Source organism: Embiotoca jacksoni, unplaced genomic scaffold, assembly GCF_022577435.1.
Source record: "Embiotoca jacksoni isolate LCO1_2020_lvr unplaced genomic scaffold, fEmbJac1.0.p SCAF_11, whole genome shotgun sequence".
NCBI classification, from domain to species: domain Eukaryota; kingdom Metazoa; phylum Chordata; class Actinopteri; family Embiotocidae; genus Embiotoca; species Embiotoca jacksoni.
Window position 1 is genome coordinate 12161100 of NW_027185241.1, and position 72089 is coordinate 12233188.

Sequence of the window (72089 nt, forward strand, 5' to 3'; positions counted from 1 at the left end):
TGAATGTGCATTTTATGTAACTCTAGTGAGGGCAATGTTGGTCAGTCAGTCCGTCACTTTTGCCCATATAGAAAAAACGTAACCTTTCGTAAAGACTAGGAATGGGCATTTCAAGCAAAAAACATCATTAGATATCTGCTGGGAACTATTTGACTATTTTTGTTTGCTTTAAATAACTTCTACATGGAACGTGTTGACAGTTGCAGAAGTCGTTGCATGTTTCTGCTGCTATACTGTAACTTAGCATTTCATAACATGAAATCTCATAGCAGCACACACATTTTACCAGAACCTTGTAGTAACATTCTCCTCTTTTCCTCCTTTTCTTGCTTAGTGGTGGTTGGCAAACAGCTTTTAGGTGAATTACTGCCACCTTCTGGTAATTTCTTTAATTATTAATGACTGAAAATTTTAACCCATCCCATATACGTACTGCCATAAACTTTTGTACAGGCATTTGTGGTATTTTGATGATGGATACTACAGATCTTGGCGATGCCCTCTCTACCTCCACATGTTTGGTTTGAAATAAAATGTTTCAGCAACCATCGGATCTGTACATACATTCATGTTCCTTGTAGGATGAAAAGTAATAACTTTGGAGATCATTATTATTTTTCCTCTACCATCATCCTCTCTAAAATGAGAGACTTACCCAAACATTTGGTTCATGACAAAATACCTGCAAAAATAATAGCATTTTCATCACCATCAGATGTATTACACAAATAAGGTGTCATAGGATAATATGAAACATTTTCATGACTATAATTTTGGTAATTTTTGTATTAAATCTGTAATATTAGAACATTTAACAATATTAGTAAAACAGAAGCTATATACAGAATGACCTCAACTTGTCATGTTAAACTCTCTCATGGCAGATCATTTTCAGTGTGCTGCTATCAGCTGACATCTCAACATGCTGGAAATGTGGTAAATCGAACCTTTCAAATGCCTTTTTTTTTTTTTTTTTTTTTTTTTTTTTTTTTTCAGATTTGGACCTCTTGATCTGTTGTGGGAACACTTGACATTGTTGCATGTGTTTCTTCTTAATGTCCTTTTGAAGAGCACACCCAAATATAGCGTAGCTATGGGGATTTGGGCCAGGTTTGAGACAGTACATGTGCAAACCAGTGTGTACAAGAGTGTGAATGTGAGGGTGTGTGTGTCGGGTTAGTGTTTGTGTACTTTTGGCCCCAGGGAGCGTGGCTCAGACCAAATTACCTGTCAGGGGTTGACATCACCTACCCCCCAGCCAACCACACACAGAGGACAACTGGGCCCTGCTCCAAGGCTCCTGTGATCTGTCAGCTCAACTAGCCTCTCCTTTCTCTCCCCATCTCTATGAATATCTGTTTCTTTCTTACTTGCTTTCTTTCTTGTTTTCTTTCTTAGTTTCTTTCTAACAGTATGGGTCAAGAAAGTCAGGAGAGTCTCAACAAAAAAAAGGTACCCAATGTCTCCCTCTGGTGCTAGTTACTATTGCAGCCTGCTGACACTACACCAAACACGCATGCCTACACAGGAATGCCAGACACATATAAATGCTGGTGTCGCTCTCTGACACACACACACACACACACGCACACACGCACACACACACACACACACACACACACACACACACACACACACACACACACACACACACACACACACACACACACACACACACACACTACCTGAAGGCAGATGTGTCAGGGGTATTTCTATCCTCAGGTCCTAAGGCCCCTGGCTATCTCTCATCATGCCACCATCACGAGTTGTGAATGGATGCCCCCAACAAACAGAGACTCATTCGGACACTGAGAAACATCACAAATTGCCCCCAAACAAGCCCATACACGTAATTGAAAATAAATGTCACCCTTAAAAATAATACCCACGTAGGATGATACATGGTGGAAGCCCCCTGCACTATTCTCTCCCCCTATTTCTGTTTCAGTGTCTGTATCTCTCTCTGTCACGCATACCCTATGACCCCCACCTCCCCCACAGTCACCAGAGAGTGAGAAAATGGAGCCTGAACCAACATGTCTGATTGGGCTACAATTGTCAAAACAACAGTAGGAGGCAAGGAATGAAGCTGAATGTTCTCAGGACTGTTCTCTGAAGGTCATAGATTTTTCAACTAGACTTCCTGCAGGGAATGACTTGACTGACTGCTGACTGCACATATAATGTGTATAATGCATTTTTAACACCATGGGCTAAAGCTAGACACAGGTATTGTTGCTTGTGGTTAATGCCACAGTGTTTTACAGTAGATGATACCCAGAGCCAGGGATGCCCAAGAGCTGCATGCTTTTATTTCAACAACAATCGACAGCAACTAATTGCTACCTGTAAATCTATCCATGGACTGATCCTTCATGTAGTGCCATCAGAGAGGCATCTGACTTATCCCAAATTCATTCTGCAACCAGCCAGAGTCATCAAGAACTATGTTCAGCAACAACAATTACAAGGAGTCCTGCAACAGATGGTTCTGTTCCCACCCCATCTGACCATCATGTAATCCCAGACTGACTCACTAAAGTCAATGAGGAAACAGAAGCAATCCACAAAGGAACTGCAGCAATGTTTGGAACAACCACTGAGTATCTAAACAAAACTGTGGGCAAGTGTATCTAGGAGAATTGGTTGCTTTTTTAAAAGCAAAGTGTAGTCACTCCAAATATATATATATATATTTTCTGTTTGCTGCACTTACAGCATGAGGGAAATAACAAATAGATTGATAAACAGGTAAGCGGTAACTATGACAACGTTTTTGAAAGTTTCACCTCAGCTCTCCTCAGCTTCTTTGGTTTTCCTTTGAGCAAAAGTTTCTATCATCTTAGTCAAGGGTTCAAGTGAACTGAGCCAATAAAAATAAGTGAAGTGAAAACTCTGCCGACCACTGATTGGTCTGAGTGACTGGTCACTGTTATCATTACTGCTTCACTGCATTATCATTGTGCGACATGGGACACCCTGCATAAATATGGTTAAAAAGCCAAGCTACTATAACGGACATGCTATTATTTTTATTTACTGGACAGGAAGAAGTGGAGAACATTTTTCTCATTGCTGTGACAAACAGCCACCTACCAAGAATCAAGACCCCATCACTTCAATATCGCTATGATGCCTAGCTACATTGAGGGTGGTACTATGTGCAGGGGAAAAAAGAATCCAGAAAAGTATGTGGTACAAAAACCAAGTAGAGTCGAGCTGAGCTGGTACCATGTAGTGGAAGCTTTAGACTCCAACCTAGCAACCTGTCCAGGTGACCCCACCTTTTACCCGATGCATGTTGTATTAGCCTGCAGCTAGAGCCCTTGTAACATAAATATATGGATAAGCTGCACAAGCTGCTTTTATCCTATAAGCATGAGCATAATGAGCTATTTTATCTCACACCTGTCTTGATATTGGTTTTATGACTCATTTTCATTTTATCAAACTTTTTTTTTGTTTAATAGAATATGAGTCTGCACAGAGTTAAAAGACAAAACATGTTATGTGAAGCAGTCTAAAAATGAGGGAGATACGTTTTTCAAGGCAGTAGACCAAAGCAAAACAAATATCTAAGCTTAATAGGGGATCTTTTGCAACACCACTGATATTGCCTGATAAATCAACTCCTGCATGCACACAGAAATGCATCATCTGATTTATTCAAGCACCGTGAAAGACTGGAATTGCTTTTCTCCTGTATGACAACACCCCTGCTCCATGCTGAAGGACTTCTTTTAAGACCTAGGAACTTGAGCCAGTTTTTCAATACGTCAGGATTTCTATTCATTTAGAGTCCAGGCATGTAAAACCACCACGGGCTCACGAACATGTAAATGCTTTCAGTACAAGTCGACTTAAACCCAATTTCCAGGCAGGGACAGCTGGACTTAAAGTTATTTAGTGATGCTGTCAGGCGATTTATTCCTACTTTGTCCAAATTTACATGGAGCTTTCTCCATCTTGAGCTCCATCGGCTTCCTTGTTAAGATTGAATATGTGTGGGGAAGATCCGTCCTTTTGAGCGAACTGGAGTTTCTGCATTGAGTCAAAGATTGACTAGCTGTCACTAGATATTGATTTCCTCTCGCCTACTTAGTTCATAGCAATAAGCCAAGGGTAAATCCCAGGGTACCACATAGTTCCTGCTTGGACAGTCAAGCACAGTGTTTTGGTCTTTTTTTATCCTGTGATGCAAAATCCATGTTTCACTAAGTAACTTTGAAACATCGTCCCAGCACTCACAGCACTCATGACCCCATCATTTATCTGTAGATCCCCATGCATGCTGTTGAAACCCGCAGCAGTTTATCATAAAACTAAGTTGGGGAAATTTGTATGCCCTTCCAAGCATAAACAAACTTGGCCGAGACAAGCTGTATGGCCCAAAGCAGGTAATACATGAACAATTAAAGGTTTAGTATTAATACAGGTTTAAAATGCCAATAAAACAACTTACAAGTTCCTGAATTATGATGTTGTGGCATTCATCATCTGATTAGTGATCATAATTGTTACGATCACAGTGGTTAATCGGCTCTCTAAAAGAATAATGAGAGGATGCTTGTTAGCGAGCCAAACACCTGCAAGGGCAGACGCTGTGCGCGTGTGTGTGTGTGTGGGTGTGATGTGTGTATGATTGGACATGGTCCAAGTGGAGTACTAATACCTGCACTTGTTGCCACTCTAATAAGAGAATCTGGCACAGACTGCTCTCCACTCATCACCCACAACACACACTACACAAGAATATCTCTGCTGGAGCTGGTGCTTCAACAATATGTTTTCTCTCTGATTTGTTTGTCAGTCAGACATATTCTTTTGCAGTAGTCACTCTCTGTAACACTATTGCTCCCCCTTTTCCTAAACTTTCCAAACAACGACCACCAGTACAGAACACACACACACACATAAAGCGTGATAACACAACACATTGTGTCTAACAGGATCATCCACGATGTGACAGTCAGTTACATAAAGTTGCTTGTTTATTCTGTAAACCTAAATTTAGAGCAACTCAACAAGACAATAGTCTCTATGAAATATTCAGTTTATAGTGAGAATATGTCAGCGGTGTTGATTCAGATTAGATGCTTTTAAGGTGATGAATTCAATTATCAAAAAGGTGACTATAATATTTTGTAACTGCACCTTGACATAAGTATGATTGGGCACATGCCAATATATTTCAGCATACAGGACCACAAACTCCCAAACTGAGTATAATCCCATACTGTAGAATGAGGGAGATACTAAATAGATACAGTAGATAGAGAGAAGCTTCACAAACAGTGTTTTCACTGGTGTGGAAACTCAGCAGGGGGGCAATATTTTTTCCAGCCAGAGTGAACCCAGATAACTAATACATGCTACATACGATAGCCCATGAGTGTGTGTGTGTGTGTGCGTGTGTGTGTGTGTGTGTGTGTGAGTGTGTGTGTGTGTGTGTGTGTGTGCGTGTGTGTGTGTGTGTGTGTGTGAGTGTGTGTGCAGTGGGGGTGATTTGTGTGTTTGTGAGGTGAGGAGGTAGTTATGCATTCAGGACCACTCAGTCACATCTAATAGATGTCTAGCAGCCCCCAAATCTTAGCTGAGGAGCCTCGATCTATGGAGACCATTACATCTCTGCACCTGGATTTACTGCTACCCACAGTCCATCCCAGTTAACCTTTCATGCTCCTATCCTTAAACCTTCAGAGCAGTAGGACATACAACAATCTTAGAAATGTTTCCAGGAATAGTGAGAGGAAATAATCTCATGTAATTGTCAAAGAAATTGTCCAGTTTGAGATATTTGCCCCCTAATCCATGATGAGATAGATAGTTTCAAACCAAATAATTGAAGTTATCTGCCGGGGGATGATATTCATTAAATCACCTAATCAGTACTGACAAAAATAAATTCAGTTGCAATATAAAAGCCTCCAACCACAAACTTCCCCACTCCTGATTTTTTCAGTGTTGGTCACTGGATTGGAGTGTTGTTGGCACATAGTTTCCTAAGGAAAGCCCCTATTCTGCATTGTTTCTCGGTAAACGTCAAAGCAGATTAGGGGCAACACAGAGGGACAGTGGAGGGTGAAGGGGTGCTTTTGACGTGCATCATGGGTCGAGGGCGGCGGAACCCCTGCTGGGTGGCCTCGGCTGTCGTAACCTTTAATTACAGCTACACTGACAGGATTGCAGATGGTCCAGCTGAAGAGGGATTAAAGAAACAGGACAGTACACATCCTTGGTGAAGCTCTATCTTTTCTGTGCAAGTCTGTCTCGTTTGCTCAATTTCTCCCTCGATCCTTTAGAATTTTTTTTTTTAGTTTGTGCTGAGTCTTATACTGTATTTGCCCTTCACTGAATTGACTTTAGGAGAGCTTGAATTTACAGATTCACAGGTTGCACTTTAAAGTGATTGTATGATCTTACTTTGTAACACACCTTAAACTATTTTACACCACCCCAACATCCTTCTGACTACTGGCAGATTTTATTGAATATAAAGGATTATAGAGACGTTTATAACCTGTATCTGAGATGTAAAAATGTAAAGCTGAAATCTAAACATGAGATATTATTGGATGGATGTTTACTTTTTTTTTTATTCTCAAGTGTATTTCTCTCCTCTTCTTGGTTTTAAGTTTCAGTCTGCTCACACATTCTTTCATTCATTCAGTCCAGTTGTTTGTGTTCTAATTCTGCTGTCATTTATATCACCCCCACCTGCCTGACTGTTCTGCCAGTAGAATCAACTAACTTCCTCATCCTCCCTATTACCTCATTATATGTACTCTAGTATATATACCAATCCACTTGCTCTCTGCTGGATTGTCTTTGTGCCATGTCCCTTAGCTTCCCAGCACACTGGTCTTTGCCTGTATGTTAAGATCCTGATCCTGCTTTTGGAGTTTGCCTCAGCCCTTCCATTTGGACTTTGTTGCTTTTTTGGCTGCACTACAACAGAACCAGCTCATCCTTGGGGATCCTGAATCTTACTCTTTTAGTCATAAACTTAATAAGAGGGTACGGATGTAAACAGAGATCTTTGTCACACAGCTCAGCTTCCCACATAACCACTACAGTCCAGTACAGCGACCGCATTACCCCCTCTCTCACGCTAATGATGTGAAAAGCTGTTTAACATTTCATCCAGCTTTATACTACATTTAGACCTGGTATTGTTTCTAAGTAGAGACTCTTTACTTTTACATCTGTCTCCTGAGGCGTGCTCTTGAGTCCCTTTTCTGAGAACCTCAGGACAACTTGTTTATTAACACACACAACCTCACATTGATGCTTCTAAAAGCCCCTCATTCACCCAAACATTAGTGGTGCTTTTACATATGTGGGATTTTCTAGGAGAAAGAAAAGGTCTTAGTAATTGATGTCATTACCATGCATCACCTGTCATTGCCTCACTAAATGCAGAGGGACAGAGATTCACCTAAATGACAGTAAGGGACAGTCAGGCTAAAGGGAGGTGGAAAAAAACAATTGGAAAGCACTTGGATAATGGTATGCATTTGTCCCTGGGAGTCACATATGACTACGTAAGTAGGGACAGAAAGCAAATGCAGCAAAGAAGGAAATGCAGCAAAGAAGGAAAAGAGGAGAAAGAGCAAAACAGAGGAGAGAAATAGAAAAGAAACACTAATGAGATAGAGGAGAGCAATCATTTCTTCAAGTGATTGCAAAGATGAGGGGGATAATTTATTATGAATGTGCGCTTAGCTTTCTTTGACTTGGATGCATTAGCTTTGCCCCACAAGTGTTTCTCAATAGATCGCTAGAATCACAATTTAGTCCCCCAGTATTATGCAAATGGAGCTGCTGGCCAGGTCCTAATTCATAGATTGCACTCAATGGCCCCTCGCCAAACCATTGTCCCATAATTAATGACTCATTCCCAGTTGTTGTTTTTTTACCTTCAGTAAAGTTATTGCTATTTACAGCTTTAACCTCAGAGAGACGGAATAAAAAAAAAAAGTAAAGACAAACAAAATAGATTTACAAGATCAATAAAACTATCAAAAAAGAATAAACATTTTGAAACACATATATTACAACTAATATAAATAAAAATGTACAGATCATTATATAAATTAGTTTTGTTACAACATCACCTATCTGCACATAACAAACAGCCCTGTGTAGTAAACACGGCAGTAATTCAACACAAATTAATTAACAGTTTATGAAATAATGCATCCAAGCAAATGAAATTATGCCATCTGTGATTTGTGGTTTTATGGCTCAAGGGACAGTTTAGATTTCTATTGACATGTAGCCATTTTGGTAGCTACAGTATGTCTGTATTGCTTTGTGTTTATACATTTGAACACATACTCAAATGCCTACAACTCCTGCCTCAAAGGATGGAAACATGAAGCGTTTAGGAATTTCTTTTTGTCAGTATAATTCAACACAACAAACACAAAAGCACATATGTAGTCTCATTCTAGGTATACTAACAGTGCACTCCCACAAATTGGTTGGCACATTGATAAAAGCAGTATTTGTACATTGTACTTTAAGTGTGGCATACTGATTTACATTTTGTATAAGGTTGCTCTGTCTTTTAACACAAGCGTTCAGAATTTCTTTATTCCCAAAATGTGCCTTCTGTGCTTTAAGCTCTGTGCATGCATCAAACCTGGGCTGAAAGCCAATGATGTCTCACGGACTTGCAGAATCTCATAGGAATAAACAACATGCAGCCTACAGTAGCAAATGGTCCAAACAGAAATCAAATCTGCCCCTCTGAGTAAATATCATCTTGCCGTCTGAATAGCACCCCTCCAAGATAACCTGTCTGCTGAACACAGGTGCTTGACACACATATGCACGCAAGCACGCACACATAAAAACAAAGCTCGTTCCATATACTATATATGCATGCACACATGCGTACATGCACACACACACACACACACACACACACACACACACACACACACACACACACACACACACACACACACACACACACACAGCTGGGTGAAAATTCAGCTTTGGACATGACTGGAATGCAGACAGACAGCCATGTGTAAAAATGCCTATCCATCCATCCATTCACCCATCCACTTATCCAACCATCCATTTGTTCATCCGTCCATCTGTCTGCCAATTCGTTTATCGGTCCATCGATCCCCCCATCCATCTGTCTGCTCACCCATCCATCAAACTTGGTTTTGAATTAGGGTCTGAGACAGCAGTTCCAACCTACAGGCCCGGATGATAGAGAGGGTTTCATGAAATGATATAAGAGATGTGAAAATGGTAAAAGAATTGACAAGTACAGCCTTATGTCTTAATTGTTTCAGGAAACGACTTCGCTGTGTGCAATCTTTAGCTTCCATTGTTAATTCTACATTGTTTGCAGAAAATGGTTCAGATGTCTCTTTGAGTGAGGTGGATTACAATTTGTCAAGGCAAACAACTATTCCTGACAATGTGCAAGACCCATGTTTATATATGCAGAGGGTGTGGTCCATAAAGAGTACCAACCCGTTTGGAGAGTATGAAAACTTCATCCTAGTTCACCTCCAGTGAGGGTTAAACAATAGACTATCATAATTTACAGTATGAAATCATAATGACATTAATCAAAAGATACGGAAATAGGTTGCAGTGTTAGGCAAAGTTTTATATATTACTGTCATACAAGCTCCGACTAGGCTTGGCCCACATCATGGGGGATAGCACACTTTCCATCATGCTGTTTTCAAATCAGGCTCCACAAGGTATTATCTTCAATACTCTCACAAACTCTTTTTGTATTAAACTGACCGAGAGGGACTCTATTAATGTTAATGTCACCAGAGGACAGTCATGAGAAATCAACTGGTGGAACAGGCTGACAGCCGAGCACATAAAGATGACGGCCACCAGCGGAACATGCATGGTGAGGATTCAAGACTCCCTGTTGCCGTAATAACCATACTGGCCCGCATAGAGAACAATATTGGACTTTGTCTTACATTTAAGGACCAGACCGCTATGTCTTTAACATCATCCATTGTTCTTGAATGGAGAGACTACTTTACTTTGTTCTGCAGAGAGTGGTTTGTGAGCAGATTTTAACTTGTAGGGGTTTCTGAAGGCTTGTCTAACGTGTTTTTCAGCCACAAAGTAAATAAAGTTTTTCCTGCAAATAAACGAGGAGGAAAATCTGCCAAACTGCCAAAAGTACAGCTGTCATGGATGATGACCTCAGACAGTCTGATGATAGTGTGAAAAATGCTAACTTTTGTGAGAAGATGATTGTCACCACTTCAAGAGCCTGACATGACAAAAAAGGATTAAATGACGAGGACTCTTTTCTCTTTGAGTTGACGGTATGTCAGAAAAAGGTTCTCACCGAGATTGATGTAAAACTGTTTCCTCTCCTCAAAAAGTATTTTTTTTTTAAAAGAGAAGTGTTGGAAGAGAGGGTGTAGTCTTAGTTGCGGCAGCAACTTGCAATGCTCATTTCCATTCTTAAGGACATGTGCATAAAAAAGGTGACACTTCTTAATCTCATTTTGTCTCAAAAAACATTTGTAAATTAGATTACAGATCAGATATTATTATATAAGCAGCGTCATTAATGCTAATACTCATTTTGAAATAAGGGCTAATATTATTTAGATTAAAATGACAATCTTGAGTTGTCTGGTTTTACCAGACCATTTATCACGGCTTCCGTTTTCTTCGCTGTGATTATAATCTGAAAACCCTGTTCACATTAAGGTTTGTACAGCCACTCCGAAGAGCAGACCAATTAGTGAACAGTGACAGTGGCTAAGTGTGAGGACGTTGAAGTCAAGTGTTTTTTGTTGTTCCTTGTAAATGTATCTGGAGCGGTGGTAGAGTTTCAGTGCTCCAACAGTTTCAAATTTAACTCCAGGTCTACGCCCATTACGATGTAACGACTGGAAACAATTCTGTGCTTAAGCAAAGTCAACTGTTGCAGTCGATCCCCTTGGTAGCCAAGAGTACCAGACTATTTTCTCAGTTACATGTTATTGATTAGTCTTTGCATTTAATAGCAAGTTTGTAACCAATTATATTTGAATGTGACCTCTCCTATTCAGGTTGTAGCATGTTGACAGTTTGAAAGACTACATGTACAAGGAGATGAACTACATACACCCATTATACGCAGACCATCATTAGCAACAATGACAGGAGCTATTAAGAATCAGACACACAAACACACAGATACAAATGTATTCCGCAGACATGGACCATGTACACAACTAGTGTGTATATGCCTTCAATAACATATTTATACACTTGAACATCTTGTATATGTATGCACACACATCACAATCACGTACACATGCAAAAAACCTAACCTGCCCACAGCCAAGGTCAGAGGGCTGCAATATAGATGAGCATATTTGATCAAACTAGGAGAGGTTATGCAAATAGGATTCCTGCAATTAAACCAAATTCATGCATAATACATCAAGCTTCTGCACTTGTATGTGTATGTGTATGTGTATGTGTGTGTGTGTGTATGTGCGTGTGCGTGTGTGTGTGTGTGTGTGTGTGTATGAGTGCATGTCTGCCTGCCTGCAGCTTTATATCCTTGGGACAGAAATGGGTATGGCCATTATTCATTACTTCAAGTGTGGTATTGGGATGTTTGATAAATCATTTCCAAGCTTGTGCAAGACAACATACTGGATATTAGAGATTCCAAATTACTGCAAAGTCAATGTACCAATACGTGCCACTATTCACATATACCATCCAAGCTAGTGTGTGAATATCTTTACAGTTCAGAGAGGCAGTTTGTTGTCTTCTTTTGTTTTGCAGCATATTTGATCATTTTTATGGTATACTTAAATGGAAATTATGAAAACTTGACTTTAACTATAATTTTCATTTGTCTAAATAATTAATAATCAAATATTAATATCATTATTTGTTGTAAGTATTTCAATATTTATGATTAATTTTTAGTTTTGATCATTATTAGTAGTAGTATGAAACAATAATCTGAGACAGTATGACTGCTATATCAGGTCAGGGATAATTCCCTGGATAATTACACTGTTTAAATACACTGTATGTACTTTTTGGACTACCTCTGTGTACTTTCTTTCTGTCTGTGTAAATAATATTGGGGTGTAGTGTTGTTATTGCAGTGTGGCGTATCTTTGTGTGCTGCCTGATACTTCAAACAGACTCCAAATCAAACAGATGGGACAAAAAGAAGATTCTAATGTCAATAGAAATGTGTCTACAAGTCAATTATCAATGTCTGATATGCATTTAGATTTAAAATACTTTACATGCGATGCTCACAACAGGCCATATGCTGTGCTTAATCAGGTGGAAATGCATTTCACTGCACTGGATACATGCCAAGTCAAGACAAAAAGACTTCCTTGCTTTTTGTGGCTCTTCTGAACAGATATCACTGATATAAGGAAAGCTCATATGCATTCATAGTGAAGTGACTCAGCAGCGCGGCGCTACTGAAGAACAGCGCGTGCTAAAACAAGCTTAGTAAAAACAATAATGCAGTAAAAACAAAATTTACAGGCACTCATCCCAGGTGAAAATAAACAGGACAGAGAACCACGCCTTCCATTAGATATATTACACGTTTCAATTCAGCAAGAACGTTTGCTGCCACAATAAAAAAATAAATACTAACTTATTGCTGATATTTGCAAAAAATACTACCAAAAATATAGCAATTTTTGAAAAATGTAAGAACATTGAATCTACTGTACAACAGAAATACAATGCTCCTGTATACTGTCATATTTTATTGGCCTACAGTATTTTTCAGGCCAGGACACTTGCTTGCAGACCTCACCATTCTCTGACTGTCTGTCTGTCTCACTGTAATTATGCTTATCCTCTTTTGGGGTGACCCCCACCCTGCCCACCCTATTTGCCCCTGAAATCTTTATGGATCCTGAGCCGGTTGTCATGGAAACAAGTACGCCAGGCACATGTTCCCCCTTTTGAATACAATTAATATGCAGCCTGATTTATCCCTCTTTCTTAGGAAGGGGTGCAGATAGGGAGGAGGGGGGGTATCTGGTAATTGGGTTAAGGAAAAACAACGGTGGGATATAGAAAATTAATTAGCAGTTGTTATTTCTTTTTAAATGCATCTGAATTTTGGGGTGCGATGATATGAGAAGGTATGAGGATGGACGGATGGATGGATGGATAGATGGATGTGGATAAAGGTGGATGAGCAGATAGAATATGATGGTTTTAAATGTTTAGTTCCTTACAAACCCTTCTCATTCCTTTCTCCATTTCATTTAGGAAATGTGTGACAAATGTGACAATGTAAGAATGCTTGGTTTGATGGATAAAAAAAAAGGTGTGGTCACACAGAAAAACTGGACAAAGGGCTTTTGAGGATTTAAAAAAAAAAAAAAGAGCCCATATTTGTTGTTTTATTGGAAACAATTTTCTGAAATTATTTTTATATATTCAGTATATCTATCTGTAAGTTGTTCTCTTTTCTTATTTTCATCTTTCAGTTTCAGTCCATCTATTTCTCTCTTCTGTCTCCTTTTATATGTCCATCAACTACAACAGCACACATTATCCTTCCTCATTAGACACATCGTGAGAGTCCTTCAGCTGCAGCAGAGGGCTTGATCTTACAAGGGGCCATGACACCAAGAGAGAGCAGAGAGGAAGAAAGAGATAGAACAGTAGAAGGAGAAAAAAAAAAGGGAACATAAGGAGGAGTGAGAATTACTGAAAAAGAGAGATGTGTGTGTGTGTGTGGGGGGGGGGGGGGGGGGACAGACGCAGGAGTGGAGCCAGGTGACAGCCACGCAGAAGCAGTCGGGTGGAAAGAGCCAAACGCTGGAGCCAATTAATTCCCTCCACATGTTTTGAGACAAAGGTCTGTGTACTTGACCCGCCTGTGAGCTGAGGGAAAAGAGGGAAGGGTGTAGGCGTCGAGGGGAGTGAGGGGTGTGGTGACAAACTGTACACTGCGGAAGGGGTAAGAGGATCAAGGCGCTAAAAGAGAAAGATGGAGGAGGGGGACGGAAAATGAAGGAGAGAGCAAAACAGAGGTGGCATGGGGAACGACAAGAGGGGGAGAAAAGATGAACAAATATGAGCATGGGACAGAAAGAAAATGGGCAATATGGGAAATACATAAGAACAATAATAGATAAAGTGAGAAAATAATGTGGTGCTATTTTTGGGCACTTTTATAGAAATGTTGTAAAATGTGTGTCCTTGGTGAGGCATGTAGAGCATCTCAGACATCTAGACTACTCCCAACTGCACATGGCAATATAGTTCAGAGAAGTTGACTGTTTTTAAATGTTAAGTAAACATAGGAACTTGGTAATAGAGTTATTTTCTGGTTGCTAACTGGGCAGCTTTCACCAAGAGGTGCCTCCACTTCTGTGCCAAAACTCAGCCTGGCTGTAGATAGAGAATGGGAATCCCTCAGGATGTCCAAATAAAATAAATATTGCATATATTTATACACTTGAACATCTTGTATATGTATGCACACACATCACAATCACATACACATGCAAAAAACCCAATGACTTGTTAGGAATATACTGGACTATGATGACTGATAAGAACTGTCACTTCACTTTAGATTATACAGCATGTTTGGAAAAGGGGGTGGGGGCCTTGAGCTATTTCAAACCAACAAGCATAGCATAAACAATGAAATAATGAGGCCTGTTGGTGCACAAATGTTGCTACAGGTATCAATTAGAGGATGGAGGTTGAACCAGGACATAGCAGAGGAGTTCAGAATAAGTATTGACTTTCCTTTTTGCTTTTCTTTACATGGAATGTGCATTTGATTGTATATAACCGGCACGTGTGTTGCTATGTTGCAGCAAAAGTTGACACAGCTTCTTCAAATAAGTGCAGCTTTTTACTTTTAATCTTTTCATTTGCATAAATGTTTTTCCTGAGGCCTGAGGGGTAACAGCAGTGCTACAACATCATAACAGTCTCATTGGAAAAGGAAGCTGATTTGATACAGTGCTATTCTTAAATATGCCCTTAATTAGGGCTAGAACAACTTTAGAATACTATAAGATCATCCAATGCTCATTACAATGTCTTGACAACAACATTGTTCAAGTTCAACAAAACGCATTATCAATGAACTTACTGAGCAGCATATGAAAGGTTGACAATAGTTGTTCTGTTGAGCCATTACAATGCAAAGTTAACACTCTGCATACCTAGCCTGAGGTTACATTCCTATCTGAGAGAATATCTGAATTTACCTTGCACCACATTGTAACACAGTAGGAAGCTTGTAGAGGTGTCCAGCTGACTATACTGAGTCACCACTGTCACTGACCAAATCAGTAACCAGTAACCAATCCTCACTGGTGACTGAGAGTTGTAATGTTGCGTCCTCATTAAAAACACATTAAGTCACACAAGGCCATAGAAAGCAACCATAATCTGGTGACTTGGTCATAAATAATAGAATGCTGAAGTACTAACTTCACTATTTATCAACAGTTTTATATTCAATTAAAAGTTGACATCAAGTACGGGCAACAGACTAAACGTGCTACTGACCTAAACACAGTTCAGTGCTGAATGTTAGGCCATACAGACAGTGATACAATCAGCTTCTGTTGTGCATGAAAAAGTGTATTTGAACTGGAATCCATTTGCCTATTCTTGTACACAATAAAGTGCATTTGCACTGTGTTATACCGTGTGCTTTCCAAAACCGTCATATACAGTGGGTATGGAAAGTATTCGGACCCCTTTAAATTTTTCACTCTTTGTTTCATTGCAGCCATTTACTAAAATCAAAAAAGTTCATTTTATTTCTCATTAATGTACACTCAGCACCCCATCTTGACAGAAAAAAACAGAAATGTAGAAATTTGTGCAAATTTATTAAAAAAGAAAAACTGAAATATCACATGGTCATAAGTATTCAGACCCTTTGCTCAGTATTGAGTAGAAGCACCATTTTGAGCTAGTTCAGCCATGAGTCTTCTTGGGAATGATGCAACAAGCTTTTCACACCTGGATTTGGGGATCCTCTGCCATTCTTCCTTGCAGATCCTCTCCAGTTCCGTCAGGTTGGATGGTGAACGTTGGTGGACAGCCATTTTCAGGTCTCTCCAGAGATGCTCAATTGGGTTTCGGTCAGGGCTCTGGCTGGGCCAGTCAAGAATGGTCACGGAGTTGTTCCGAAGCCACTCCTTTATTATTTTAGCTGTGTGCTTAGGGTCATTGTCTTGTTGGAAGGTGAACCTTCGGCCCAGTCTGAGGTCCAGAGCACTCTGGAAGAGGTTTTCTTCTTCCGTCGGGCCACTCTGCCATAAAGCCCCGACTGGTGGAGGGCTGCAGTGATAGTTGACTTTGTGGAACTTTCTCCCATCTCCCTACTGCATCTCTGGAGCTCAGCCACAGTGATCTTTGGGTTCTTCTTTACCTCTCTCACCAAGGCTCTTCTCCCACGATTGCTCAGTTTGGCTGGACGGCCAGGTCTAGGAAGAGTTTTGGTCATCCCAAACTTCTTCCATTTAAGGATTATGGAGGCCACTGTGCTCTTAGGAACCTTGAGTGCTGCAGAAATTATTTTGTAACCTTGGCCAGATCTGTGCCTTGCCACAATTCTGTCTCTGAGCTCCTTGGACAGTTCCTTCGACCTCATGATTCTCATTTGCTCTGACATGCACTGTGAGCTGTAAGGTCTTATATAGACAGGTGTGTGCCTTTCCTAATCAAGTCCAATCAGTTTAATTAAACACAGCTGGACTCCAATGAAGGAGTAGAACCATCTCAAGGAGGATCAGAAGAAATGGACAGCATGTGAGTTAAATATGAGTGTCACAGCAAAGGGTCTGAATACTTATGACCATGTGATATTTCAGTTTTTCTTTTTTAATAAATTTGCACAAATTTCTACATTTCTGTTTTTTTCTGTCAAGATAGGGTGCTGAGTGTACATTAATGAGAAATAAAATGAACTTTTTTGATTTTAGCAAATGGCTGCAATGAAACAAAGAGTGAAAAATGTAAAGGGGTCTGAATACTTTCCGTACCCACTGTATATATATATTTTTTTTTACAAATTAATCTAAAACAGTTAGTCTGGGTAAATTTAAACTCAGAGAGAGTTGGTTACGGTTGGGGAAAATAAGTACTAAGTTAGGATCTTGGTAACATTAAAATTATTACTTTTTTAAGGTAGGAGACCTTTTTAGTTATGGTTACAAGGTGAGTAACCTGGTTACAACTTGCTACTTGCTGATGAACGGGGGTAAGCTCCAAAGTTAGTGGCGATGCGTTAGTCTAACCTGACCAGGCTTACTTAGGTGGACTGACTTTCAAAGATAACCCACAGTTTTCATTGTAGTGACAATCACAGCTGCTCCTAAACAGAGAAGTATCTGGCTGCTGAGATTATCTTAGTTTGTAACATTTATTAAAACTAGTCAAATTCTTAAACTTAGCTGCTGGCAGCCCCCTTCCCAAACCCTCCAAAATGTACCTGTAGCACAGTGAGGTAGTCCTTCTTCCTGAACAGCACTCAGTATTTCAATGTCAGATATATGATTTATTGTTATACCAATTTTGTATTTCTTTTCGGTGACATATTCATCAGTTTATAGTGACTTTGTTGTTGTAAACATTACTGTTGCTGTTGTACACAAAACTTGTCATATTTTTTTATTTTTAAATAATGGAGATGAGATGGCTAGGATAGCTTCTTTTGAGCAGCTCATTCACAAAGTTAAGTTAAGTCTGGGGTCCATATTTAGAAACGATATGTAGAAGTGATCATGTTGATGTTTGATGTTTGTGTGTTTCACCCATACTTCTGTGCACTATATTATATTTTCGTATTTGCTAATGACTGAACATACATTTTAATGTTGCTACAGGATACCTCGAATTCTAAATTGTCAAGAAGAATATGCTTTTATATTAATTTTCCTTTTTTTAATTATGATTTATTAATTTACTTTTTTTGCAATTAGTTTTTTTTGGTGTATTTTAGGTTTTTTTTATGCTGTCTTTGGTTTCTGTTGGTATGTTATTGGTAAATTATTTGTATGAATTGAAAAGTAATTAAAAAAAAGGTTTAATCAAAAAATAAAATCATATTTGTACATTGTAAAATATAAATATATTCTGACCCTGTTCTGAATTCACTTTTTTTTCAATGATAATTTCACAACAAAATGTTTTTGCAAAGAAAAATAACCAATACGGGTTATTGATAAAGAACTGGATTGATAAGAGCATGCATAAGAAAAAAAAATTATTTGATCCATCCAAGTCCTTATAGCTGTCTCGTGGATACAGCACCTCTCACTGCTACCACTGCACCCAGCCTTCCAGAAACCTGAGAACTCTGGGATGTGGCTGGGAAAACAGAAACAAACAAAAAAGACAAATGAATGATACAAGTCTTGTCAAATTGTCTAACAGTGTTGTACTATTCTGTGTTGCCATAGATTAACAGTACAGAATTAGTTCCACGATGCTGCACAGAGAGTCTTACGGGTTTCAATAAATGCATGCCAAGGTAAATTTAGAAAACAATAAAGCAAATAAAATATAAAATAGATTCTGAGTCTTAGGAGTCTTTGTTACTTTAACTTTTGCTGTGGCGTCAGAAAAACACTCAAGATACACAGTTCAGTTTGGCTCATTTACTTCCACTCTCCTCGTCCTTCCATTTATCTTGTGGTGGTTTGTGTCTTCAGTGTCACTGCAGAGTTTTTTGACTGTAAACGCATCAGCTGGAAAGCAAGTGCAAGTGCTGGTTAACAATATATTAACAGGCACTGCTACATGCCATATTTCTACAGCAGCATCACTCTGGCTGCACTGGTTGGAGAGGAGGGAGCAGCATCTCTGCTCAGCAGTGGGATCCGTCACCGTTTTGTGTTTCATTATTTTCACGTGTGAAACGCATTAGTAAATATCAGATATGAGTAATTTCTGCTCATCTGAGGGTACATATAGATCCTCTGATTTTTTTTTCCTTTCTTTTAATTTTTTTTTTAAAGCGGAGCTACAGCTTATATATAATAGTGCAAGTACTTGGTCAGCTCAGGTATGGGTTTTTGCTGCTTGTGCAGACAGCAATGGTATCTACAGAAAGGTGAAGATAAACGACAAACAACTTCAAGATTACTTAACCCAGAAGGGACAAATTATATTTTTGGACCAAATGGTAAAGGACAGAAGGATATTTTCAGTATTTAAGAAAAAAAAAATCTCTATCCTTTCCCTATTCTTTGTCACTCTGAGAGCCAGAAAAGAGTAAAGAAACACGCTATCAAAAATGTTTGAAAGAAAATCCTATCATTTGATTGTCTGATAGACTGCCTCGCTCGACCTCCACATGCTCAACACCCCATGTTAGGAACATCTCTCTGGGACAATAGACTGAAACAAGTGCTCTTGCGGGGGAGGCAATCTGGTGCTGGAGATGTCATTAGGGGGGCACCTGAGAGCAAGCGATTGAGCAGAGAGTGCTTCCCTGGAGAGCCGGTCTGGAGTCTGTTCTTTCACTGAGATTCCCTCTTAATACTCCTCTTCATTCGTCGTTCTTTCTTGCTTGTGTCTGTGTAATATGTGATGTTTTCACAGATTTAACAAATAGAGTGTGCAGTTTGAATGCACACTGTATTACAAGACTGTATATTTGTCAAAACTGAGGCTCTTGTTGAAAACCTTATCTGCACTTCTGTAAGCTCTGTGAAATGGCCTGAACCTTTATGATGACTGATTAAACAAACAATGTAGTAGTCATTAACACGAATTTGGCCATTTTGCTGGCCATATCCAATGAAGTTCTGACTGACAGCACATCCTGAATATAAAAATAAAAATAAAAATATGGGACACCATACGATACAAACTTACTGAGAGTCATTCACATCGCAGCATACAGCATCTAGTTTATTATTTATTCATTTTTACACCACTGTATAGTTAATTTAATATATTGTGCTTTGATACAAAACAATGCTTCATTGTTGCTGGGTAAATAGTACATTCTGATGGACTGAATAATTTCACAAATTGTAAAATTCCCAATAATTCTGCAGAGGAGCAGCAGCATACTGTCAGTTATCTATTTACAATAAAGGTGTATTAAGTTTGACTTCCTGAGAGAGAATACAATACTTTCTTTGCCGAAGCCATGTAAATAAATCCTTGTTTTTGTTGCAATGCTTAAAATCAGTCACATGTAGCATCCAATACAACCATAACCATTTTCTGGACAGTGGCAGTTCACTCATTGCTGGCAAGGGGTACTTGATTTTTGCTTATGAATGGTATAGATGGTAACTATCCAAACAAAACCACAGGATCATTTTTTGGCACCCCTGGGCCCTTACATATAAAGCTGCCAGTGTGCTAACCCAGCAGCAATATATGAAACTATTTTCTCTATTTTGTGCTGGTGCTTGTGTGGCTCCAAAGTTACCTGCTTACCACAAGATAGGCCTCAGGAGCAGCACTCTACTGTGTACCAATTAGCAGCACAGTGACCACAGTTGAACCTGCAAGTCACATAATGTGTTTTGGGTCAAGGTGACTTTTTTTTCATGACAACTATTACAAAATAATCAATTTTAAAACAAAGAAAAACTGATTATCATGCCATTTGTTTGCAGGGAATCTGTTGGCTCAGTCAGACTGACTTGAAGCTGAAGCCTAAGGAATTGCTAAATTTGCATCCATGTTGGAATGGAGTTGTACTTGAATTTTGACTAACGAATCATCTTTTTGAATTGAGGGATATGAATTGTTACTGCACTGTAACTATTTAAACCATCAAACTGCTTCTCATGTCTTCATGTTATTTAAGATTCATGTCAGTTTAGCCCTATAAAGGTTTTGTATTACTCACGTCTTTTCCTTAACGTGACACTCAAATGGAATCAAATCAAGGATTTGACAACCACACTAATCCTTAATTAAAGCTTAGAATACCTGTCCAAATGTATACATCACCATCAATTTCCAACTCCATATGATAAATCCTGTGTGATAATGCTCCCAAATGATAGCTCTTTTGATCAGGGACCAGATGGTGTGTACATTAACCATATCACACACCGTTACATTACAATCCCCATTCTGGCAAGAGGTTAAGTATTTAGAGAGAGCAGGGCTCTGGCGCCTGTCCCTTATGGCTGACTGTCAGACAGTCTGTGGACAGAATAATGTCTGGCTGATATGACTGCTCTCTAACAAGGTACTATGACAATGTGTCACCAGGAAATTGAAGTTATGATTATTATATCGCTGGGCTTACTCACAATATAAATTGAAATCACACGTTGAACGTAAAAAATTGTTAGAGGAACACAACATTTAGAAACAGAACACACAGAAAGACCACTTTAAAGAAACGAATGCAAGCATGAACACATACACATCAGATGAGTAGTGAAGTCAGGTCAGCAGACCATAGCATCATTAGAAATACAGGCCTGACCTACTTTGAGTTCCCTTTATAGTAAGCATGTAGTTCATCATATGCAAAAACACTAATAGACACACAGTCAGGAACAAAGTGAGGGGGAAAAACAAAGTTAAATGATCTGAAACTAGAAAAAAAAAAGTATAGAGAGAGGTTTTAAAAGATAGAAAATAATAGGTGGAAGAGAAAAGTGTGTAGACACAGATAAGAGAAAGGAGAAGGCTACAGAGGATGTTGAGGTGACAGGATAGGCAGCAAGTGGCAAAAGAAGGAGGGAGTTAGGGATGAGTAAGCAGAAGAGTAGCAAAAATGGGAAAGCAAGAGCAGGGGCGGATCCTCCGTGATTGGCCACCCCATGTGCCCCCCCCCCCCCCCCCACACACACCAAATTTTCAATGGCTCTGAGTGATGTCAATCAATGTGTGCTTGGAACTCAACAGAACAGCAAACCTTTGAACAAGTGCAGTAAGATAAGTCTTCTTCGACTATATTTTCATTTATGTTATCTTTTGAGCATAGCCATACCCATTATTAATGTCCCCGAGGCCCAGTATTTTTACCGAGATGTTTAAAACTAATTGACAGAAATAACTCCGCTTTGGTGCTGCAAAGATTTATAACACCAAGATAGTTGACTCCCCCATACAGTCTTTGACCTGATCACTGTTTTACCATTAAGGGAGTAAATGATCTTGTTGTAAACTCAACACGTTATTTCTTTGATCACTTCAACAAACCCGACAGCTCAGTCCGCTGAATCCTGATACGATTAACGAGAGAAGTTTAGTATTGTAACGGCCTGGGTGACATGTTAGGTTAACTGTTCAAAATGTTACAGTGTTCATTCTTGTTGCTGTATTTAGATAAGTTGTGAGACCTGTCAGTCATCCCTGTACCTATTACAGTGAACAGTGTGGGACAGCCGCCTATGATTGACCAGGAGCGAAGGGGGGGGATGCGTCCTGTTTCTCCTCGCTGGCTGAGAGGGAGTTCAAGCGTGTGCAAGCGAGACATGCTGTGCGTTGGCGTTGGCTGCGGCCCACATTAGCCTGTGTACGGTTCCGAATAAAGTTCCAGCAAACCGGGCACCATCTGGCGGCTTCCTTAAGTAGGGATGCTACAACTGGTGTCAGAAGTAAAAACTTTAGACTCCGGGTTCCCCGCGCCTTCACCGCTGTTTTCCACGACGCGCTAACGGAGGACCGCCGGAGCTGTAGCCGCGGGTGAGAATCATGCTACCGACAGACTACTCTAAGATGAAGAGGGAGGAGGAGGAGGAGGAGGATGAGGAGAGGCATTATGACACTTTTGAAGAGCGGAGGGCGGCCGAGCACAGAGAGCGGGTGAGGAAAATGGCTGACGAGGCTGGCTTCGGCTGAGGAAACCAGGCACCGCTCATCACCTGGCCAATATCATCCCTACAGTGAAGCATGATGGTGGCAGCATCATGCTGTGGAGATGTTTTTCAGTGGCAGGAACTGGGAGACTCGTCAGGATGGAGGGAAAGATGAATGCAGCAATGTACAGAGACATCCTTGATGAAAACCTGCTCCAGAGCGCTCTGGACCTCAGACTGGAGCGAAGGTTCATCTTCCAACAGGACAACGACCCGAAGCACACAGCCAAGATAACAAAGGAGTGGCTTCAGGACAACTCCGTGAATGTCCTTGAGTGTCCCAGCCAGACCCCAGACTTGAACCCGATTGAACATCTCTGGAGAGATCTGAAAATGGCTGTGCACCGATGCTCCCCACCCAACCTGATGGAGCTTGAGAGGTCCTGCAAAGAAGAATGGGAGAAACTGCCAAAAAAAAATAGGTGTGCCACGCTTGTAGCATCATACTCAAAAAGACTTGAGGCTGTAATTGCTGCCAAAGGTGCTTCAACAAAGTATTGAGCAAAGGTTGTGAACACTGATAGTTATATTTTCGTTCATTATTTTTAATAGATTTGCAAAAATTTTAAACAAACTTTTTTCATGTTATCATTATGAATAGAAAGATAGAAACAAAAATGAATTCAATCCATTTTGGAATAAGGCTGTAACAACAAAATGTGGAAAAAGTGAAGCACTGTGAATACTTTCCGGATGCACTGTATATGTCACAAGCTTGGACCAGATACGTTATTTGAGTAGAAAACGCATGATGTGAATCATGTAGTACAACAGGCACTCTGGTGTTTGACAAGGGCGTATATAAAAAGCGAGAAAACATACAAAACCAACAATTGTTATTTGAACAGGATTTTCAAGAATCAAACACTTGGCAATCATACTTAGCACAGTAGTATAAAATAAATGCGCTCTAGGCACACAGCAGACTACATCTACTTCCAAAGTACTCCGATGCTTCAAGGTAAGTCTTTGGCAGAATAGAAGCTTTGACTTTTTGTTGTTGTTTTAAAAAAATATATATTTCCCACCATATGCAAGCCTTACCAAGAACAAACTAAAAAAATGCCACTTTAAAAAACAGTTTGTCATAGATTATTTTTTTTATTTATTTTTTTTTAATCTTGATAGTAACAATGAGGTTAGGCAAAACATTTTTACAACTGTACAATGTATTTGATTATGACATGGCTTCAAATGTTAGAGTATTAATGCAACTTAAAAAGGAAATTAAATATTGCTTGCTTCTCATTTATCAAACACTAAGAATAATTCAGACTGATACATATTGTGAGCAATATATACCAATAATATAGTATTTTTTTTTTATGTTTGGATAGAAATAAATTGTGGTCATGATTACAAGAAATCTGATTTTATGGTATTTACTTTTTTAAATTGTTGTAATGCCCCCCTTTTTATGTCTGCTTATTCCCATTTAGGACCCTGATGGTCACCCCATATATGTACTGTTTAAAAGTGTAAGCTTGTGCTTAATCATGTTTTTATTTTCTAAAACTATACTAAGTGAAAGGAAGATTGTGTTAGAGGGAAGGGATGGATTGCTATTTACGTACACTAAAGGTACATATAAAGGCAACACTATATTTTTGACTCCCATTATTCGTGAGTTTAAGTAAAAGATCCAAGACTTCTTCTAAGTACAAAAAAGGTTGATTTATCTCTAGTGCTCTTACAAATTTCTTAAAATGTATGTTAGTGAGCACTTTACCTGTGCTAAAATAATCCCTCAATGTTTGACAGGTGTGGCCCTCAAGATGCTGAATAAACAGCATGATTATTGTACAGATGTGTTTTTACATGAAACAGTTTGACGGTCAAACTCCACAATTCAGTACAACATGGGTTTAAGTCTTTGCACATGCTTTGAACAACTAATTTCTCACATATATAATGTATTTAGAAGCAAATCTCTGAATTCACTTTACACGATCTTTAACCCAATTTTAGAAGACTGTCAAGACTTGTGGTTGGAAATGGGAAACAAGCAAATACCTTTCTCTTGCACCCAAGTCTGCTGAATCGAACCATTAAGTCAGTCCGCCTCTTCCTGACAACACATTATATCGATGCAATCTGAAATGTGTCTATTGTCCAGGACATCAAGCTGTCATTATTTATATGACCACCACAGGTTACTTAACCCTATGAACCTTACACTATTTTCAGGATAATTTCACTACATTCAATGTTAAGCTCATTTCTTGGCAATTACGGGGGCTAACCATAATATCTTATCATAATATCTTGTATTTTTCATAACAGTCCAGGCTATCCAAATCTTTAATCATTTGATTTGATAATACTTAGATATTTTTTATATTAGCATTAAACTAAAATATCCAAATAAAATGTATCTATTTTTACATGTATCTCACGTAACATATTGGCAGTAGATATATGTTTTTTAGCTGTTGGGTAGGCCCAGAAATTCCTTTTATTTTTGTTTTGTTTTTCCTTTGTATTTTTAATACAAAGTGGGATGTAATATCATACATAAAATCAGCTGTGATTTCAAAACAGGATCAGCTAAAACATGGTTTTGTCATACAGAGAAACGAAGGGTAGATGGATAGATAAGACTTTATTAATCCCACAGTGGGGACATTTTGTCGCATCACCAAAAAGGGTAAATTCTGCTGTTTATTTTAATGTGAGATATGTAGGGAAACGATGAGAACTTTGGGAATTATTCAATCAAAAGTAACGGGTGTGATAGACGCAGAGCTACATACAGTACATACATAGTGTAATGAAGAATAAATTTGATGCAACTTTAAAGTCAATTTTCTCTGCAATGCTTTGACACACAGATGAGACAATCACGTTGTTGGAAAATTCAAGCCATGCAGTTGCGGATATGATATGCATCTTCATGTTGTATATATATATTCATGTGATGAATAGTTACTGCACAATTAAACCAGAAGAAGGGTTGGGACTTTGGACGCAATTTGCATCCATTGGATTCTGAAGGTTAAATATAAAGAGTAACTGTGGGTCCTCAAAAACTCCTTGCACAAAAGACCGAAGGGGTTGATCGTTGGAGGGTAGTTATTATTTTGACATCATGACTCGATAGAGACGCTGAGCGCCACATCACAGATGACAGAACACTAAAGACATAGATTTATATTTTTAAGAGCAACATTTCAAACAAAATTCACTCGATCTGAACTTCCACCATGTTAAATCAGTGTTTAAAAATCTATGTCACCATTCAACAGAAATGTGGTGAACCTTCTCAACGGGACGATGACACTTCAAACTGTGGTGTTTCTCTCGTTGCCTCTTCTAGGACAGATATGCGGCTCTTTTGGTGAGATTATCATTTTAGCTCAAATTTATTTCCATTTCACTTAAGTCACACGGAAGATTTCCTGTTGTAAATGCAGGTATTTTTTTGTGGTTTATTTATTTATTTCATTTTTTGTAGACGGGAATGAAAAGGATGTTTTTGCAATGGTCATTGCACGAATTCTATTTAATATGCTAATTGCCTGATCATTAGAGGCCTTGGTAAAATCATCATATCTAAAACGTCTGTCCCTTTGTCAAACGTTAATATAACAATTTATAACTGTCCAGGTACTAATGTAGCCAGAGGTGGAAAAGTGACTCAGTCCTCAGTGGGTTGGAACGGCATCCCTGGAAGGGCCATTGATGGAAATCGTGCTAGCAAATGGGGGCGGGGATCTTGTTCCCACACAAGCAAAGACCTGAAACCATGGTGGAGACTAGACCTCCTTACGACATACAAAGTCATGAGTGTCACCATCACCAACAGACAAGATTGTTGTCATCAAAGGATCAATGGAGCTGAGATCCGCATTGGAAATTCCCTCAATGACAACGGCAACGCTAATCCCAGGTAAAAATGCTGGTTACCTTAAACTAGGATTGAAGTTACAGAAAAATACAATATTAAAAATCTGCACAATTCCAAAACAGGGACACAGTTATTAATCAAAAGTATTTATCCGTATCTAATTACAACAAATGGTGAGATCTCTAAATGTTTTTCCTTAAAGTCACAATGGTTTCCCCATTATTCTATATTTCTTTGTTTTTTTCAGATGCGCTTTGATCTCGTCAATCGCTGCAGGGGCCTCCCAAACCTTTAAGTGCAAAGGGATGCAGGGCCGTTATTTAAACATTGTGATTCCTGGAAGAAAAGAGTACCTGACACTTTGTGAGGTAGAAGTTGAGGGTGAACTTTCAGGTAAACCTGCTCCAACTCTTCTTAATATTGCTAGAGTTGGAAAAGTGACTCAGTCCTCAGTGGGTTGGAACGGCATCCCTGGAAGGGCCATTGATGGAAATCGTGCTAGCAACTGGGGGCAGGGATCCTGTACCCACACAAGCAAAGACCTGAAACCATGGTGGAGACTAGACCTCCTTAAGACATACAAAGTCATGAGTGTCACCATCACCAACAGACTAGATTGTTGTCATCAAAGGATCAATGGAGCTGAGATCCGCATTGGAAATTCCCTCAATGACAACGGCAACGCTAATCCCAGGTAAAAATGCTGGTTACCTTAAACTAGTTTCAAATGACTACCACCGGTTGTTTTAATGATGGAAAAACACTATCAGATACCTTCATAATTTCAACAGAAACCCATCTTTCTATACAGTGGCATTATCATTATCTAATTACAACTAATGATGAGATCCATCAATATTGTTTTGAAGGTCAAACTGTTTTACTCATAATCATATTTCCTTCTTTCTCTCAATCTCTTTGTAAATTTAGATGCGCTGTGATTCCATCTATCGCTGCAGGGACCTCCCAAACCTTTGAGTGCAAAGGAATGCAGGGCCGTTATTTAAACATTGTGATTCCTGGAAGAAAAGAGTACCTGACACTTTGTGAGGTAGAAGTTGAGGGTGAACTTTCAGGTAAACCTGCTCCAACTCTTCTTAATATTGCTAGAGTTGGAAAAGTGACTCAGTCCTCAGTGGGTTGGAACGGCATCCCTGGAAGGGCCATTGATGGAAATCGTGCTAGCAACTTTGGGCAGGAATCCTGTACCCACACAAACAATGACCAAAATCCATGGTGGAGACTCGACTTCCTTAAGACATACAAAGTCATGAGTGTCACCATCACCAACAGACTAGATTGTTGTCATCAAAGGATCAATGGAGCTGAGATCCGCATTGGAAATTCCCTCAATGACAACGGCAACGCTAATCCCAGGTAAAAATGCTGGTTACCTTAAACTAGTTTCAAATGACTACCACCGGTTGTTTTAATGATGGAAAAACACTATCAGATACCTTCATAATTTCAACAGAAACCCATCTTTCTATACAGTGGCATTATCATTATCTAATTACAACTAATGATGAGATCCATCAATATTGTTTTGAAGGTCAAACTGTTTTACTCATAATCATATTTCCTTCTTTCTCTCAATCTCTTTGTAAATTTAGATGCGCTGTGATTCCATCTATCGCTGCAGGGACCTCCCAAACCTTTGAGTGCAAAGGAATGCAGGGCCGTTATTTAAACATTGTGATTCCTGGAAGAAAAGAGTACCTGACACTTTGTGAGGTAGAAGTTGAGGGTGAACTTTCAGGTAAACCTGCTCCAACTCTTCTTAATATTGCTAGAGTTGGAAAAGTGACTCAGTCCTCAGTGGGTTGGAACGGCATCCCTGGAAGGGCCATTGATGGAAATCGTGCTAGCAACTTTGGGCAGGAATCCTGTACCCACACAAACAATGACCAAAATCCATGGTGGAGACTCGACTTCCTTAAGACATACAAAGTCATGAGTGTCACCATCACCAACAGACTAGATTGTTGTCATCAAAGGATCAATGGAGCTGAGATCCGCATTGGAAATTCCCTCAATGACAACGGCAACGCTAATCCCAGGTAAAAATGCTGGTTACCTTAAACTAGTTTCAAATGACTACCACCGGTTGTTTTAATGATGGAAAAACACTATCAGATACCTTCATAATTTCAACAGAAACCCATCTTTCTATACAGTGGCATTATCATTATCTAATTACAACTAATGATGAGATCCATCAATATTGTTTTGAAGGTCAAACTGTTTTACTCATAATCATATTTCCTTCTTTCTCTCAATCTCTTTGTAAATTTAGATGCGCTGTGATTCCATCTATCGCTGCAGGGACCTCCCAAACCTTTGAGTGCAAAGGAATGCAGGGCCGTTATTTAAACATTGTGATTCCTGGAAGAAAAGAGTACCTGACACTTTGTGAGGTAGAAGTTGAGGGTGAACTTTCAGGTAAACCTGCTCCAACTCTTCTTAATATTGCTAGAGTTGGAAAAGTGACTCAGTCCTCAGTGGGTTGGAACGGCATCCCTGGAAGGGCCATTGATGGAAATCGTGCTAGCAACTTTGGGCAGGAATCCTGTACCCACACAAACAATGACCAAAATCCATGGTGGAGACTCGACTTCCTTAAGACATACAAAGTCATGAGTGTCACCATCACCAACAGACTAGATTGTTGTCATCAAAGGATCAATGGAGCTGAGATCCGCATTGGAAATTCCCTCAATGACAACGGCAACGCTAATCCCAGGTAAAAATGCTGGTTACCTTAAACTAGTTTCAAATGACTACCACCGGTTGTTTTAATGATGGAAAAACACTATCAGATACCTTCATAATTTCAACAGAAACCCATCTTTCTATACAGTGGCATTATCATTATCTAATTACAACTAATGATGAGATCCATCAATATTGTTTTGAAGGTCAAACTGTTTTACTCATAATCATATTTCCTTCTTTCTCTCAATCTCTTTGTAAATTTAGATGCGCTGTGATTCCATCTATCGCTGCAGGGACCTCCCAAACCTTTGAGTGCAAAGGAATGCAGGGCCGTTATTTAAACATTGTGATTCCTGGAAGAAAAGAGTACCTGACACTTTGTGAGGTAGAAGTTGAGGGTGAACTTTCAGGTAAACCTGCTCCAACTCTTCTTAATATTGCTAGAGTTGGAAAAGTGACTCAGTCCTCAGTGGGTTGGAACGGCATCCCTGGAAGGGCCATTGATGGAAATCGTGCTAGCAACTTTGGGCAGGAATCCTGTACCCACACAAACAATGACCAAAATCCATGGTGGAGACTCGACTTCCTTAAGACATACAAAGTCATGAGTGTCACCATCACCAACAGACTAGATTGTTGTCATCAAAGGATCAATGGAGCTGAGATCCGCATTGGAAATTCCCTCAATGACAACGGCAACGCTAATCCCAGGTAAAAATGCTGGTTACCTTAAACTAGTTTCAAATGACTACCACCGGTTGTTTTAATGATGGAAAAACACTATCAGATACCTTCATAATTTCAACAGAAACCCATCTTTCTATACAGTGGCATTATCATTATCTAATTACAACTAATGATGAGATCCATCAATATTGTTTTGAAGGTCAAACTGTTTTACTCATAATCATATTTCCTTCTTTCTCTCAATCTCTTTGTAAATTTAGATGCGCTGTGATTCCATCTATCGCTGCAGGGACCTCCCAAACATTTGAGTGCAAAGGAATGCAGGGCCGTTATTTAAACATTGTGATTCCTGGAAGAAAAGAGTACCTGACACTTTGTGAGGTAGAAGTTGAGGGTGAACTTTCAGGTAAACCTGCTCCAACTCTTCTTAATATTGCTAGAGTTGGAAAAGTGACTCAGTCCTCAGTGGGTTGGAACGGCATCCCTGGAAGGGCCATTGATGGAAATCGTGCTAGCAACTTTGGGCAGGGATCCTGTACCCACACAAACAATGACCAAAATCCATGGTGGAGACTCGACTTCCTTAAGACATACAAAGTCATGAGTGTCACCATCACCAACAGACTAGATTGTTGTCATCAAAGGATCAATGGAGCTGAGATCCGCATTGGAAATTCCCTCAATGACAACGGCAACGCTAATCCCAGGTAAAAATGCTGGTTACCTTAAACTAGTTTCAAATGACTACCACCGGTTGTTTTAATGATGGAAAAACACTATCAGATATCTGCATAATTTCAACAGAAACCCATCTTTCTATACAGTGGCATTATCATTATCTAATTACAACTAATGATGAGATCCATCAATATTGTTTTGAAGGTCAAACTGTTTTACTCATAATCATATTTCCTTCTTTCTCTCAATCTCTTTGTAAATTTAGATGCGCTGTGATTCCATCTATCGCTGCAGGGACCTCCCAAACCTTTGAGTGCAAAGGAATGCAGGGCCGTTATTTAAACATTGTGATTCCTGGAAGAAAAGAGTACCTGACACTTTGTGAGGTAGAAGTTGAGGGTGAACTTTCAGGTAAACCTGCTCCAACTCTTCTTAATATTGCTAGAGTTGGAAAAGTGACTCAGTCCTCAGTGGGTTGGAACGGCATCCCTGGAAGGGCCATTGATGGAAATCGTGCTAGCAACTTTGGGCAGGGATCCTGTACCCACACAAACAATGACCAAAATCCATGGTGGAGACTCGACTTCCTTAACACATACAAAGTCATGAGTGTCACCATCACCAACAGACTAGATTGTTGTCATCAAAGGATCAATGGAGCTGAGATCCGCATTGGAAATTCCCTCAATGACAACGGCAACGCTAATCCCAGGTAAAAATGCTGGTTACCTTAAACTAGTTTGAAATGACTACCACCGGTTGTTTTAATGATGAAAAAACACTATCAGATATCTGCATAATTTCAACAGAAACCCATCTTTCTATACAGTGGCATTATCATTATCTAATTACAACTAATGATGAGATCCATCAATATTGTTTTGAAGGTCAAACTGTTTTACTCATAATCATATTTCCTTCTTTCTCTCAATCTCTTTGTAAATTTAGATGCGCTGTGATTCCATCTATCGCTGCAGGGACCTCCCAAACATTTGAGTGCAAAGGAATGCAGGGCCGTTATTTAAACATTGTGATTCCTGGAAGAAAAGAGTACCTGACACTTTGTGAGGTAGAAGTTGAGGGTGAACTTTCAGGTAAACCTGCTCCAACTCTTCTTAATATTGCTAGAGTTGGAAAAGTGACTCAGTCCTCAGTGGGTTGGAACGGCATCCCTGGAAGGGCCATTGATGGAAATCGTGCTAGCAACTTTGGGCAGGAATCCTGTACCCACACAAACAATGACCAAAATCCATGGTGGAGACTCGACTTCCTTAACACATACAAAGTCATGAGTGTCACCATCACCAACAGACTAGATTGTTGTCATCAAAGGATCAATGGAGCTGAGATCCGCATTGGAAATTCCCTCAATGACAACGGCAACGCTAATCCCAGGTAAAAATGCTGGTTACCTTAAACTAGTTTGAAATGACTACCACCGGTTGTTTTAATGATGAAAAAACACTATCAGATATCTGCATAATTTCAACAGAAACCCATCTTTCTATACAGTGGCATTATCATTATCTAATTACAACTAATGATGAGATCCATCAATATTGTTTTGAAGGTCAAACTGTTTTACTCATAATCATATTTCCTTCTTTCTCTCAATCTCTTTGTAAATTTAGATGCGCTGTGATTCCATCTATCGCTGCAGGGACCTCCCAAACATTTGAGTGCAAAGGAATGCAGGGCCGTTATTTAAACATTGTGATTCCTGGAAGAAAAGAGTACCTGACACTTTGTGAGGTAGAAGTTGAGGGTGAACTTTCAGGTAAACCTGCTCCAACTCTTCTTAATATTGCTAGAGTTGGAAAAGTGACTCAGTCCTCAGTGGGTTGGAACGGCATCCCTGGAAGGGCCATTGATGGAAATCGTGCTAGCAACTTTGGGCAGGGATCCTGTACCCACACAAACAATGACCAAAATCCATGGTGGAGACTCGACTTCCTTAACACATACAAAGTCATGAGTGTCACCATCACCAACAGACTAGATTGTTGTCATCAAAGGATCAATGGAGCTGAAATCCGCATTGGAGATTCCCTGGAAGACAATGGCAACGATAATCCCAGGTGACAGCTTTTAGCATTGGTTGTGTAAATTACAGAAAAATAGTTTCATGGATATTCACATAATTTCAAAGTAGAAACCCATGTTTACCACCACAACCACCACATGCATCAGTATCTAATAAAAAAAAAAAATGGTGAGACTTATGGAGTTTTATCACCCTGTTTTACTCATCATTTTGCTGACTTCTCTTTGTCTTTAGATGCGCTGTGATCTCATCTATCGCTGCAGGGACCTCCCAGACATTTGAGTGTGAAGGAATGGAAGGTCGTTATGTTAACATTGTGATTCCTGGAAGAAAAGAGTACCTGACACTTTGTGAAGTGGAAGTGTTTGGGGAAGAATACGATGCTTCAACTGAAAATGAGTGCAATTTAGACTGAAAAGAAAATTACACTCATCGGCTCATTTAATCATAAAGTTTATACTTTAAAATTAAGACAATGTTTTGGTAAAAGGTTCATGATGTTTTCTGGATGGCATCTGTAATGATAAAATCCTTTTCTTCAATATATACATAGCATAAACCTACATATTGCTTTTAGATTTGTTTAATCTAATGTTAGCATTAAATTACGCACTCAGATTCAAATATTAATTTTGACTCTTTCTTCAAGAATCCAATGGTATCATCACTTTGTTTGTACCATTAGATCATATTTTCTGTTTGACAAAATACTATACTTTTTCTGTCATCTATTCAATTGTTTAAAATTAAATTAAATGGTGATGTGTACTTCAAGCAAATTTTTGAAGCACTGTTTGTCTTAATTCAAACCCAAGTTTCAACTAAAGGGATGCATGACCAGTTTTATAACTTTTTCTAAATGTATTACTTACTGACTAGCTTTGAGTAAAAAGATTGATAATCCACCAGAATATGAAATATGAATATAAAACTAGGGCTGGGCGATATGGACAAAATTAAATATCACAATATTGTCAACTAAATACCACAATGTACCACAATATATACCACCAAAATATTGGTGCTTTCAAAAAATATGTAGACAATGAGGTTATTGATAAAGAATAATCAGTATATATGGATATATTGACCAAGAGTGTAAAGGCAAATAATAGGACAGCAAGAACTGTCTAGGTTCAGAAAATGACATAACTTCACTCTCATGCAGTCTTTAAAACCAGAAAAAGACAACAATTACCCAAATATACAAAGTCAACGACTAAATCTAGTCTCATATCACAATTAGGGATTTGGCACGAATTTAAAATATTCTAATAGTCGTTTTAATCTCCAAAATCCATATTCCATATTTCCCTTGTTTTTACAGGTGCCTACTTGTAATGCGTTACTCCCGTCTGAAGGTGGTGTTAATGCGCCTAAAAGCTGACTGCCAGCCTCATTAAATAACATGGTGAGAAGAATAACGCTGCTTTCAGGGGGCCGGAGCTTTGCAGCTATTACGGTGTGAACATGGGGAAACATGCAAAGACAACTACAGCCATCAGAAAGTTCTGAGTAGAACTCCTTCAAAACATAAATAAAGATGAGGTGCAGTGCAAACCATGCAGGTAAAGCTAGCATACAAGCCTTCCACCGCTAAGCACACTTCATTAAAGTGAAGCACTGAGCAAATGGCCTGTCTCTTTATATTAATATGGGTGTATGCGCTCGGTCGGGCGGTGGAAGGATGTATGGGGTCGAATAGTCGAAGAAAAATCTAACAGTTCAGAGCGAATTTCGAATAGGAGTTTTGCTTGAAATGCCCATCCCTAATCACAATTTGGATAAATGTCAATATGTTGCTCAGTCCTGTATGAAACCACCATTAGCGGGCATCTAACTCAGCACAGAGATTGTAAAACGCTACATTTGTCCAACTGTAACTTAACTATAGCCAAATACACTGTAGTGATGGGACAAATCAGTCCTTGTTGTGCTGTTGACCTGATGAACATTTTCTGGTTTTGGGGAGTGAGTGACATTCTTGCCCCCTTTTGAAATGTGAGTGCCACTCAAATCACCTCGCCAGGCTCATTGCTTAATTGCCAATGGTTTCCTGAGGCATTTGAAGGGTAACGCATTTCCTGAATTTGAAACAAAATGTGATGAGTGCAGATACACGGGTACCAGTGGTCCCAAAAGTTCATGGAAGTCAGGTGCTGATGTTGATCGTGACATAACATAGAATATTTACCCCTCAAAGTTATTGATTTTCACTTTCATACACATTATAAGGCTGTGCTCTGTACCTACACAATTAGGGCAGTCACGTAACTTTCGGATCTACCTTTGCATAATCCCATACAAAGGGCTGGGTAAATGCATTGAACAAATCAACAACTGGATGTGCCAGAATTTTCTTCAATTAAATAAGGATAAAACAGAAGTAATTGTTTTTGGTGCCAAGGAAGAACGATTGAAAGTCAGCGCTCAGCTTCAATCGCTGATGTTAAAAACCACAAACCAAGCCATACAATCTGGGTGTAGTCATGGATTCAGACCTCAATCTGAACAACCATATCAAGATTACAAAATCAGCCTACTATCACCTGAAGAATATATCAAGGATTAGAGGACTTATGTCTCAACAGGATTTGGAAAAACTTGTCCATGCATTTATCTTCAGTAGACTCGACTATGGTAACGGTGTGTTTACAGATCTTTAAAAAGTCAGTCAGACAGTTGCAGCTGATTCAGAACGCTGCAGCTCAAGTTCTCACTAAGACCAAGAAACTGGATCACATCACTCCAGTTCTGAGGTCTTTACTCAGGTTGGCTTCCTGTCCAACAAAGAATCGACTTTAAAACCCTGCTGTTGGTTTATAAAGCACTGAATGGTTTTGGGCCAAAATACATTTTGGATCTGCTGCAACCTTATGAACCTTGCAGACCCTTCAGGTCATCTGGGACGGGTCTCCTTTCTGTTCCCCGAGACATAACTAAACATGGAGAAGCAGCCCTCAGTTTTTCTGCTCCACATATCTGGAACAAACTCCCAGAAAGCTGCAGGTCTGCTGAGACTCTCAGCTGCTTCAAGTCAAGATTGAAGAGTTTTCTGTTTGCTGCTGCTTTTCATTGAACCAGATTTAAGGATGTTGATTAAATTCTTGCATTTCTGCATTTTACTACTGTATTTTATTTTTTAAACTGCATTGTAACTTTTATCCTACTTTTAGCTTGTTTAATGTTTTCATGACTGTTTTTACTTTTGCATTATGTTTTGATGATTTTAATGGTTGTATGTGAAGCACTTTGCCTTGCCTTAACTTGCGCCTTGCCTCGCCTCGCCTAACCAAATAAGTGCTTCAATTTGAAGCATCAAATATGATGGACTATAAAACCAGTAAAATGTGTCACTGCCCAAATTATGGACTATGCTGTGACTGTATCTAGCTTCTGGGTTCACCATGGCTATTTTCCAAATGATCTTGGTGTAGTTATATAGTGAGTTTATGCATCAGACATGCAGAACCCTCACATTTAATTAGTGACAAATGATATTTAATACACTGTTTGGAGTGTTTCTTTGGACTGTAGTCTCCACCCACTCACACATCACTGGTAATATACACATTTGTGAAGACAGAGGACCTTCTTTTCATACCAGCGCAAAGCTGGTCTAAACACAGATCCAGGTGCATTTGCATTTTGGTACAGTGCAAGGAGGCATTTTTCTGTGCTTGCAGCAGTGTCTATTTTTGTGACTCAAAATGAAACAAGCTGCGCCAAGATAGATGGAACAACTCAAAAAGGGGTGTGTTGGTAAAGATGCATTCAAAGACTCAACGAAAGGTAAAAAAGATCAAAATCAAACCCAATCTAATCCTGACATATGGACTGAAGTGGGTCAGACTTTGCAGTTCCACCTCTAATACGAGTTCAAACACTAGGCTACAGCGGCAGTTTCAATGACTAACTAGTTACGTCTAACCAAAATTTACCATGACATTGCAGGAAGCATTAGATGAGCAAACACTCAAATGAGTTACATAGCACTTAATAACAAACAAGTAATGCTAGCATAGCAATACCAGGTTGTTATAGTAGCTGCAACAATTAGCCAACACACCAATGAGCCTTGTCATCTTCGAACTTTTGGCTACAGAGGTGAGCAGGTATACTGTTTAAACTGTGCTTGCTTGGAGAGGTTCAGTTCAAGTTACACACACAACAAGACCACAAACAAGTAACGGGAACATCTGACTTACTTAAATCATTGACTCACTGTAATGACTGCAGTAATTGCTCAGTGTATTCAAGTAAAACAACGTGCGTTTACTACGGAAATTCCAAGGGGAAGTCCCAATCCTTCTGCTTTCTTTAACATAGTTTCATATACAATGTTTGTAAAAGAAGAATGAAAAGAACATTATCACACAAGTAACAATGTAGCACTTAATGAAAGCAATGACAGATATGACAACGCACTTTTATGGTTCTCTGCGCAACTAACTATTTTGCTATAAACTAGGCGGCATCTTTATATAGTTACAACTATGCGAATGTGTAAGTGGTACAATAAAATGCTTCTGCATGGCTCCTCCTCTCACAGTGAAACGCTATAAAAGCCTGGAGCTCATTTGCATAAGAGGTCATCCCACTCCACTTCAGTTCTACTCCTGCCGTAGTCAGATTGTTATTGTACATCAGCTAGCTGCTACAGGACGTCTCCCTCCACCCACAAGCGAATCTTTCCTGGATGCAAGAACCTCCAAAGCGGTGCTGCATCGCTATTTCAATTTCTTACTGATGAAGAAAGGGAAAAGAGGTGGACTGATTTTGTGATTGATTTCGTGAAGAGCCTCGCTAAAGGAGACTTTAGGATTAAAGATGCTGTAAGGGAGAAATGCAAATTAGTTTTAAGTTCATCACACCACAGAAGTATGGGTTAACTTCCCGTCCGAATTTGAATGAAAAAAAACACCGACAGGTTTGTTAAATTAGGGTTTGAAATCGTGAGAAAACCATCAGTCTTCTCTGCTCTGAGACTGAGGGGGCGTGTCCTGAAGGAGCTGAAGCTCCGCCCACTCGCTGGAAGGTGTTCAGTGCTCTGTATGACAGTCTTGTGGCTGCAGTTCTTTTCCCCACTAAGCGGTCCGTCCCAACCTCTCGGTGACTTTATGCATGATGTCCCACTGGCACTCTGTCTCTCTGGTGGACGGAGCAGCCTGCTTTATGAAAACACAATAGAATAAGATTTTATTCGTCCAATGAGTGAAACATACAGATGCATATCAATCCAGCTTGTCCCCCTGAGCTGTAACACAGGAGTCAACCTGGACACCAGAGACAGCAGACAGTGAGTCTCCAACTACTTCTAACGCACCTGCATTACAATAGTGGGGATAATAAGAGCGGAGGAGTTGATTTAGTTCTGTAACGACTGCAACATGCACAACGCTGCATTACATCAATTCATTACATCACATTAATGTATTATATCACGTCAATTCAAACTTTGAACCTGCTCAGGTCGAGCCGAAAGTCTTTCTCTTCCACTGATGTCCCTCCACCTCCTCCACCTCCTCCTCCTCCACCTCCTCCTCCACATGTAGTCGGGCTCGTTTATCCAGACCGGTACCGGTACATGTAACCGAGAAGGTCAGTGATTATAACGTTACACCGGAGTACAGAAACAACAACCCTCATTAATTGGAAGGACAAGATCTCCTCTGGTCCATGTTTACCATCACCAGTTACATATATTATAGTTCCTTATCGTAGCTAAATGGACACAGATAAAAAATAAAAACAATCCGCGGTTATCGGAGCGTTTTCCTCTGAACTCTGCTACGAGCTCAATAGAAGCTACTTAGCACATTAGCTCCCATTTCACCAAAATAAAGTTATTCTACACCGAGTAAAATCACGTTAGCGGTTTGCACCGCGGACTGAATGTAGCAGAGTTACCTCTGGAAAAGTTATCTCGTATAATTATAACAAGCACATGGTGCATGGCACAGTGGTGAACCGCTGGGGGCAGCGGACGGTGCCGGTGCGACCTGACAGTGAACGGCCGGGAGGGCGATGCTCGGTTCGGCTCGGCGCTGCAGGTGTAGCGGTGCGTCCGTGAACTCCATCTGTCTCCGGTGGAAGTTGGTGAAACAGTCCGCCGTGAAATGTTCACTGCAGAGGCAGCTTGTTCCTCGTTGTCAGGATGTCCCAATGACTCTTTGCAGTTCTCCTCACTGGTGTAGTTGTGCTCTTGTTTCTGCAGGTATCCTGAACCTGGAGCTGTGTGTCTCTGCTCTGAGATTACTGGACACACCAACAGTTCCTTGTCTTGGATCGCCATGGTGGTTTTTTTTCTCACCCTAACGGTCCAGGCAGATGAATGCTCACTTTATGGCTCAGGAAGATTAGGGATAAAACTGGAAGTACTTATTTTTGTTGAGGGTCTGTAAAAGCACTGTTCAAACAGTAGAGAAAGAGTCCATCGCTCTGCAATATATTAATACAGATATTTTAATAAAAGCAAGAGTGACGGGAAGAAATGTTTGAACTCTCGAACATCATCTGTGTTTGTTCCACCTCTGGAGACTAAAAACCTCCGTGCACCCTGGTGTTATTAGTTCATTAGTTGTATTACTATTTTTGCCTATATATCAAAAGCAAATGCTATTTGTTTTGGGTGCATTAATCCATAATGTAATGAGTCCTCTAATACTTTATTTTTTTAAACAGATTAATGTATGCGTGGTGATGTAATCAAAGGTTTTTAAAAATGTTATTTCTACACATTCAAAATCAATACAAAAATGTCTTTATTAACAAACTTACGCAGCTTTTTCCTTCCTCTGGAGCGGCCCGTGTTCTGCCTGGTGTCCAGAGCATCCTGCAGGAAGTCGGGTTCAGGCAGACTGGTTCTGGTTCTGGTTCTGGTCGGAGAGTGATGCATCGTGGTGATTCTGGAAGCTGTGCACATCTATTCACAACCTGTTATGTCATAAATTGTTTCAGTGGAGGGATCTCGTACTCTACTGGCTGTAAATGATCATTGTGGAACATATAGTTGTGTTTTTTACATACAACACGAATGTCTTTGCAGCAGATATTCTCTTCCTTTGCGGCCGTCGTCCTGCATTCCCCACCGGTCCACCTGTACACGTCCAGTTTCATTAACGGTGCGACTGAAGATATTGTTCACTATTTAATTGATCTAATATTTATCATGAACAACTAGACAGTAAAGGTATATAGTTGGTTGACAGCATTCTGTTACTCAGCTGGTACGATGCAAAGAGAAATTCAGCAGTTCACACACAAAACACTCAGAAGACTGCAGGTAGGTGGAGTTGAATGAAACTTAACAATACAGCATGTGTTCAGTTTGATCGTAGTCTAAATAATAATTATAATAGCGGGTTCTTTCACCTATAAACATGGTAATAAAAACAAGTAAAAAGAGAGTGCAGGGTTCACTTATTTATAAATCTACAAAACCGGGTTGGATAACTGATATATATTGAAGTGTGGAAGATGACTGCAAACTGGATCTCTGACTGTGCAGACAATTAAAACGATATATACAATCTGTTCATTGATATCCTAGCTTGGTTTAGCTACTTTATGCTAGTCAGTACTGTTATTACTTCAATATATTTGAGAAAATAATTACCATTCTGCTGCAGACTAATAAGAATGACGTTGGTTTTCAGGTCGTCCTGCTCAGAACTTGATTCTGGTTCTGGTGGCTCAAACACATCAGGCTGAACGAGTCCTGTTAAACGGCTTGCCGTAGCGTCCATTGCCCGGGTCATAGGAACTTTGGGAGAGGCGGCGCCTTCCAGGGAGTGGGCGGAGCTTCAGGGGCTTCAGGTGACACGCCCCCACAATCTCTGAGCAGAAAAGACTGCTGATTTTCTCAAGATTTCAAAGCCTAATTTAACATACTTGCCAGTGTTATTTTTCATTCAAATTGGGATGGGTAGTCAACAACACATACTTCTGTGGTGTGAACTTAAAACTCATTTTCATTTCTACTTTACAGCATCTTTAACAAGATAAGTTTAGTATATAGCTGTTTGTAGAGCAACAATAATCATGCTGCAATATTTTACTACAAAAATCATCTGACAAAAACTCATTCATTACATTAAAAAGCGGTCGTCGTCATGCTGCCGGCTGATAAGTTTCACTTGAGTGATTACCTGCTATCTAGCTGTAGAACTAATTTCATCCATCTAAGATCAATTTTCGATCTAAGTTGGAATGCTTTTATTTTCAGCTTGTGTAAAAGGATTAAATGTATTTATGTTATATGTTTTTATTTCACTGCAAGATTATCCTGAAAACACTGTTACTTTCTTTACACAGATAGGCATGAAACAACTGCATCAGTCAAAGCTGAACTTTAGTATGGGTAGAGATACAGGACAGGATGAGAAGACTGAGAAAAAGAAAGAGAGGCGGTGATGAAGATAAGAGAGGATGAGCAGGTACTTTCCCACAAGATAGGATTAGCATTATTAGCATCTCTGTGCTGTTCAACACAATCAAAAACTGACTGAGCTGATCCCATACAAACTATCACAAAGGTATTCTGTGAGTTCTTTACAGTGGAACCAACAATACAAACAAAGCATAATTATACAGTCATAATATAGTATTATTGTATGTAATATATGATTGTATTAAACACATTTTGTTTACATGTGATTTTTTGAGATTTTTATAATTCAAATTTAAAATGAGGTAAACGATAAAATAAAGGTGTATATAATTGACAACATTTTTAATACACAGGTGAGAGACGAGAGAAGAAATGAACAGAAATAATGTAACGTTGAAGACCAAGAAGAGATGAGAGAGAGACACATTTTCATATGAATTTAGATTTTTTTTTTTTTGTCACTTCAGGGTGGCCCACGCAATTTAACTTTTGTTCCTCCCTGTGCCCCACAGCTAAAAATAATCTGGATCCGCCCCTGGGCAAGAGGAGAATGCCGACAGATAAGAGAATTAAAAGATGAACATAGTGGATGTTGAGACTGTAAAGAGTGACAGGATGTAATGCAGATATGTAGCTAAAGAGACAGAAGGCAAGACATGTTGAAAAAAGAAGGAGAGTGCATGGGAGGGTAGCTTGTTAGAAGCGTGAGAAAGGGTGGGAACAGGAGACAGAAAGGGTGTGGAACAGAGATTAAAAAAAAACCACATCAATCATAGGCAGCCGCTAAGCAAATATTTTGGATGTTTTTTTACCTCATTTGAATTTTGTAATGACAAATATGAAAATACATAGCCATTTGGGCCACAAATTCTTATTTGTTGTTTTTTGTAATATGCAGTGACGCAGTAAGGAATATTGTGGTTAATGCCAATAAACTAAATAGGTTTAAAATAGATAAGCTTTGGAAACTAAAGGTACAGTGCAGTGGCCCTGAGAGCTCAATGCACATTCAAAAAAAAATTCAGGAAATCTATTTATAAATTTAAGTTGTTGAAATTGCAAAAAAATTAACCAAGTTTAAGGTCACCTTTAGTTTCTTATTTTTTTTTATGGTCTACTTTATATTCTATTGTTTCATTTGTAGCAGATACATCTCTATTCCTTGCAGCGGGACTCCTGTACTGTTCAGTGCATCCGGAAAGTATTCACTGCGCTTCACTTTTTCCACATTTTGTTATGTTACAGGCTTATTTCAAAATGGATTAAATTCATTTTTTTCCCTAAAAATTCTACACACAAGACCGCATAATGATAAAGTGAAAAAAGTTTTTTAGAATTTTTTGCAAAATCAATAAAAAATAACAAAAATTGAATAATCACATTGACATAAGTATTCACAGCCTTTGCCAAGACACTTTAAAATTGAGTTCAGGTGCATCCTGTTTCCACTGATCATCCTTGAGATGTTTCTACAACTTGATTGGAGTCCACCTGTGGTAAATTCAGTTGATTGGACATGATTTGGAAAGGCACACACTTGTGTATATAAGGTCCCACAGTTGACAGTGCATGTCAGAGCACAAACCAAGCCATGAAGTCCAAGGAATTGTCTGTAGGCCTCCGAGACAGGATTGTATCAAGGCACAGATCTGGGGAAGGATACAGAACAATTTCTGCAGCATTGAAGGTCCCAATGAGCACAGTGGCCTCCATCATCCGTAAATGGAAGAAGTTTGGAACCACCAGGACTCTTCCGAGAGTTGGCCGCCCGGCCAAACTGAGTGATTGGGGGAGAAGGGCCTTGGTCAGGTGACCAAGAACCTGATGGTCACTCTGACAGAGCTCCAACGTTGCTCTGTGAAGAGAGGAGAACCTTCCAGGAGGACAACCATCTCTGCAGCACTCCACCAAGCAGGCCTGTATGTTAGAGTAGCCAGACGGAAGCCACTCCTCAGGGAAAGGCACATGACAGCCCACCTGGAGTTTACCAAAAGGCACCTGAAGGACTCTCAGACCAGAAGAAACAACATTCTCTGGTCTGATGAAGCAAAGATTGAACTCTTTGGCGTCATGTCTGGAGGAAACCAGGCACCGCTCATCACCTGGCCAATATCATCCCTACAGTGAAGCATGGTGGTGGCAGCGTCATGGTGTGGAGATGTTTTTCAGCGGCAGGAACTGGGAAACTAGTCAGGATGGAGGGAAAGATGAATGCAGCAATGTACAGAGACAACCTTGATGAAAACTTTCTCCAGAGCGCTCTGGACCTCAGACTGGAGCGAAGGTTCATCTTCCAACAGGACAACGACCCGAAGCACACAGCCAAGATAACAAAGGAGTGGCTTCAGAACAACGCTGTGAATGTCCTTGAGTGGCCCAGCCAGACCCCAGACTTGTACCCGATTGAACATCTGTGGAGAGATCTGAAAATAGCTGTGCACCGATGCTCTCCATCCAACCTGATGGAGCTTGAGAGGTCCTGCAAATAAGAATGGGAGAAACTGCCCAAAAAAATAGGTGTGCCACGCTTGTAGCATCATACTCAAAAAGACTTGAGGCTGTAATTGCTGCCAAAGGTGCTTCAACAAAGTATTGAGCAAAGGTTGTGAATACTGATAGTTATATTTTCGTTCATTATTTTTAATAGATTTGCAAAAATTTTAAACAAACTTTTTTCACGTTATCATTATGAATAGAAAGAAAGATGGAAAAAAATAATTTAATCCATTTTGGATTAAGGCTGTAACAACAAATGTGGAAAAAGTTAAGCGCTGTGAATACTTCCCGGATGCACTGTATATGTCACAAGCTTGGGCCAGTTACATAACTTGAGTAGAAGACACATGATGTGAATCATGTAGTACAACAGGCACTCTGGAGTTTGACGAGGGCGTATATAAAAAGCGAGCAAACACACAAAACCAACAATTGTTATTTGAAAAGGGTTTTCATGACTCAAACACTTGTCACAGTAGTATAAAAGAAATAATCTCTATGCACACAGCAGACTACATCTACTTCCAAAGTACTCCGGTGCTTCAAGGTAAGTCTTTGGCGGAATAGAAGGTTTGACTTTGTTTTGTTGTTGTTTTAAAAAATATATATTTTCCCACCATATGTAAGCCTTATCAAGAACAAACCAAAAAAATGCCACTTTAAAAAACAGTTTGTCATAGATTTATTTTTGCTTTTAAATTTTGATAGTAACAATGAGTTTAGGCAAATTTTGTTTACAATTGTACAGTGTATTTGATTATGACATGGCTTCAAATGTTAGAGTATTAATGCAACTTCAAAAGGAAATTAAATATTGCTTGCTTCTCATTTATCAAACACTAAGAATAATTCAGACTGATACATCTTGTGAGCAATATATACCAATAATATAGTATTTTTTTATGTTTGGATAGAAATAAATTGTGGTCATGATTACAAGAAATCTGATTTTATGGTATTTACTTTTTTTAAATTGTGGTAATGCCCCCCCCCCTTTTTTTTTGTCTGCTTATTCCCATTTAGGACCCATGTATGTCATGTTTAAAAGTGTAAGCTTGTGCTCAATCATGTTTTTGTTTTCTAAAACTATACTAAGTGAAAGGAAGATTGTGTTCGAGGGAAGGGATGGATTGCTATTTACGTACACTCAAGATAAATATAAAGGCAACACCATATTTTTGACTCCCATTATTGTGGTTGTATGTTGGTGTTGACACAAAACTCTCCATCAGCGAGGCTTCTAATAAATTCAATCCATCTCTTCTTCCTTTCTTCATCCGTTGGAAATGTAAATAAAGGGACCAAGCTATTTTGAAAATTCTTGATTTTTCCAGTTTATTCGCTGATCACCCGACCCTGAGTCAGGTAGTACTGGATTACAGGTTACCAGTAGCGAATGACAGGTCTCCTGACATCTGACCTGGCACTATACACTATGTCACTTTACACGATCTTGAACCCAATTTTAAAAGACTGTCGCGACTTGTTGTTGGAAATGGGAAACAAGCAAATACCTTTCTCTTGCACCCAAGTCTGCTGTATCAAACCATTAAGTCAGTCCGCCTCTTCCTGACAACACATTATATCGATGCAATCTGAAATGTGTCTATTGTCCAGGACATCAAGCTGTCATTATATGACCACCACAGGTTACTTAACCCTATGAACCTCACACTATTTTCAGGTTAATTTCACTACCTTCAATTTTAAGCTCATGTCTTGGCAATTATGGGGGCTAACCATAATATCTTATCATAATATCTTATATTTTTCATAACAGTCCAGGCTATCCAAATCTTTAATCATTTGATTTGATAATACTTAGATATTTTTTATATTAGCATTAAACTAAAATATCCAAATAAAATGTATCTATTTTTACATGTGTCTCACGTAACATATTGGCAGTAGATATATGTTTTTTAGCTGTTGGGTAGGCCCAGAAATTCCTTTTATTTTTGTTTTGTTTTTCCTTTGTATTTTTAATACAAAGTGGGATGTAATATCATACATAAAATCAGCTGTGATTTCAAAACCGGATCAGCTAAAAAATGTTTTTGGTCATACAGAGAAACGAAGGGTAGATGGACAGATAAGACTTTATTAATCCCACAGTGGGGAAATTTTGTCGCATCACCAAAAAGGGTAAATTCTGCTGTTGATTTTAATATGCGATATGTTGGGAAGCGATGAGGACTTTGGGAATTATTCAATCAAGAGTAGCGGGTGTGATAGACGCAGAGCTACATACATACATAGTGTAATGAAGAATAAATTTGATGCAACTTTAAAGTCCATTTTCTCTGCAATGCTTTGACACACAGATGAGACACTCACGTTGTTGGAAAATTCAAGCCATGCAGTTGCGGATAGGACATGCATCTTCATGTGATGAATAGTTACTGTACAATTAAACCAGAAGAAGGGTTGGGACTTTGGACGCAATTTGCATCCGTTGGATTCTGAAGGTTAAATTTAAAGAGTAACTGTGGGTCCTCAAAAACTCCTTGCACAAAAGACCTAAGGGGTTGATCGTTGGAGGGTAGTTATTATTTTGACATCATGACTCGATAGAGACGCTGAGCGCCACATCACAGATGACAGAACACTAAAGACATAGATTTATATTTTTAAGAGCAACATTTCAAACAAAATTCACTCGATCTGAACTTCCACCATGTTAAATCAGTGTTTAAAAATCTATGTCACCATTCAACAGAAATGTGGTGAACCTTCTCAACGGGACGATGACACTTCAAGCTGTGGTGTTTCTCTCGTTGCCTCTTCTAGGACAGATATGCGGCTCTTTTGGTGAGATTATCATTTTAGCTCAAATTTATTTCCATTTCACTTAAGTCACACGGAAGATTTCCTGTTGTAAATGCAGGTATTTTTTTGTGGTTTATTTATTTATTTCATTTTTTGTAGACGGGAATGAAAAGGATGTTTTTGCAATGGTCATTGTACGAATTCTATTTAATATGCTAATTGCCTGATCATTAGAGGCCTTGGTAAAATCATCACATCTAAAACGTCTGTCCCTTTGTCAAACATTAATATAACAATTTATAACTGTCCAGGTACTAATGTAGCCAGAGGTGGAAAAGTGACTCAGTCTTCAGTGGGTGGGTACGCCTTCCCTCAAAGGGCCATTGATGGAAATCGTGCGAGCAAGTTGTCGCAGGGATCTTGTACCCACACAAGCAAAGACCTGAAACCATGGTGGAGACTAGACCTCCTTAAGACATACACAATCTATAGTGTCACCATCACCAACAGACAAGATTGTTGTCATCAAAGGATCAATGGAGCTGAGATCCGCATTGGAGATTCCCTCAAGGACAACGGTAACGCTAATCCCAGGTAAAAATGCTGGTTACCTTAAACTAGGATTGAAGTTACAGAAAAATACAATATCAAAAATCTGCACAATTCCAAAAGAGGGACACAGTTATTAATCAAAAGTAATTATCCGTATCTAATTACAACAAATGGTGAGATCTCTAAATGTTTTTCCTTAAAGTCACAATGTTTTCCCCATTATTCTATATTTCTTCTTTTTTTTTTCAGATGCGCTTTGATCTCATTTATCGCTGCAGGGGCCTCCCAAACCTTTAAGTGCAAAGGAATGCAGGGCCGTTATTTAAACATTGTGATTCCTGGAAGAAAAGAGTACCTGACACTTTGTGAGGTAGAAGTTGAGGGTGAACTTTCAGGTAAACCTGCTCCAACTCTTCTTAATATTGCTAGAGTTGGAAAAGTGACTCAGTCTTCACTGAGTTGGAACGGCATCCCTGAAAGGGCCATTGATGGAAATCGTGCTAGCAACTGGGGGCAGGGATCCTGTACCCACACAAACATGAACCAAAATCCATGGTGGAGACTAGACCTCCTTAAGACATACAAAGTCATGAGTGTCACCATCACCAACAGACAAGATTGTTGCCATCAAAGGATCAATGGAGCTGAGATCCACATTGGAGATTCCCTGGAAGACAATGGCAACGATAATCCCAGGTGACAGCTTTTAGCATTGGTTGTGTAAATTACAGAAAAATAGTTTCATGGATATTCACATAATTTCAAAGTAGAAACCCATGTTTACCACCACAACCACCACATGCATCAGTATCTAATAAAAATAAAATGGTGAGACTTATGGAGTTTTATCACCCTGTTTTACTCATCATTTTGCTGACTTGTCTTTGTCTTTAGATGCGCTGTGATCTCATCTATCGCTGCAGGGACCTCCCAGACATTTGAGTGTGAAGGAATGGAAGGTCGTTATGTTAACATTGTGATTCCTGGAAGAAATGAGTACCTGACACTTTGTGAAGTGGAAGTGTTTGGGGAAGAATACGATGCTTCAACTGAAAATGAGTGCAATTTAGACTGAAAAGAAAATTACACTCATCGGCTCATTTAATCATAAAGTTTATGCTTTAAAATTAAGACAATGTTTTGGTAAAAGGTTCATGATGTTTTCTGGATGGCATCTGTAATGATAAAATCCTTTTCTTCAATATATACATAGCATACACCTACATATTGTTTTTAGATTTGTTTAATCTGATGTTAGCATTAATTTACGCACTCAGATTCAAATATTAATTTTGACTCTTTCTTCAACAATCCAATGGTATCATCACTTTGTTTGTACCATTAATATCATATTTTCTGTTTGACAAAATACTATACTTTTTCTGTCATCTATTCAATTGTTTAAAATTAAATTAAATGGTGATGTGTACTTCAAGCAAATTTTTGAAGCACTGTTTGTCTTAATTCAAACCCAAGTTTCAACTAAAGGGATGCATGACCAGTTTTATAACTTTTTCTAAATGTATTACTTACTGACTAGCTTTGAGTAAAAAGATTGATAATCCACCAGAATATGAAATATGAATATAAAACTAGGGCTGGGCGATATGGACAAAATTAAATATGACAATATTGTCAACTAAATACCACAATGTACCACAATATATACCACCAAAATATTGGTGCTTTCAAAAAATATGTAGACAATGAGGTTATTGATAAAGAATAATCAGTATATATGGATATATTGACCAAGAGTGTAAAGGCAAATAATAGGACAGCAAGAACTGTCTAGGTTCAGAAAATGACATAACTTCACTCTCATGCAGTCTTTAAAACCAGAAAAAGACAACAATTACCCAAATATACAAAGTCAACGACTAAATCTAGTCTCATATCACAATTAGGGATTTGGCACGAATTTAAAATATTCTAATAGTCGTTTTAATCTCCAAAATCCATATTCCATATTTCCCTTGTTTTTACAGGTGCCTACTTGTAATGCGTTACTCCCGTCTGAAGGTGGTGGTAATGCGCCTAAAAGCTGACTGCCAGCCTCATTAAATAACATGGTGAGAAGAATAACGCTGCTTTCAGGGGGCCGGAGCTTTGCAGCTATTACGGTGTGAACATGGGGAAACATGCAAAGACAACTACAGCCATCAGAAAGTTCTGAGTAGAACTCCTTCAAAACATAAATAAAGATGAGGTGCAGTGCAAACCATGCAGGTAAAGCGAGCATACAAGCCTTCCACCGCTAAGCACACTTCATTAAAGTGAAGCACTGAGCAAATGGCCTGTCTCTTTATATTAATATGGGTGTATGCGCTCGGTCGGGCGGTGGAAGGATGTATGGGGTCGAATAGTCGAAGAAAAATCGAACAGTTCAGAGGGAATTTCGAATAGGAGTTTTGCTTGAAATGCCCATCCCTAATCACAATTTGGGAAAATGTCAATATGTTGCTCAGTCCTGTATGAAACCACCATTAGCGGGCATCTAACTCAGCACAGAGATTGTAAAACGCTACATTTGTCCAACTGTAACTTAACTATAGCCAAATACATTGTAGTGATGGGACAAATCAGTCCTTGTTGTGCTGTTGACCTGATGAACATTTTCTGGTTTTTGGGGAGTGAGTGGCATTCTTGCCCCCCTTTTGAAATGTGAGTGCCACTCAAATCACCTCGCCAGGCTCATTGCTTAATTGCCAATAGTTTCCTGAGGCATTTGAAGGGTAACGCATTTCCTGAATTTGAAACAAAATGTGATGAGCGCAGATACACGGGTACCAGTGGTCCCAAAAGTTCATGGAACTCAGGTGATGTTGATCGTGACATAACATAGAATATTTACCCCTCAAAGTTATTGCTTTTCACTTTCATACACATTATAAGGCTGTGCTCTGTTCCTCCACAATTAGGGCAGTCACGTAACTTTCGGATCTACCTTTGCATAATCCCATACAAAGGGCTGGGTAAATGCATTGAACAAATCAACAACTGGATGTGCCAGAATTGTCTTCACTTAAATAAGGATAAAACAGAAGTAATTGTTTTTGGTGCCAAGGAAGAACGATTGAAAGTCAGCGCTCAGCTCCAATCGCTGATGTTAAAAAACACAAACCAAGCCATACAATCTGGGTGTAGTCATGGATTCAGTCCTCAATCTGAACAACCATATCAAGACAATTACAAAACCAGCCAACTATCACCTGAAGAATATATCAAGGATTAGAGGACTTATGTCTCAACAGGATTTGGAAAAACTTGTCCATGCATTTATCTTCAGTAGACTCGACTATGGTAACAGTGTGTTTACAGATCTTTAAAAAGTCAATCAGACAGTTGCAGCTGATTCAGAACGCTGCAGCTCAAGTTCTCACTAAGACCAAGAAACTGGATCACATCACTCCAGTTCTGAGGTCTATACACTGGCTTCCTATCCAACAAAAAATTGACTTTACAACCCTCCTGTTGGTTTGGAAAGCACTGAATGGTTTTGGGCCAAAATGCATTTGTGATCTGCTGCGACCTTATGAACCGTCCAGACCCCTCAGGTCACGTTGCTTTGTGAAGAGAGGATAACCTTCCAGAAGGACAACCATCTCTGCAGCACTCCACCAAGCAGGCCTGTATGTTAGAGTAGCCAGACGGAAGCCACTCCTCAGGAAAAGGCACATGACAGCCCACCTGGAGTTTACCAAAAGGCACCTGAAGGACTCTCAGACCAGAAGAAACAACATTCTCTGGTCTGATGAAGCAAAGATTGAACTCTTTGGCCTGAATGCCAAGCGTCATGTCTGGAGGAAACCAGGCACCGCTCATCACCTGGCCAATACCATCCCGACAGTGAAGCATGGTGGTGGCAGCATCATGCTGTGGGGATGTTTTTTCAGCAGCAGGAACTGGGAGACTAGTCAGGATGGAGGGAAAGATGAATGCAGCAATGTACAGAGACAATCTTGATGAAAACCTGCTCCAGAGAGCTCCGGACCTCAAACTGGAGCGAAGGTTCATCTTCCAACAGGACAACGACCCGAAGCACACAGCCAAGATAACAAAGGAGTGGCTTCAGGACAACTCCGTGAATGTCCTTGAGTGGCCCTGTCAGAGCCCAGACTTGAACCCGATTGAACATCTGTGGAGAGATCTGAAAATAGCTGTGCACCGACGGTCCCCATTCAACCTGATGGAGCTTGAGAGGTCCTGCAAAGAAGAATGGGAGAAACTGCACAAGAATAGGTGTGCCACGCTTGTAGCATCATACTCAAAAAGACTTGAGGCTGTAATTGCTGCCAAAGGTGCTTCAACAAAGTATTGAGCAAAGGTTGTGAATACTGATAGTTATATTTTCGTTCATTATTTTTAATAGATTTGCAAAAATTTTAAACAAACTTTTTTCATGTTATCATTATGAATAGAAAGATAGAAACAAAAATGAATTCAATCCATTTTGGAATAAGGCTGTAACAACAAAATGTGGAAAAAGTGAAGCACTGTGAATACTTTCCGGATGCACTGTATATGTCACAAGCTTGGACCAGATACGTTATTTGAGTAGAAAACGCATGATGTGAATCATGTAGTACTACAGGCACTCTGGAGTTTGACAAGGGCGTATATAAAAAGCGAGAAAACATACAAAACCAACAATTGTTATTGAAACAGGATTTTCAAGAATCAAACACTTGTCAATCATGCTTAGCACAGTAGTATAAAAGAAATGCTCTCTAGGCACACAGCAGACTACATCTACTTCCAAAGTACTCCGATGCTTCAAGGTAAGTCTTTGGCAGAATAGAAGGTTTGACTTTTTGTTGTTGTTTAAAAAAAATATATATTTCCCACCATATGCAAGCCTTACCAAGAACAAACTAAAAAAATGTCACTTTAAAAAACAGATTGTCATAGATTTTCTTTGTTGTTGTTTGTTTTAATCTTGATAGTAACAATGAGGTTAGGCAAAACATTTTTACAACTGTACAATGTATTTGATTATGACATGGCTTTAAATGTTAGAGTATTAATGCAACTTAAAAAGGAAATTAAATATTGCTTGCTTCTCATTTATCAAACACTAAGAATAATTCAGACTGATACATATTGTGAGCAATATATACCAATAATATAGTATTTTTTTTTAAATATTTGGATAGAAATAAATTGTGGTCATGATTACAAGAAATCTGATTTTATGGTATTTACTTTTTTTAAATTGTTGTAATGCCCCCCTTTTTATGTCTGCTTATTCCCATTTAGGACCCTGATGGTCACCCCATATATGTACTGTTTAAAAGTGTAAGCTTGTGCTCAATCATGTTTTTGTTTTCTAAAACTATACTAAGTGAAAGGAAGATTGTGTTAGAGGGAAGGGATGGATTGCTATTTACGTACACTAAAGATACATATAAAGGCAACACTATATTTTTGACTCCCATTATTCATGAGTTTAAGTAAAAGATCCAAGACTTCTTCTATGTACAAAAAAGGTTGATTTATCTCTAATGCTCTTACAAATTTCTTAAAATGTATGTTAGTGAGCACTTTACCTGTGCTAAAATAATCCCTCAATTTTTGACAGGTGTGGCCCTCAAGATGCTGAATAAACAGCATGATTATTGTACAGATGTGTTTTTACATGAAACAGTTTGACGGTCAAACTCCACAATTCAGTACAACATGGGTTTAAGTCTTTGCACATGCTTTGAGCAATTAATTTCTCACATATATAATGTATTTAGAAGCAAATCTCTGAATTCACTTTACACGATCTTTAACCCAATTTTAGAAGACTGTCACGACTTGTGGTTGGAAATGGGAAACAAGCAAATACCTTTCTCTTGCACCCAAGTCTGCTGAATCGAACCATTAAGTCAGTCCGCCTCTTCCTGACAACACATTATATCGATGCAATCTGAAATGTGTCCATTGTCCAGGACATCAAGCTGTCATTATTTATATGACCAATCCAGGTTGCTTAACCCTATGAACCTTACACTATTTTCAGGGTAATTTCACTACATTCAATGTTAAGCTCATTTCTTGGCAATTACAGGGGCTAACCATGCATGCAATATCTTTTATTTTCCATAACAGTCCAGGGTATCCACATCTTTAATCATTTGATTTAAAAAATACTTGGAGATTAGCCTCAAACTAAAATAGCCTTATACAATGTATCTATTTTTACATGTATCTCACCATAACATATTGGCAGTAGATATACCTTTTTTTATAATTGTGTAGACAATATTGTTTTGAGTCATCCAATATTAAAACCATGTTTATGGGACACTGTATGACTTTGCAGCTGGAAAATGTTTTATTAGTGCCTCAGAAAATAAATGCAATGAATGACTCCTGCTGGCCAGGGGCCCAAATGGGGGACTAACACTCAGGGCATACACCCATGTCATATGTGCTAATAACTCAGCTGTTGGGTAGGCCCACAAATTTGTTTTATTTTTGATTTGTATTTTTAATACAAAATGGGATGTAATATCAAACATAAAGTCAGCTGTAATTTCAAAACCGGATCAGATAAAAAAAAAAATCTGTCATACAGAGAAACGAAGCGTAGATGGATAGATAAGACTTTATTAATCCCACGGTGGGGAAATTTTGTCGCATCATCAAAAAGGGTAAATTCTGCTGTTTATTTTAATATGTGATACGTTGGGAAGCGATCAGGACTTTGGGAATTATTCAATCAGGAGTAGCGGGTGTGATAGACGCAGAGCTACATACATACATAGTGTAATGAAGAATAAATTTGATGCAACTTTAAAGTCCATTTTCTCTGCAATGCTTTGACACACAGATGAGACAATCACGTTGTTGGAAAATTCAAGCCATGCAGTTGCGGATAGGATATGCATCTCCATGTGATGAATAGTTACTGCACAATTAAACCAGAAGAAGGGTTGGGACTTTGGATGCAATTTGCATCCATTGGATTCTGAAGGTTAAATATAAAGTGTAACTGTGGGTCCTCAAAAACTCCTTGCACAAAAGACCTAAGGGGTTGATCATTGGAGGGTAGTTATTATTTTTAAATCATGACTCGATAGAGACGCTGAGTGCCACATCACAGATGACAGAACACTAAAGACATAGATTTATATTTTTAAGAGTAACATTTCAAACAAAATTCACTCCATCTGAACCTCTCCATGTTAAATCAGTGTTTCAAAATCTGTGTCACCATTCAACAGAAGTGTGGTGAACCTTCTCAACGGGACGATGACACTTCAAACTGTGGTGTTTCTCTTGTTGCCTCTTCTAGGACAGATATGCGGCTCTTTGGGTGAGATTATCATTTTAGGTCAAATGTATTTCCATTTCACTTAAGTCACGCAAAAAATGTACAGTTGTAAATGCAGGTATTTTTTTTTGTGTGTTTTATTTATTTATTTAATTTTTTGTAGACAAGAATGAAAGTAATGTTTTTGCAATGGTCATCGTACAATTCTATTTAATATGCTGATTGCCTGGTCATTAGAGGTCTTGGTAAAATCATCAAATCTAAAATGTCTGTCCCTTTGTCAAACATTAATATAACAATTTATAACTGTCCAGGTACTAATGTAGCCAGAGGTGGAAAAGTGACTCAGTCTTCACTGGGTTGGAACGGCATGCCTCAAAGGGCCGTTGATGGAAATCGTGCCAGCAACTTTGAGCAGGGATCCTGTACCCACACAAACAATGACCAAAATCCATGGTGGAGACTAGACCTCCTTAAGACATATACAATCAATAATGTCACCATCACCAACAGACAAGATTGTTGCCATCAAAGGATCAATGGAGCTGAGATCCGCGTTGGAAATTCACTCAATGACAACGGCAACGCTAATCCCAGGTAACAATGCTGTATACCTTAAACTAGTTTTAAATTACTACCACCGGTTGTTTTAATGATGGAAAAACACTATCAGATATCTGCATAATTTCAACAGAAACCCATCTTTCTATACAGTGGCATTATCATTATCTAATTACAACTAATGATGAGATCCATCAATATTGTTTTTAAGGTCAAACTGTTTTACTCATAATCATATTTCCTTCTTTTTCTCAATCTCTTTCTAAATTTAGATGCGCTGTGATCCCATATATCGCTGGAGGGGCCTCCCAAACCTTTGAGTGTAATGGAATGGAGGGTAGTTATATAAACATTGTGATTCCTGGAAGAAAGGAGTACCTGACACTTTGTGAGGTAGAAGTTGAGGCTGAACTTTCAGGTAGACCTGCTCCAACTATTCTTAATATTGCTAGAGTTGGAAAAGTGACTCAGTCTTCACTGGGTTGGAACGGCATCCCTGAAAGGGCCATTGATGGAAATCGTGCTAGCAACTGGGGGCAGGGATCCTGTTCCCACACAAACATGAACCAAAATCCATGGTGGAGACTAGACCTCCTTAAGACATACATAATCAATAATGTCACCATCACCAACAGACAAGATTGTTGCCATCAAAGGATCAATGGAGCTGAGATCCACATTGGAGATTCCCTGGAAGACAATGGCAACGATAATCCCAGGTGACAGCTTTTAGCATTGGTTGTGTAAATTACAGAAAAATAGTTTCATGGATATTCACATAATTTCAAAGTAGAAACCCATGTTTACCACCACAACCACCACATGCATCAGTACCTAATAAAAAAAAAATGGTGCGACTTATGGAGTTTTATCACCCTGTTTTACTCATCATTTTGCTGACTTCTCTTTGTCTTTAGATGCGCTGTGATCTCATCTATCGCTGCAGGGACCTCCCAGACATTTGAGTGTGAAGGAATGGAAGGTCGTTATGTTAACATTGTGATTCCTGGAAGAAAAGAGTACCTGACACTTTGTGAAGTGGAAGTGTTTGGGGAAGAATACGATGCTTCAACTGAAAATGAGTGCAATTAAGACTGAAAAGAAAATTACACTCATCGGCTCATTTAATCATAAAGTTTATGCTTTAAAATTAAGACAATGTTTTGGTAAAGGGTTCATGATGTTTTCTGGATGGCATCTGTAATGATAAAATCCTTTTCTTCAATATATACATAGCATAAACCTACATATTGTTTTTAGATTTGTTTAATCTGATGTTAGCATTAAATTACGCACTCAGATTCAAATATTAATTTTGACTCTTTCTTCAACAATCCAAAGGTATCATCACTTTGTTTGTACCATTAGATCATATTTTCTGTTTGACAAAATACTATACTTTTTCTGTCATCTATTCAATTGTTTAAAATTAAATTAAATGGTGATGTGTACTTCAAGCAAATTTTTGAAGCACTGTTTGTCTTAATTCAAACCCAAGTTTCAACTAAAGGGATGCATGACCAGGTTTAAAACTTTTTCTAAATGTATTACTTACTGACTAGCTTTGAGTAAAAAGATTGGTAATCCACCAGAATCTGAAATATGAATATAAAACTAGGGCTGGGCGATATGGACAAAATTAAATATCACAATATTGTCAACTGAATACCACAATGTACCACAATATATACCACCAAAATATTGGTGCTTTCAAAAAATATGTAGACAATGAGGTTATTGATAAAGAATAATCAGTATATATGGATATATTGACCAAGAGTGCAAAGGCAAATAATAGGACAGCAAGAACTGTCTAGGTTCAGAAAATGACATAACTTCACTCTCATGCAGTCTTTAAAACCAGAAAAAGATAACAATTACCCAAATATACAAAGTCAACGACTAAATCTAGTCTCATATCACAATTAGGGATTTGGCACGAATTTAAAATATTCTAATAGTCGTTTTAATCTCCAAAATCCATATTCCATATTTCCCTTGTTTTTACAGGTGCCTACTTGTAATGCGTTACTCCCGTCTGAAGGTGGTGGTAATGCGCCTAAAAGCTGACTGCCAGCCTCATTAAATAACATGATGAGAAGAATAACGCTGCTTTCAGGGGGCCGGAGCTTTGCAGCTATTACGGTGTGAACATGGGGAAACATGCAAAGACAACTACAGCCATCAGAAAGTTCTGAGTAGAACTCCTTCAAAACATAAATAAAGATGAGGTGCAGCGCAAACCATGCAGGTAAAGCGAGCATACAAGCCTTCCACCGCTAAGCACACTTCATTAAAGTGAAGCACCGAGCAAATGGCCTGTCTCTTTATATTAATATGGGTGTATGCGCTCGGTCGGGCGGTGGAAGGATGTATGGGGTCGAATAGTCGAAGAAAAATCGAACAGTTCAGAGGGAATTTCGAATAGGAGTTTTGCTTGAAATGCCCATCCCTAATCACAATTTGGGAAAATGTCAATATGTTGCTCAGTCCTGTATGAAACCAACATTAGCGGGCATCTAACTCAGCACAGAGATTGTAAAACGCTACATTTGTCCAACTGTAACTTAACTATAGCCAAATACATTGTAGTGATGGGACAAATCAGTCCTTGTTGTGCTGTTGACCTGATGAACATTTTCTGGTTTTTGGGGAGTGAGTGACATTCTTGCCCCCCTTTTGAAATGTGAGTGCCACTCAAATCACCTCGCCAGGCTCATTGCTTAATTGCCAATAGTTTCCTGAGGCATTTGAAGGGTAACGCATTTCCTGAATTTGAAACAAAATGTGATGAGCGCAGATACACGGGTACCAGTGGTCCCAAAAGTTCATGGAACTCAGGTGCTGATGTTGATCGTGACATAACATAGAATATTTACCCCTCAAAGTTATTGCTTTTCACTTTCATACACATTATAAGGCTGTGCTCTGTTCCTCCACAATTAGGGCAGTCACGTAACTTTCGGATCTACCTTTGCATAATCCCATACAAAGGGCTGGGTAAATGCATTGAACAAATCAACAACTGGATGTGCCAGAATTTTCTTCAATTAAATAAGGATAAAACAGAAGTAATTGTTTTTGGTGCCAAGGAAGAACGATTGAAAGTCAGCGCTCAGCTTCAATCGCTGATGTTAAAAAACACAAACCAAGCCATACAATCTGGGTGTAGTCATGGATTCAGTCCTCAATCTGAACAACCATATCAAGACAATTACAAAACCAGCCTACTATCACCTGAAGAATATATCAAGGATTAGAGGACTTATGTCTCAACAGGATTTGGAAAAACTTGTCCATGCATTTATCTTCAGTAGACTCGACTATGGTAACAGTGTGTTTACAGATCTTTAAAAAGTCAATCAGACAGTTGCAGCTGATTCAGAACGCTGCAGCTCAAGTTCTCACTAAGACCAAGAAACTGGATCACATCACTCCAGTTCTGAGGTCTTTACTCAGGTTGGCTTCCTGTCCTTATGAACCTTCCAGACCCTTCAGGTCATCTGGGACGGGTCTCCTTTCTGTTCCCAGAGACATAACTAAACATGGAGAAGCAGCCCTCAGTTTTTCTGCTCCACATATCTGGAACAAACTCCCAGAAAGCTGCAGGTCTGCTGAGACTGTCAGCTGCTTCAAGTCAAGATTGAAGAGTTTTCTGTTTGCTGCTGCTTTTCATTGAACCAGATTTAAGGATGTTGATTAATTTCTTGCATTTCTGCATTTTACTACTGTATTTTATTTTTTAAACTGCATTGTAACTTTTATCCTACTTTTAGCTTGTTTAATGTTTTCATGACTGTTTTTACTTTTGCATTATGTTTTGATGATTTTAATGGTTGTATGTGAAGCACTTTGCCTTGCCTTAACTTGCGCCTTGCCTCGCCTCGCCTAACCAAATAAGTGCTTCAATTTGAAGCATCAAATATGATGGACTATAAAACCAGTAAAATGTGTCACTGCCCAAATTATGGACTATGCTGTGACTGTATCTAGCTTCTGGGTTCACCATGGCTATTTTCCAAATGATCTTGGTGTAGTTATATGGTGAGTTTATGCATCAGACATGCAGAACCCTCACATTTAATTCGGGACAAATGATATTTAATACACTGTTTGGAGTGTTTCTTTGGACTGTCGTCTCCACCCACTCACACATCACTGGTAGTATACACATTTGTGAAGACAGAGGACCTTCTTTTCATACCAGCGCAAAGCTGGTCTAAACACAGATCCAGGTGCATTTGCATTTTGGTACAGTGCAAGGAGGCTTTTTTCTGTGCTTGCGCACAGTGTCTATTTTTGTGACTCAAAATGAAACAAGCTGCGCCAAGATAGATGGAACAACTCAAAAAGGGGTGTGTTGGTAAAGATGCATTCAAAGACTCAACGAAAGGTAAAAAAGATCAAAATCAAACCCAATCTAATCCTGACATATGGACTGAAGTGGGTCAGACTTTGCAGTTCCACCTCTAATACGAGTTCAAACACCAGGCTACAGCGGCAGTTTCAATGACTAACTAGTTACGTCTAACCAAAATTTACCATGACATTGCAGGAAGCATTAGATGAGCAAACACTCAAATGAGTTACATAGCACTTAATAACAAACAAGTAATGCTAGCATAGCAATACCAGGTTGTTATAGTAGCTGCAACAATTAGCCAACACACCAATGAGCCTTGTCATCTTCAAACTTTTGGCTACAGAGGTGAGCAGGTATACTGTTTAAACTGTGCTTGCTTGGAGAGGTTCAGTTCAAGTTACACACACAACAAGACCACAAACAAGTAATGGGAACATCTGACTTACTTAAATCATTGACTCACTGTAATGACTGCAGTAATTGCTCAGTGTATTCAAGTAAAACAACGTGCGTTTACTACGGAAATTCCAAGGGGAAGTCCCAATCCTTCTGCTTTCTTTAACATAGTTTCATATACAATGTTTGTAAAAGAATAATGAAAAGAACATTATCACACAAGTAACAATGTAGCACTTAATGAAAGCAATGACAGATATGACAACGCGCTTTTATGGTTCTCTGCGCAACTAACTATTTTGCTATAAACTAGACGGCATCTTTATATAGTTACAACTATGTGAATGTGTAAGTGGTACAAAAGCTTTGAAAGAGCACGATTAGAACATGAAAGATAAACTCAGATGAATTCTACTTTCTACAAGAACCCCTGTGTCCCAATTTTGCTTTATTTAGTCTGGATTAACCACCAATGTTCATATTTTCTTCCTATTTTTTTAGCTCTCCTCTCTTTACCTTACCAGTATTTCCCTATCTCTTTAGTCGGTCACACTCTCGCAATACCTAGTTATAGAACTCTATTCAGCACATCCATATTTCAGATGTATTCTCTGGGCAATCCTACCATCAATTATGACACATCATCCAACAGTCTCACAGGCATCAATACTTCCAACATGGATGCTCCATCACTGGGAAACTGTTAGAGAGGGGTCGGTAGTGGTCCACCCCCAATTCCATCCCCATTTCACACACACACACACACACACACACACACACACACACACACACACACACACACACACACACACACACACACACACACACACACACACATACACACACACTTTCTACAGTATACATCAAGGCTTCATTGTGGCCAAATAAATCATCTAGTCAACAGTGGGTAGAAGAAATGGGCTGACAGCCTGACATCAATGCAGCTTAGGCTTCTTAAAAAGTTAGTGGAGGATGTATTTTGTTTTTAAATTTCAATATTCTCAAGTATTAATCATTGCTGTCGCGGTTGTTTCTGTGTCTTGACTCTAAGTAGGTCTTCTAGGGGAAAAAAATATTGCCCAGTCAGTGCCACAGAGTAGCTAATCTCAAACTAAAGGCATATACAAAGCCACAACATTTTTGGCAATCATTGAAAAGAAGGCTCCAGACTTCTGCCTCCAAAAAAAAAAAACTACCACTGAAGAACAACTGCATTTTTTTAAGTGAGGTTAATACCTTTATTTACTTATTTATTTCAATAGATAAATAATAACATGTGGATTGTGGTGCTCTGGGCAAACAATTACACTTGAAAACAGGTTTAGTTGTATTGCACCAAGTCACCATAACACCACTAAACAAATACTATACCACATGACTGCAACATGCACAGTCAGTCCAACTCTAAGTTTACTGTGTTCAAAAATTATTCATGAATGAATTGGCTTGAAACAAACTTCGGTTTATACTATACAGACATGGCATATGACGTAACCATTAACATCTGAAATTTCTCAGAAACCACCAACATTGCAGCTTGCATGCACAATGTCCACCAAGGACATTAAGTCATTGCAGGTCCATTTAGTAATTACAACCAACCTTAGTTACCAGTTAGACCAGCTCTTGTGCCCTCTACTGCCACTGCTTGTTTTTGTGATGCTGCTTCTCCTTTCAAGGGCCAATTCTGCAATTGTCAAAGAAGGATCAGAGATGCTTACCTCTGTCTCTGTAAACAGAACAAAGCCTAAAACAGAAGGTAAAAATATCTTTATCTTAGAGCTACATTTTCCCCAACTTCAAATACGTTCAGTTTTTCCTTTATTTTGGTTGTAGTATGGATTTGTCATAATTGAGCACTTAAAAAAAAGAAAAACAATTTAAAGGCAAAACTGTCTTATAATCGAAGTGCCTTTTCAACAGATATGCAACAAACTTGACTTGTAACTGGCATTCCTCAACAGGTAATTTATATGCCTACATGAGCAACCCACTGAATATGTAACTGACTTCTCTGGTTACTGGCATCCCTCGGAAAGTGACCAGCATTCCTATACAAGTCACTTTAGGCTAACCATTCCAAATTGAAACTTTTTTAATTGAAGCCCCTTTTATACACACTATATAGTATTAAGTATTTTTATAGTATCTCTGTTAAGATGCTGTACCTCAAGATTTAACACTGGCCTTTACATTAAGTTTGTGATTCATGTTGTTTTACGCGTTATAGACCAGTTCGAATTTGACCGTGTTTCTTCAGTATACTTGTAAAAATGTTAATAGAAAGATTCTCATTCACTTAAATTGCAGTTCTATCTTTTTATTTATATTATGGTATCTATTATTTTCTATTATGTGTACAGTGCAGAAATCTAGTTTTCCTGAAACAGTAGATGTATCTTTTAAAAAATTATATTTGTAACACAAAACAAGTTGTTAAGATGTTTTCATGCTCATAAAGTATAATTCCAGTCTGATGTGCCCCAGGGGTTAATTTCCGGGTTGCTATTATTCTGCATTTATACCATAAATGATGTATCAAATGTGTCAAACACAGTCGCTCCTACAATGTTTGCAAGTTACAGCAAGCTGTCTAAATAATATATTTCCAATATTACTTGATGTTATTCAGTATGCTCCCCATCTGTTCCTTTGTTTGAAGAATTCAACCTCACAATTTATGATATCAAAATATTATAAATATGCTCTTTTAAATTACAATTTGAGAAAATAAGTATTTCTGAGCAGTCAGCAAATCTCAGTCCTCCCATAGTTACATTACATTTCCAATTGGATACATGGGTCCAAACTAATGGAACTACTGTTCTCATTGATTGAAGTGTTTTCCTTCAAACATTTTAGAGCAAATTTTCAAATTGTAACTTTGCTATATACTTCATTGTATCGTAATGCACATAATTTAGGAAGAAGTATTCAATGAGTCCACATGGGCTTACTTTGTTGTATGTTGTTGTTTGTATCAATTTGTTTAAAAAGTATCTGTACAAATTAAATAAATACATAAATTCACAAATGCTTTGTCAAAGGAAAAGTATTGTGTGGCTCCTCAGTTCTCCTGTGTAAAAGGTGATGGGCTGACATGTAGTGTATTCAATACATGGTACATAGCATTTGGTTGATGTAGCCTTCCATCACTTGCTTCTTTGAGCCATTGAGTGAGGAGATGAGGCACCAGGGGAAATCTTTACTCTAACCGTTAGTGCTTTGTGCTCCACCTGGCATTTAATCACTCTATGGAAGACTGGACACCAACAAAATATACCTTTGATTGATGCATGTGTCAGTTACTGTGCATGTTGCTGTATGGTTTTCTTGTATGTTTGAATTTATATTTTTTAACGCTATTAATCTGCATGCGTGTGTATGTACTTTCCTTCTCACTTTATTTTTGTGGCTGCTAGTTGATTTGTCTTTGCTTGGTCTTGGTTGATCACAAATCACTTACTGTAAGACTGGTTTACCTCACATTGAGTACACCTACATTTAAATCCAACCATTAGGTCCATTAAGCATTTATGCCAGGATCTGAAAAAGCCAAGCCAATTTATAGTCAAACAAATTCTGAGTAAGAGAAAGTAAGACAGAAAATAAAGTTCTATATACACTTGCATGCAAGAACTTCCCATATCAATGCTCACATACATTTATACAAAGAGCATTGCTTTCAAGTTGACACACACATGGACCAAATATACAGGAGGAAACATACACTCACACATGCACAGAGCCATCAGAGCAAGGTCAAGCCTGACAGCAGGCAGATGAAGAGCCACTTAAGGAGACCTGTCTCTTGTCTTTATCCTGTGCTTCCCCTTTGAGAGCCCTATACTCAAAGAGCATATTGATAGGGAATAAACGATGAAGTCATAGTTGCTCACAATGTCAGGTGGAAGAGAAATGAATGGACTAAGTGTTAAGGTAGAGGAGAAAGGTAGAACATAATTGTGTAAAATTGCAATTAATCACAGAATTAGTAGAGAATTAATCATGTTGGGTGTCTGTGGGGAATGCTGTCTCATCAAAGTGCCATCGTCCAATTTGAGGAGTCAAGTAACGCAAGTATGAAGACATATAATGACATCTAATGTCATGCAGACAGAAGGGAAGCTAGAGAGTAGAAGATCCATTGCCATAAGATAATGCAATTAATTGTATGCTAAAGCATAAAATGCATAAAATAACACACAATGGTGTACAGATATTCATACTAAATTTGATAGGGAAAATAAGATAAGATAATAAGAAAATACATAATAAATAATGTCTGACTGCAACATAAAATCATAAACCAACCCTTTCACCACACCCAATGTACACAATGTCAAAACAAACTGGAGTTTGGAAATGAATGCTTTATATTATCAGGGCTTAGAGGATGAATTGTAGATTCTGTCTGTGTTTGATACTGTTGATTTTGCTCTGTGGAGCAGGCCTATCACCTCTGAAAACACTGGAGACCCACTGGTTCAGCGCAGATTATAAATATGCATAGGAATCAATAAATATTTGGCGGTGGGGGAGAGAAGAATTGAGAAAAACACAGGAAGAGAGTAAGGGTCCTGGAATGTTCATCTTCATTTATTACAGTCATTTATTCTATTCCTCTCTCTTCCCTCTGTTGCACATGTACACATACTCACTTTGTTACCTATGCACACACCCACACACACACACACACACACACACACACACACACACATATATATATATATATATATGGACACAGCCAGAGAGTGGGAGAGAAGGAAAATGTCCATATCAGCAAATTATCCATTCTTTTCTCTGCGACTGTCCCTGTGGGGCTGTGCGGTATGTAATAGCAAGTGCACTCCTCTTACTATTAGCCAGGCTGTATATTTGTTATTTTAGGTCTGTAAGGGAGGCCTGGGAGCAGTCTGAGACACAGGTTATTCATCCATTGACTTCCATCTGAGATGTTTGGGCAAACGCCACAATTCAATCCAAAATGGAAACTGTACTTTGGAATTATTCGGTCTCTAAGATGACTTTAAAACTTTATGTCTTTGGGCAGATAAGTTTTTATTGTTGTTGTTTTTTTGTTTTTGTTTTTATTTTATTTTTGGGGGACTGTACTCCCTCCCTTCAACAAAATAGCTACATTATAAAGCAAAAAAAGAGTTACTTATATTGAGTGTCACGTAATAACTCATCCATCTTAAGAATGTAAATTGTAGAATTTCTTGTGATATTATATTAAAAGAAAGTAATAATGGTGCACACAAGCTTACCAACAATATATTACCAAGCCAATATTTGTGAGAAATAACTTCTAGGTCTGTTTTTTTCCTCCCAAATAACAACTTGAGATTTGGGTCAACATGATCAAACTATAGTGTATAACCGAGAGCCGTAAGTCCGCAGAGTGGATGAACTGCATTTTGTTACTATGGGCTTCAATGTGAAATATTGCAATAGTAGTGGTGGGCCCAAAAAGGAAACATCTCAGCTTCTTATTCCTCCTTTATGACTAATAATAATGGCCCTACTTGTCTTGCTTCAGCACCTTTCCGACATTCATTCAGTGTGCAATTTGCTGTGTGTCCGTACATCAAGTGCCCTGACACAGACTCAAAGTGGACCCAAATGACCTCCATGCAACATTAACATTTGACAACAGACAGTATAAATGCACATTTGTGATATTACAACTTATCTTTATCTAGTAATTGGTGACACTGGGTGGTTGTAACATAGCCCAAGGGGTAATTTGATATTGTAATGATAGCAGGTTGTCATAGCAGCTGGATCATTGTCACGCTTCCCCATCTGTCATTTCTTAATAGTGACAAAAACAGTCCCTTCTTTCATAGCAGAGTGGGAGGAACTTGAATCTGTCTGTACTTGGTAGAATGGATTTTGTTTGTTTTTCATACAGGTAAAAACAGCTTTTGTTTAATAGTAAATCTTGGCTAAAAATAGTCAGAAAAATATTATGAATATTGCTTTAATTTCTGTGATATCCTGGAGGTACATTTTGAACTGTTGTCACTGAAAGTTGTGTTCACTACTGTGTCTAAAATCATATTTATGTGGTGCCAATTCCCATGATAAAGTTAACAAGGAAAACTTTACATCATGTCTGTAATGACGCTGTAATGTTTTCTTGTCATTATGGGAGATAAATGTGTCTTCTGCTTACGCTTCTTTATTGCCAACATTGTGAACTCTGATTTTTAATGGACATACATTTATAGTAAACCCAGCACAATGGTCTCTTTGATAATACTATACGCATTCTGGCATCTATGTAAATGCTTCTGATGAATTTAGTCGGCTTTCTGGGGGCACTTGGGTGTATTCCAATGTCTAATGAACTATTCAGTGTCTCCCACTCCGTCTCTCTCCTTTCACATTTAATGTTTTTCATCTGCTTCTTCCTCTTGTTGGAGTCTTCCTTTGCCCTTTCCTTTTCTTTCACATTTTTTCCCTCCAATTTTCTTTCAAGCCCTCTTATCCTCTCTTAATTTCTATCACACACAAACCACCTCTCCTTTTCTCCGTCTCTGGCATCTTAATAACTTCTAATACATGCAAGCCATTGGGTTTTATCGTGTACTCCATATAGAGCAAACAGGTGCATCATTAATCTAAGCCCTTTGCAGTGCTAGCTGTGTGTAATGGTAACTGGATAACACATTGTTTCCTATGTGAGCCGGGGCATTCATATTATCTACCATCACTCCCTAATAAATTACACCTGGAGTTGTGGCATTTTGTCTCTGTGTGCCTAAGCATTGTGCTGCTGGACTTCCCTGGTGGATGAATGGATATAATGCAAGCGTGTTCTCTAATTGTCCCCTCATCTCTCTTGCTAACACCCACACATGCTCTCGGCCTTTCTCTTTCTCGCTCTCCAGGTTCTTATCTGGTTACACATGTATAGCAGACTTGGTAAAATGACCGACATATTAAAGAACATTGTGCACTTTTCCAAGATAATTATATTGCAGAGCAAACTGGGGGACATAAACAGGACTTACAATATTTTCTGTGTTCATGGCGCAGAAGGCATTTAATTTTTCTTCATGTATTACAGGTGATCCTGAAAAGTATTACAGAATGCCAGTAAACACTATTTATGTTTGATAAAGGAATAGTCTAACATTTTGGGAAATGCATCAATCAATTCTCTCATATAATTTGTATCTCTTCCCTCTTCATTTAGCAAATAGCAAAACAATGACAACCATTACTTGCTGCAAACTACGTCATCTAGAGTGCTATTAATTTAGTATTGGCTACAATTTAACTTTTTCCACTGAGTTCATTCAACAAAGTGTAATTTTCTTTACAGAAAATCCTTCACATCAATGTCATGTCAGTATTTTCAGTTTGTCAACTTAATAGCTGATAAATGAGATAAGTCACGTACCGAGGAGAGTACAATTTTAGCTAAAGTACTTACAGCTAATGTTATTGGCAAACATGTATAGACATTTTGATGCCCTATAGGTGAAACACACACTCGCCATCCTCATTCTGAGAATCACATGCACTTTGGTCAGGTAGCTAAGCAGTCACTGGCCCCAGTCATTGTTACATAGTAAACACTGTGCCTTCGATGTCTTAATGGAACCTAAACCTACACTTTCTAATTTTCTATTTTTATAATGTTAAAAAGAACAAAAGCTTTCGAGTACCTTTGATGGATATTTAACCCTGCATCTGTTCTTTACACTAGGCCGAGGCTAAAAATGTCTTAGACAAGTCTCTCAAGTAACACACTGAAATGAAATTGATATTGATCTCATCTAACTCTCAACAGGATAAGAAGTCTATATCCCAATGTGGGAATTCTTTTAAAAGACACTGAGAAGGGCATTATATTAAAACATGCAACGCTAACGGTGATCTAAGCAGATTGTGTAATATGCTCTTTAGCCTAGCACTCGTTCCACTGGTTCATTTGTCCCAGGGCACCTCACTAAAGCGCTTTCATCAGCCCTTTCATCTAACCACATCATTCCCTAGTAATAAATACAAATTTAAACACCATCTGGAAAACGTTGGTTCTTAAAGTGACCCCAGTGTCCCTCTGTCTTTGTTTGAGATTTTTTTTTTTTTCCTGTTACTGTCGATTCTCTACCAGTGTTTAATTTCAGTAAAAAACTTTGTGTTTCCAAGCAAATGGCACCCTGTGGTGATGTGGAATACACACAAACATTTACACCTGAACGATCACACGCACACCAACACAAATCCACATAAGAACCTCACACTTCACACAACATACATTAAAAAAAAAGAAAGAAAACAGATTAAGGGTTTAAATTTGAATCTTTTTTTTTAAGTCTTGAAGCTTCGGTCATTATACGATTTTTTTTTTTTTTTTTTTTTTTTTACTTTAGAGGGGAAACTATCCTTTTGTTTTCTTTTTTTGACTTCTTATTACCTAGGCAATTAGCAATTTGTAAAAATTGCTGTGTATGTATGTAATTTTCTGTTGACCAACTTAACTGATAGATTAGAAAACTGTGTCAGCACTAATGGTGAAACGTGCCTGATCAGTTGGTAAAACACAAGTCTAAACATATGAGGGACGTAGGTGCCTGTGCCACCTCTTTGCACCCAAAATGTCAAGCGACCCCATTATTTTTTTCTATTCCATACAATTACTTTATCTCACAAACCAGCATTTGTCTGTCTCTCTCTGCAGACCCTCCACAATATACACACAAAGAAGCACACACACATGCGCATACACCACAATGATACAAATTCTTGTACCGGGTCCAAGTCCAGGGATAGCCTGAGGATGGGCACCAGTTGGCTGCCACATTTGGCTGGTTCCACACCGTTAGTCAGATATGGGCTCAAGTGTACGGGGGGGAATAGTCTTTTAAATGATACCTACCCCACTGCATGTGTGTATGTGTTCACAATTTTGTGCACTGTATGTAAATGGGAAATACACACATACTGTACACGCATATGCTTCTACACTCACGTACATGAACATAAAGGACTGTGGGAGTTCATGTGTGTACTTGAATTTGATTCTGTTAATATTTGACAAGTTTTTTCCTGAACAAAAGCAAGCTCTCCTGTCCAACTGTTCCATTACGCCTGCTAGTGAAAATGTGTGTGTGTGTGTGCGTGTGTGTGTGTGTGTGTGTGTGTGTGTGTGTGTGTGTGTGTGTGTGTGTGTGTGTGTGTGTGTGTGTGTGTGTGTAGTCATGCAAGCTTAATTTCCTGATTCTTCCTTTTTCTCGTTCACAACGTCTTTTTGGAATGGGTCTGTTTGTCCTTTCAAAGAATATAAAAATGTGTGTTAATGTTTACTGCCTTGCAGCTACCAGTATTATTAGTGAAATCTCCAATGTGTTGTTAAAACATTCTCAGGCCCACAGCATGTTCACATCAGCACATTACCTTGCTTCACTTGAATACTTTGTTCCCAGACGTTTTTCATGTTGGTGCAGACCAATGTTTTTATTTTATTTTATTGAGCCGTCCTTTGAGCTTCATAGTTATATGTCATGCCAATTCGAGATAAACTTAAAAAAAAAAAAAAAAGGATTTTAAATGTCAGAATATTATAAAAACTATCTGTCTTATCTTTTGTTTTGATGTCTCTTCAGTGCATATTACTTACTTGTTATCATTATTTTTAGAAATCACATTGAAAACATAATGGCTCAGCCTTATTCCAAACTTTGTACTACAATGTTATGATCCACAGTCAGAGATCTGCTGACTGCCTAGCAGTTGACACAGGAATTAAGTCTCTGCCAATCTTTGGTTAAATAGGTCTTCGAAGAAATAACATATCCTGAAAAAAACATGGTTAACTGCATGCCAAATGCCACCAATAATTCTGCAAATCAGAATATTACTAGTGTGATATTTTACGCATGTGAAACTGTTCAAAACAGAGCATAGTTTTTTCTGCTAAGTACAGACATGTATTCAGTTTCTTGTTGTTGGCCTTTGTTAGGCTTTTTATTGTGCAATAGAGTAGGAGGAAGGCACTTAATTGTCCCATTTAGAAAGCTTGACCTTGCTAGAATCTAATTAATTAGTGTGGTATGAAGGTTAATTAGTAACGAAGGATGTCCATGCATCATAAAGCCCCTTGTCTTCACCCACGGTGGCACTCAGGCAGAAAAACAGTCATCAGTCATCCCCTTTGTGAGAAAAATCTGAAGTGATCATCACACATTTAGTTCATTTCTATCCAGCTCTTGTTCATTGACCCCTTCTGCCATGAAAGGCAAAGCATCCACCAGGTGGGATTCTGTATTTGAATAATCAATGAGTTAATGGGATGTCCCATTGTATTTGATGGATGAGGTTTGTAATGTAGAAGGTGAAAGTTTCAGCCATCCTCAAAGCCTAAAGCTACATGTACAATGCATATTTCAACATTTCTGTCTCTAAATGAAAAAAATCAGCATTTATTGGAAATGGAAATGTTGTGGAGACAATAGGATTGGTTAGGTCTTGACCAATGATCAACTTTTACCCAAAAGTAACAACCTACCTGCTCCCAGATGCTGCTTTAAATTAATACCAAAACATTTTAAGAAATAGACCTAGTTACTTTCCTACTGAGAGTAATTTAAGATAAATTATATCACTCATGGCTGTAAAGCAAATGTGTGGCTTGAACAAGCAACCACTTGGCTTAGCCTAGCTTGCAGACTGGAAGCTCTGCCCAAAGTTAACACAAGTAAAAAAAATAGGGTTTGTAAGCAAGGAGGGTGACTGGCAGCATCATACCTCTAAAAGTGCTGATTGCTTGATTGGGTAGCAGAACTAACAGTTCTGAATATAATTTTTTGTAATAAAATACTTGGCCTGCTACAAAGGAACATCACACGCATTTCTTGTCATTTCAGTCGGTTATCATGTGTATATAAGCTCCTACTAAAAATGTAATTATGAAAAAAAGGACTATTTAAAATGCTACCCATGGCTTTTCAATCATAAGTGAACTTCATGGGTGGTGGCAGTCTTAGTTATGGCAGGCTGAGTTGATAGATGCTAACCACACATGTCTATTCATAAAAGCTGTAATTGACTGTCAAGTAGTGATGAAACAACTGTGTTATGGGCAGGGCTCCAACCGCTTTCCGTGGAATCAATGTCAATTAGGTTTAAATACACAGATCCGCTGCTAAAATGTAAATGGGGACAAGGAAAACAATAGCTAAGTAATTGATATAGTAATGAATCCTCAGTTTAAGTTAGCCTTCTGGACAGTCATCGAGACAGTGCGGGAAAAAAAAAACATTTTTATGTGGGCAATAAATTGCTGGCTGTTTACAATGCCATACAGAAATATACTGTGAACATTGTTTATAGGGGAGGGAAATGTTCATTCACACAGTATTGTTTTACAACACACAAGTTGATATGTTTGGCATGGCAGCTGGGATATATCTGCTTGTACTACTCAAGTAAGCATTTTTAAACGTTTAATGTTCTACAGTCCACAACAGTGAAACTAATAAAGTCAAAAATCATCTTGCTTTTATTAATTATTACATTGAGTTTGTTACAATAATGTATTTTCTGTTTGTCAAGCAAATAATCAGTTTATCAAGGTATTGTTTTTTCTAGTATTTTGATTATAAAATTGATGCATTGTGTGTGGACCAGAGTGATACAAATGAGCCTTTATCACTCTCTTTGTTTCTTTTCGCTTTAAAGCATCATTTGAATGATATGGTCTCTCTGAAGGGACTTCTATTCTTTTGTTACAGGCACACACACCGTTTTTTGTGAAATAAATGTTCCTTTAAACTTGTAAAATATTGTGCTCATAAAATTCCATATTTAGTCTTTTGGTTTTTCCAATTTATAATAAATGTTTTCCTTCTTTTTCTCAACAACAGTCAAACTCTCCCAGGGCTTGTCTTTTTCTATTTTTTTAACTTCAGAGTCTTGTTATGTTCAGTTAAGACTTAAAGGCAGCCATTTGTATGGCCTTACATCCCACAGAAAACCATACTCAAAAGCTACCACCTGAAGTTTTTCATATGATTTTGCAATCAAAACCTTGGGAGATGCTCAAGTAGAGATGGACCTCAGACTGCTGAGCTGTGCAGTTTTCCATCTATCTTTGGAACAGTAATTGACAGGAGAGGAAGGTGAGAGGGAAGCAGAAGGAAAGGAGCCTTTCATTACTGTCACAGGTGTAGCATTGCACACCAGTCGCTGAGTCTGCATAGTGAGTCTGTGACTGGTTCAATTCAGTTGAGGGAATTAGAGATTTGAGGGCATGTGGATGGATTGCCTGTCTGTCATGACATCTATACTGTACAGTACATTCTAGATCTCTGATTGGAGAATTTCTAACAGCACAAAGGATTTAGAATGGTATGTAGATACATGCTGCACAAGATCAGGAGAATATGTCATCTTCTCACTCAGAAGGCGGTGCAGGTTCTGGTCCAGGTTCTGGTCATCTCACATCTGGACTACTTTAACTCCCTCCTGG

General features: G+C 38.7%; 2 protein-coding genes across 2 annotated transcripts; both read left to right on the top strand.

Moving 5' to 3' along the window:
* The first annotated feature begins 23757 nt into the window (after positions 1–23757).
* Positions 23758–33597, top strand: LOC138194453 (uncharacterized). Its single transcript, XM_069143204.1, has 13 exons — positions 23758–23799; positions 26084–26175; positions 26445–26727; positions 26933–27379; positions 27616–28062; positions 28299–28745; positions 28982–29428; positions 29665–30111; positions 30348–30794; positions 31031–31477; positions 31714–32160; positions 32397–32843; positions 33044–33597. Exons 2-13 carry the CDS (start codon positions 26112–26114, stop codon positions 33222–33224), a joined length of 4551 nt encoding a protein of 1516 aa, XP_068999305.1. The 5' UTR covers positions 23758–23799; positions 26084–26111; the 3' UTR covers positions 33225–33597.
* A 10562-nt stretch (positions 33598–44159) lies between these two features.
* LOC138191700 (uncharacterized) lies at positions 44160–55959 on the top strand. The gene is made up of 8 exons (XM_069138636.1): positions 44160–44244; positions 46417–46508; positions 46778–47060; positions 47268–47714; positions 47913–48091; positions 54597–54879; positions 55116–55562; positions 55761–55959. Exons 2-8 carry the CDS (start codon positions 46445–46447, stop codon positions 55933–55935), a joined length of 1878 nt encoding a protein of 625 aa, XP_068994737.1. The 5' UTR covers positions 44160–44244; positions 46417–46444; the 3' UTR covers positions 55936–55959.
* The last annotated feature ends 16130 nt before the right edge of the window (positions 55960–72089 follow it).

Coding starts and splice junctions, on each gene's coding strand:
- LOC138194453 (XM_069143204.1), top strand. CDS start 26,112: ATGACACTTCAAACTGTGGTGTTTCTCTCGTTGCCTCTTCTAGGACAG. Junction 32,161..32,396: donor AACGGCAACGCTAATCCCAG/GTAAAAATGCTG, acceptor TTGTAAATTTAG/ATGCGCTGTGATTCCATCTA. Junction 32,844..33,043: donor AATGGCAACGATAATCCCAG/GTGACAGCTTTT, acceptor CTTTGTCTTTAG/ATGCGCTGTGATCTCATCTA.
- LOC138191700 (XM_069138636.1), top strand. CDS start 46,445: ATGACACTTCAAGCTGTGGTGTTTCTCTCGTTGCCTCTTCTAGGACAG. Junction 47,061..47,267: donor AACGGTAACGCTAATCCCAG/GTAAAAATGCTG, acceptor TTTTTTTTTCAG/ATGCGCTTTGATCTCATTTA. Junction 55,563..55,760: donor AATGGCAACGATAATCCCAG/GTGACAGCTTTT, acceptor CTTTGTCTTTAG/ATGCGCTGTGATCTCATCTA.